This window comes from Helobdella robusta (genome assembly GCF_000326865.2).
Source record: "Helobdella robusta unplaced genomic scaffold HELROscaffold_43, whole genome shotgun sequence".
In the NCBI taxonomy this organism is placed as follows: Eukaryota; Metazoa; Annelida; class Clitellata; order Rhynchobdellida; family Glossiphoniidae; genus Helobdella; species Helobdella robusta.
The window spans coordinates 1,311,424-1,383,512 of record NW_008705028.1 but is presented as its reverse complement, the minus strand read 5'-3'; the positions used below and the strand labels follow the sequence as shown (position 1 = coordinate 1,383,512).

General features: G+C 32.2%; 13 protein-coding genes across 13 annotated transcripts; 5 read left to right on the top strand and 8 right to left on the bottom strand.

The window, feature by feature from the left end:
• Positions 1 to 7,168: 7,168 nt before the first annotated feature.
• HELRODRAFT_193156 (hypothetical protein) lies at positions 7,169 to 22,333 on the bottom strand (the record flags this gene model as incomplete). Its single annotated transcript, XM_009025800.1, has 22 exons — positions 7,169 to 7,246; positions 7,272 to 7,468; positions 8,021 to 8,101; positions 8,494 to 8,635; positions 9,160 to 9,330; positions 10,064 to 10,168; positions 10,778 to 10,851; positions 11,750 to 11,863; positions 13,169 to 13,239; positions 13,567 to 13,623; positions 13,850 to 13,932; positions 14,027 to 14,205; positions 14,398 to 14,532; positions 14,793 to 14,927; positions 15,593 to 15,706; positions 15,944 to 16,098; positions 16,720 to 16,840; positions 17,922 to 18,056; positions 19,046 to 19,184; positions 19,699 to 19,879; positions 20,384 to 20,872; positions 22,303 to 22,333. 21 exons carry the CDS (start codon positions 22,331 to 22,333, stop codon positions 7,322 to 7,324), a joined length of 2,859 nt encoding a protein of 952 aa, XP_009024048.1. The 3' UTR covers positions 7,169 to 7,246; positions 7,272 to 7,321.
• A 7,704-nt stretch (positions 22,334 to 30,037) lies between these two features.
• HELRODRAFT_177652 (hypothetical protein) lies at positions 30,038 to 30,987 on the bottom strand (the record flags this gene model as incomplete). The annotated part of the gene is made up of 3 exons (XM_009025799.1): positions 30,038 to 30,239; positions 30,639 to 30,763; positions 30,952 to 30,987. 3 exons carry the CDS (start codon positions 30,985 to 30,987, stop codon positions 30,038 to 30,040), a joined length of 363 nt encoding a protein of 120 aa, XP_009024047.1.
• A 2,318-nt stretch (positions 30,988 to 33,305) lies between these two features.
• Positions 33,306 to 36,461, bottom strand: HELRODRAFT_177651 (hypothetical protein; the record flags this gene model as incomplete). The annotated part of the gene is made up of 7 exons (XM_009025798.1): positions 33,306 to 33,368; positions 33,556 to 33,613; positions 33,843 to 33,868; positions 34,133 to 34,201; positions 34,617 to 35,042; positions 35,132 to 35,346; positions 36,413 to 36,461. 7 exons carry the CDS (start codon positions 36,459 to 36,461, stop codon positions 33,306 to 33,308), a joined length of 906 nt encoding a protein of 301 aa, XP_009024046.1.
• A 647-nt stretch (positions 36,462 to 37,108) lies between these two features.
• HELRODRAFT_177650 (hypothetical protein) lies at positions 37,109 to 41,309 on the top strand (the record flags this gene model as incomplete). Its single annotated transcript, XM_009025797.1, has 7 exons — positions 37,109 to 37,178; positions 38,212 to 38,216; positions 38,423 to 38,562; positions 39,164 to 39,245; positions 39,555 to 39,660; positions 40,272 to 40,414; positions 41,169 to 41,309. The coding sequence occupies 7 exons, from the start codon at positions 37,109 to 37,111 to the stop codon at positions 41,307 to 41,309; spliced, it is 687 nt and encodes a 228-aa protein (XP_009024045.1).
• Positions 41,310 to 43,492: 2,183 nt separating this feature from the next.
• On the bottom strand, positions 43,493 to 46,685 carry HELRODRAFT_177649 (hypothetical protein; the record flags this gene model as incomplete). Its single annotated transcript, XM_009025796.1, has 8 exons — positions 43,493 to 43,553; positions 43,678 to 43,854; positions 43,976 to 44,080; positions 44,232 to 44,305; positions 44,730 to 44,894; positions 45,690 to 45,760; positions 45,931 to 45,987; positions 46,421 to 46,685. The coding sequence occupies 8 exons, from the start codon at positions 46,683 to 46,685 to the stop codon at positions 43,493 to 43,495; spliced, it is 975 nt and encodes a 324-aa protein (XP_009024044.1).
• Positions 46,686 to 50,899: 4,214 nt separating this feature from the next.
• HELRODRAFT_177648 (hypothetical protein) lies at positions 50,900 to 52,495 on the bottom strand (the record flags this gene model as incomplete). The annotated part of the gene is made up of 3 exons (XM_009025795.1): positions 50,900 to 51,156; positions 51,225 to 51,476; positions 52,273 to 52,495. 3 exons carry the CDS (start codon positions 52,493 to 52,495, stop codon positions 50,900 to 50,902), a joined length of 732 nt encoding a protein of 243 aa, XP_009024043.1.
• Positions 52,496 to 54,868: 2,373 nt separating this feature from the next.
• Positions 54,869 to 59,232, top strand: HELRODRAFT_177647 (hypothetical protein; the record flags this gene model as incomplete). The annotated part of the gene is made up of 8 exons (XM_009025794.1): positions 54,869 to 54,958; positions 55,020 to 55,213; positions 55,319 to 55,444; positions 55,513 to 55,810; positions 55,910 to 56,535; positions 57,058 to 57,228; positions 58,491 to 58,563; positions 59,059 to 59,232. 8 exons carry the CDS (start codon positions 54,869 to 54,871, stop codon positions 59,230 to 59,232), a joined length of 1,752 nt encoding a protein of 583 aa, XP_009024042.1.
• A 1,224-nt stretch (positions 59,233 to 60,456) lies between these two features.
• Positions 60,457 to 61,125, bottom strand: HELRODRAFT_177646 (hypothetical protein; the record flags this gene model as incomplete). Its single annotated transcript, XM_009025793.1, has 1 exon — positions 60,457 to 61,125. The coding sequence occupies one exon, from the start codon at positions 61,123 to 61,125 to the stop codon at positions 60,457 to 60,459; it is 669 nt and encodes a 222-aa protein (XP_009024041.1).
• Positions 61,126 to 63,556: 2,431 nt separating this feature from the next.
• On the top strand, positions 63,557 to 64,572 carry HELRODRAFT_177645 (hypothetical protein; the record flags this gene model as incomplete). The annotated part of the gene is made up of 4 exons (XM_009025792.1): positions 63,557 to 63,581; positions 63,718 to 63,806; positions 63,952 to 64,218; positions 64,483 to 64,572. 4 exons carry the CDS (start codon positions 63,557 to 63,559, stop codon positions 64,570 to 64,572), a joined length of 471 nt encoding a protein of 156 aa, XP_009024040.1.
• A 1,213-nt stretch (positions 64,573 to 65,785) lies between these two features.
• On the top strand, positions 65,786 to 67,248 carry HELRODRAFT_177644 (hypothetical protein; the record flags this gene model as incomplete). The annotated part of the gene is made up of 5 exons (XM_009025791.1): positions 65,786 to 65,846; positions 65,957 to 66,048; positions 66,179 to 66,265; positions 66,451 to 66,508; positions 66,791 to 67,248. 5 exons carry the CDS (start codon positions 65,786 to 65,788, stop codon positions 67,246 to 67,248), a joined length of 756 nt encoding a protein of 251 aa, XP_009024039.1.
• Positions 67,249 to 68,921: 1,673 nt separating this feature from the next.
• On the bottom strand, positions 68,922 to 69,590 carry HELRODRAFT_177643 (hypothetical protein; the record flags this gene model as incomplete). Its single annotated transcript, XM_009025790.1, has 1 exon — positions 68,922 to 69,590. The coding sequence occupies one exon, from the start codon at positions 69,588 to 69,590 to the stop codon at positions 68,922 to 68,924; it is 669 nt and encodes a 222-aa protein (XP_009024038.1).
• A 671-nt stretch (positions 69,591 to 70,261) lies between these two features.
• On the bottom strand, positions 70,262 to 70,612 carry HELRODRAFT_177642 (hypothetical protein; the record flags this gene model as incomplete). The annotated part of the gene is made up of 1 exon (XM_009025789.1): positions 70,262 to 70,612. The coding sequence occupies one exon, from the start codon at positions 70,610 to 70,612 to the stop codon at positions 70,262 to 70,264; it is 351 nt and encodes a 116-aa protein (XP_009024037.1).
• A 630-nt stretch (positions 70,613 to 71,242) lies between these two features.
• HELRODRAFT_177641 (hypothetical protein) lies at positions 71,243 to 71,891 on the top strand (the record flags this gene model as incomplete). Its single annotated transcript, XM_009025788.1, has 2 exons — positions 71,243 to 71,327; positions 71,569 to 71,891. 2 exons carry the CDS (start codon positions 71,243 to 71,245, stop codon positions 71,889 to 71,891), a joined length of 408 nt encoding a protein of 135 aa, XP_009024036.1.
• Positions 71,892 to 72,089: the final 198 nt, after the last annotated feature.

Here is a 72,089-nt window from a genome sequence, read left to right as displayed (position 1 = left end):
TTTTGAGACTCGTAATTGGATGGAGACCGCATAGGGCCCGCACGTCACACATTCTTATTTTTTTTTGAATAATGCCAATTTGAAACGGGTTTGTAAACGAAACGTGGTTACTACACTTACACTACATTTGCACAATGTACAGTTGTTTCTTTTATGAAAGACAAAGAAAAATTAATGGAAGAGAAAGACAAAGAGCAACCGCTTTACACAAACATGTCACACACAATCATAGTTCTTCATAAACGATAAGCCATTTAGTTTTTGAAAGAGTTAAAACTTGAGAAAGGAGAAAAATGATTTGCTATTAGAGAACTCAATTTGTCAATTGTTTATAAATATTGTTAGTTCGTTGTTTTGTTGAATTAAGCCTCGCCATATATAAAAGCTATAAATGAACTCAATATGTCACATGGCAAAATAAAGTCTTCTCTACTTTAAAATTTTTGCTGCGATGTTTCAGATAATAACTTGAATTCAATAAAATTATACATCTTATTTGTACAATGGGAAAGGTTTTCTGCACCTGTGCGTAAAAGATTAATCAATTGAAGTTTTTATCAACAAATAAATAAATTGACCTCTCAGCCATACTCCACTTTGCGCACTTCAACTTCTATTTTTAAAAATTAAATTACTTCTGACTAGAATGCAACAGTCTAAAAATATCGTTAATAATCGTAAACAACGACCAACAATAAACAACTAAACGGAAATGCTCCCGGTGGGCGTGGCTTAATTCAACAAAACAACGAACAAACAATGTTTCGATGAGATAAGCGGAGAGCATGTCATATTTAAAGGTAAACTTTTTGTAGAGTTCTTTGTACCGTTAGTGAAAAATAATGAACAATAAATATAATTATCTCTTTTTTTTGACTGAAAAATAAGACCAAATTAATTTTTCAAAATAAAATGATAATTTTAGTTGTTATGCAACAAATGCCACCAAGATCCATTAGACGAATACTCCCACAACTTTAGCCTGGCCAAAGCTACAAATCATGATTAAACAATAACATCAACATCAGTCTGTTTGTCATCCCCACCCAAATGATGCGCCATCTCTTCGCTGCATCAACAACTCTTCTCATCTCAACACAACAGACACTAAAAATCTCTTATAGAGGTTGCAAGTTGGTTGAAGCTACAGTTCAACGAACCAATAAGCTCTTGTCGTACGGATGAGAATAATAACAACTTGATGTAACAGACAAAATTTCTGCTTTAAATTATTTCAAAACGTTGTAAAAAAAAGATATAATCATTTACACATATTTACAATTTTATATGAAACGTAAAAGCATGTATTAAGCGCATTAAACGCATATATTAAACTTTTCATGGGACAGGAGCAATTTTTCTCACACCTCATGGGATGCACTCGATATTTGACGGGATATAGCCAGTATAACAATTAAGTCTAACAGTGCTTGTTTGTAACTACGATGATTATTTTGTAAAACGTTTCTTTCATTAAGAATCGGTAATTTAACGGTAAACAATCGTTACTCTAGTAATTTTTTGTTGTTCCAATTGGTGAATAATTTAATGCAGATGGAAAAAAGTTAATTGCGATATTGCTATCGATGTGCTAATCGCAAATTTATGGCGCATCGTTTCGGTAACAGCATGGGAAAAAATAATCTTTCAAAATGTCATCTACTTTGTTATATGACATTCTAATTCAAGTATTTGACATTAGTATTTTGTAATTAGTGAAGTTTGCAGTTGAACTAAGTAATGTAATCTAAATTGATAACTTTTATAAATTTTTTGTGTCAAAATAAAGTTAAATCCAATATCGTAAAATAAGCAACAGTTAAATAAACAATGGTTAACATTTCATGAAACATCTCTTATTTTTTGTTGAATAATGCCAATTTGAAACGGGCTTGTAAACGAAACATTTGCACAATGTACAGTTGTTTCTTTTATGGAAGACAAAGAAAAAATAATGAAAGACAAAGCAAAGAGCAACCGCTTTACACAAACATGTCACACACAATCATCGTTCTTCATAAACGATAAACCATTTAGTTTTTGAAAGAGTTAAAACTTGAGAAAGGAGAAAAATGATTTGCTATTGGAGAACTCAATTTGTCAATTGTTTATAAATATTGCTTGCTCGTTGGGCAAAAGTTTACATTCAGAATTACAACGTTTGTTTACATTCACTACCTCTAATAGAGAGTAAAATTCGAAATTCCTCCTACTGAAATTCGAAAAGTGCATTGAGATTAAAATAGGTTTTTTAATGTAATAATTTAAATTTGCACGTATAATTTAGGAAATTAAACGTTTTAGATGTTTTTATTATATATTTTATTATAATTTGTACGTATATTACGTTATTTGCACGTATTAGGTCTTTATTATTTGTACGTACATAACACCTTATTTGCACGTATATAGCCTATAAAATGAACGAAAAAAAATGAAATTTTTATTATACCAAGTTAAAAAAACTGTTTAAAACACTGGACAACATATAATCAATATAAAATTATTTAAAAATTTAACAAATATTGTTTCTGGCATATGTGCCTAATAATATTACCGAACGGTTGGTCGCCGTACCGTTCGCGCCACAGAAATTCTGCCAAGTAAGTGTGCCTCAGGCTCTTCGACGTGCCGTACATTAATTTGAATTTGGCTTTCAAACGTGCCCACATGGATTCAACGTTTTGGATGTGTACTCCTGTCATTGGGTCAACAAAATTTTGGGAGTAGTTGACTGTCAAATGAGTGTAGCCCATATTTCTCAGCTGGCTATAGGCACGCCACTCATCTGACACGATGGTTGTGCCAGGAGCAATCCACTTTTGTATCAACGGCAACAACGTTTGTGAATTCCGGGCCACGACTTCTTCCACAAAACAAAACTTTGTATCACGTTGGATTCCTCCAAAAATCCAACCTTCATTGGCACCCACATTTCTCCCCCTCTGATATTTGGCCTTCATTAATTTGGATTCATTAATCTCTACGATTGTGCCAGGGCCACCTATCTGGTTAATTTATAAATAATTTTTTGAGCATTGTAATATAATTTCAATTTTTATTAAATTGTTGACAAACTTTAACTTTAAACCTACCTTGTCAATTTGCTCTACGCATTTAAACTGACAAATGTCACGACAAAAACTGAACCAATCAACAACTGTTTTTGGACTCAGTTTCAGTTCGTGACATGTCGTACTCACCGACATTCTTCGTGACCAGAAATACACCATACGAACAATTAGGCTAAGTCATAGGTGTTCTATCAAAGAATGAATCTGTCCTGATGCTACATCTTTTTCGAAAAATTTATAAGTATTAATTAACATTTAAATTAATAAATTAAAAATACTTCAAATATTAAACTTATGAACCTTCTTTGGCACCCTCTTGCCGGACAACGCCATACAACTCCATCCTTCTTTACATTGCTTTTACACGTGACCTCTACCATTTTGCAACCTCAATTATAACAGTACATTTCACGGTAAGATTAGTCCGTGAAATCTGAGCCACTACCTCGTTACGCGTCTATTTTTTGTTAGACGCACGACCAGGTCAGTAAACGTAACGCCGCCAGCCATCCTAACGGTTTCAAAATATTATAACATATATTACTCGTTATTACAAGTCATTATAAGTTAATGCTTAAACAATTATAAATTATAAAATTAATGTAACCTTGGTTTTTGGACAAATTCTCTTTTATTAAAACAACCACGAGAACAACCACGAGAACACAGAAAGGTTGGAAAAGGAAATACATGTGACTTTTTCTTTGAAACTTTAGAAAAAAAACTAAAAACTTCCGAAAAAATTATTAAAATTTAATTAAACCTGTTTTAATAAATTGATTTTAATAAATTTTAATATATATATATATATTGTTATTTTAATCAATATATTACTTTTTTTGACTGATAAATAAGACCAAATTAATTTTCCATAATAAAATTGATTGATTGAAAGTGCCTACCATTAGAAAACATTGTGTCCGGGTGGCGCCTATTTTTTTAAAAAAAAAACGTGCACATAAAACGGCTATGTTAAAAATATAACACATAAAACGGCTATGTTAAAAATATAATTCTGTTTAATTTGAAAAAAAAACTACGAAATCCCTTAACCGTTAACAAATCTTGCGATTTCGTTTGCTCTAAATCTATTTTTAAAATTTTAATTATTGCATTTTTCATTTTATAAAACCCTGTTTTACACACAATTCCCTGGAGAATGACTTGATTTGTACGGTTGTGCGCGAAAATACTTTCCTATGTTTATCTTAGTTTTCCTATTATTTTCCTTACAAAAAAAACCTCTTGCACGGGTAATTTTTGATACGTAAGATATGTATGATTAGGCCTAGTCGGAAGATTTTGATGAAACAATCTTTCGTTATGATAGTTTGACTTCCTTGAGTTATAACTATTCAAGCTATTTTGATGCAAAAGTTAATTAAGGTAATTGAATGAATAAATAACCAGTAGTCATTCATATAAATTAACTTATATGGAACAAATGATTAGCCCATGCCGATCAAATGTTAACCGGGTGGACGTATAATTACAAACACAATTTAGCAATCAGTGACAGCAAACGAAAAGTTAGCAAGCAAAAAATAAGCTATCAAACAATGACACATCACACTGGACACACCCGATGGTGCAACGGTAAAGTGCTTGGCACTGGATTCGATCGCAGAGACCCCCGCCTACCGCATGCGATGCATCGTCCAACGTTTATTTACTGAACACTGTGTGATTTTGATGATGCCTCTATGAAAAATTTTAAAGAGAAGATCGTAATATATGAATGAGAAACAAAAAATGGTTTACACCTTGGAATTTTATCGGCAAACAATATTATAAACGTGTAAGTATACAGTATAGTTGGGGTACCACAATTAAGAATATTAAAAAATGCCATAAAATATTAAAATGTATTCAAATAACAACAACGAAAATAATAATTAAAAAACAAATTAAAAAAAATTTCATGGATAAATCATGTTCAGTTAGGTCCGAGGTCAAGTAATTACAAATTCAACTTAAATCAATCATGATTTGAGTACACATCGTCCGTCTTAATGTGCGCGCGCGCGCACACACACACACACACACACACACACACAAAAGCATTCACGCCACACACACACACACACAAAAGCATTCACGCCACATACACACACACACACACACATAAAAGCATTCACGCCACATACACACACACACACTCTCTCTCTCACTCTAACATGCATAAATAAACACACACACACATTTATTCAAATTATGAAAATTAAATTTAAATGAATGAGGAAAACTGTGTAAGAGTAAGTGGGAGGTCAGCCTTTGAGAAGCCTCATGAGAGGAATAAAATCACATCCTCCTCCATTCATGGTGATACTCCCGTCCACGTGCAGCAAGAATTGAAATATAAGCTGGTGAACATTTCATTAAATTCTAAAATGTGGATTACGTAAGAATGAATTAGCAGTACCGAAATATCGAGTAGACCGAGAAATAGCACATAATATCGGAAACATCTATCGCAATCAGTATTAGGAATATAAGAAGCTGGTAAATGATTAATTAAATAAATATAAACACACACACACACACACAAATATATATATATACACAATTTAAATATGTGGATAAGAAGCAGGCGGGAAGCAGAGCACATCTAACTGTTGTGTTGCTAAATAACAATGTGTGCAAGAATGAAGTGATGAGGGTATACGTCAGAAATGATGATGAAATGAATGATTAACTTGAAATAAATGATACACGATTGGAAATTTTTTTAAAGAAAAATATTTGAAAATAAATTTTTAAAGATCTGTAACAGCAGTTTAAAGTATAGCAAAAAAACTATGAATGAATGAATGAATGAATGGATGAATGAATGAATAGTAAACATAACCCAACTGCAGTGGATATTAATTATCATTTATACGGACTGTTAATAAACAAATAATAAGTCATTAAAAGTTACTGACATCCAACCGATCAACAATAATCTGAATGTCAAATGAACAAATTTCATAACACCAAAAAAATATTTCAAAATGAGTGAAGAGAATGGCTCAAAATAATATCCCAAATTGAAAAACTAGAAAATAAGATCTGAAATATTAAGGAATAAATTACAACGATAATATGTAGAATGCGAACTGTTTGGGAAGCGAAAAAGAAAAACAAATCAAGGGCAAAATTTTCAGCATGTAACGTTTGAACTTTCACAGGTTACAACATACCTGGCTGAACAATGGATTCAGTTTGAAACTTTGAAGACTTTAATTATTTAATTAGTTAATTAATTAATCGCCATTTGTATTATCTGTTCATCTCCATAGCCTGCTTAGGAACGAGCGTGCACTGGTATTATCCTCAAGTACATACATGCAAATGAACGTGATCGTAAAAATAGTATACCTAAATACTGCTAATTAAAATAGTCACTTTGATACTGAATTAAACAAATATATACAGGAAAATTTATGCAGAGACGAGTTTCAACTGAAACAAACAACAGATTATGGTGAGTAAATTTGAAAAAGTTATGAAAATTCAATTCAAATGAATGAGGAAAACTGTGTAAGAGTAAGTTGGAGGTCAGCCTTTGAGAAGCCTCATGAGAGGAATGGAATCACATCCTCCTCCATCCATGGTGATATTTCCGGCTCTAAGTTGGCTCTCAACGACGATGTCATTTATATGCGTGCAACATGAATTGAAATATAAGCTGGTGAGTAATTCGTGAAATTATGAATGAATGCTTGCGTTGGGGAGTTAGAATGTAAATTTTAAAAAATATTTTCAATATCCCGACTGAGAGACCAAATAATAATTGGAATTTCTATAGATGTTAGTCCATTAACAAATCAATAAACCACATTTCAGCGAAGAAAATAATATATACATATATACATACACATATACATACCTATATGTGACACATAGCAAACGTAAAGGTGTGCAACATGGTAGAACTTGAAACAAAACAAAACCTCCTTTTCAAAAGAACAATGCATGATATATTTTGAAAAAGAATAAAATGAATGAAAGTTCAATATCTTGCTGAAAATTGTAAGCAGTATAAGCAGCAGCAAACGGCCAGCTAACCAGCTGCCAGTGAATTGAATGATCGATCCACCGGCTCATTGAAAAATGTCATCATCAATAAAATTATACATCAACCAATGATTAAAAAAGTCGATTGATGAATGAATGAATGAATGAATGAACAATTGAATAAAGAATGCATGAATGAACGAACGATTAAACCAATCGGTTCATTCGTTCGTTCATTCGATAATGAACTAATGAGAGGTCTGTTTGAGAAGCCACTGGACGAGCTGGTCTTCCGACTTGGCCTTCCAGTTGATGTTCATACGAACGGCATCCAGGAGTTCAATGTTCAGTCGGGCAGTCTCCTTACTCATGTGCTCGTTCAGGAATGTTTGTAACTGTCCGTTGGTTTGGTAGGTGGGTTGGTGTAGTGTATCAATTAATATGTAATAAACATGCAAGGCAGCTTATCACACACACACGCACGCACACACACACATACACACACGAACACGCAAATAGATGAAATAAAAATTGTATCAATCACAAAAAGAAAAAAATTACTTATTTTCCATGTAAAAAATACCCAAATACCAGTTTAATTCAGTTTACTTGTGTAACAAACATAGTGGGAAATTTTGAATAATTTTGAATGAAATTTTTTTGCGCAAAAAATGAATAGTAACTGTTCCCAGCCCAGTGAAGTTAATTGGTCCTCAAATAAAAGCGACATGCCCACAAACTAAAAATAGTCATCACCATCATCAACACCACACTACCACCACCATCATCGTCATCATGAAAACCACACCACCATCATCATCATCCTCAACACCACACCACCACCCTCATCATCATCACAACCACACCACCATCCCCATCATCATCATCATCCTCAACACCACACCACCATCCTCCTCCTCATCATCCTCATCATCACCCCCACTGACCTCGTCATATTCGACCTCTGTGGAGAAGAGGAATGAGGCGAACCTCACGATGGCTCTGGACCTCTTGGGCATGCCATGAATTCTTATAGCAGATGATGATGGAGTCAGTGAAGGTTGAGTGAGTGAGTGAGTGAGTGAGTGAGTGAGTGAGTGAGTGAGTGAGTGAGTGTCAGGTACATTTAACATTGTCGAGTCATCCTCATATCAAAGTTATCCAGTTTGCGTGAAAATTATTTTTAAATTGGATTTTTTTGAAGTTCATAAAGTGAAACGATATCAGAACAAAGCATCAACAAAAAAAAACGAGCAAATAAATAAAAAATATATAAATAAATAAATAAATTAATCAGTTAATACAATCATAAAAATAAATGAATAAATTAATTGATTAATCAGTTAATATAATCATAAAAATTTATCAAAGCACAAAAACAGGATCAGAAAAAAAGAAGATAGCTTGAAGAGGAGACTGACCTATCATTGATGAGTGACCAGTTCTTCTTGATGAAGTTCCACAGTACCAACTGACCGGCTGAATGCTTTCCAACTCCTGTCAATGTTCCCAGACACTCGTTCGTCTTCATTAGAGTCTGGTTCAAAGACATCTCCAACAGTCTGATTGATTGATTGAATGAGTGAATGTCACTCATTCAATCAATCAGACTGATTGAATGAGTGAATAATTGAATGAGTGAATAATTGAATGAATGAATGAATGAATGAATGAATGACGGAATAAATGTATGATTGATTGAATGGTTGAACAATTGACTAATAAAGTTGGAATGATTGAAAAGACAAAAAAAATTGTTTCATGGACTTACAACTCTCAATCATTTCTTATTAAAACTCAACTAATAAAATTTCAATTAAGGTTTTAGATGAAAATCAAAGCTCAAATCAGCACAACAAAACACTTCATTTTTTATTAAAGATAATCATAAAATAACCTCTTAATTTTTTTTTAAACTTAAATAAAACATATATACTCTCGACAAATTTCTCATCATTTTAAATTATCTCTCACATCTTATCTAGCAGATAACATGGGCAAAAAGCAAACCAACCAAACAAGCAACTACACAAATCCAAATGGACTAATTAGGCAGAGGCAGAGGCGCAAGCACACACAGACCTACCTAGTGACTCTGAGGACATCATTACTGAAGGTCAGTGCATCCAGCATGACGGCTTTCTGGGCCTGGCTGGTGTTGCTAGACATGGCGCTATTCATGACAAAGTCCCATTCCTCGGCCCCGCCGTACTTCACTGCGTACCGGAAGACTATGGACTGCTGGTTGGGACTTAATCTGTTCAGTGCCAGGAGAAACGATGATACGATACAATTCAATACGATACAATAAAATTCAATAAAATACAATTCAATAGAATACAATACAATACAATACAATTCAACACAATAAAATAAAATTCAATGCAATAATGGCAGATCAATCATGTAGGACATAAATTATCACTGCAATTATATCACTATCTCATTCGTATTCATCATGATATCATCCATAAATTATATCAAAATTTCATTCATTATTCATAATAATTAGATGATATATTCCATAAATTATATAATTATATCAAAATTTTATTTATTATTCATAATAATTAGATGATATCTTCCATGAATTACATCAAAATGTCATTCATTATCGATAATAATTAGATGATATCTTCCATAAATTATATCAAAATGTCATTCATTATTGATAATAATTAGATGATATCTTCCATAAATTATATCAAAATTTCATTCATTATTGATAATAATTAGATGATATCTTCCAAGAATACATTTATATGATAGAAACACACATTACGAATACCACATGTCGATAGCTTGCTATTCAACAGAGTTTATAAACCAAGAACAACAACACTAAAACAACATTACAACAACACACACACACACACACATACAACCACACACACACACACACACACACACAACCTCACGCACACCCGAATGACGTAACGGTCACTCAAAATCCCGATGTGACCCACCCAGCCACTCACCCACCAACTAACCTCAATGATCCATTAACCATCTGCTTGAAGGACCTCATCACCCAATCAACATACTCCTGGAAGCCGAGCCTCGTTGCAAGGGACATCAACTCTATCCTTATCAATCTGTTGGTTGGTGGGAGTTGGGATACAAACTACAAAGATACAAATTATACGGATACAATTAATGAGGATACAATCAATGAGGATACAATTAATGAGGATACAATCAATAATGCGGACACTGATAATACGGATACAATTAATACGGATACAATAAATAAGGATACAATTAATACGGATACAAATAATAAGGATACAATAAATACGGATACAAATAATAAGGATACAATTAATACGGATACAATTAATAAGGATACAATTAATAAGAATACAATTAATAAGGATACAAATAATACGGATACAAATAATAAGGATACAATAAATACGGATATAAATAATAAGGATACAATTAATAAGGATACAATTAATGAGGATACAAATAATACGGATACAATTAATACGGATATAATTAATAAGGATACAATTAATAAGGATACAATTAATACGGATACAATTAATAAAGATACAATTATTAAGGATACAATTAATGCGACCTAAGAAATGTAAACTTTTGCTGGCCTAAGAAGTGTAAAGCTTCTCTAAAATTCTTAGTAAATTTATTTCACAACACTTTATTAGAGTTTTTTTTATTGGTTTTTTTTTTTAAATTACTTGGTATCGTGGTCTCCAACATCTTCCCATCCAAGTTTCTTCAAGATTGGAGTCATCAACTTCTTCATAACATCCTGTTGTGTTGTAATGTTGTTGTGTGTTGTTGTTAGTGTAATGTTGTGGCGTGTTGTTATTAACGTTACGATGTTGTTGTGTGTTGTTGTAATGTTGTTGTGTGTTGCTATTGTAACAATGTTGCTGTGTGTTGTTATTGTTATTGTTGTTGTTGTGTGTTGTTATTGTTGTTGTAATGTTGTTGTGTGTTGTTGCTGTTGTGTGTTGTTGCTGTTGTAATGTTGATGTGTGTTGTTATTTTTGTTGTGTGTTATTATTTTTGTTGTGTGTTGTTGTTGTTGTTGTAGTGTTGCTGTGTGTTGTTATTGTAACGTTGTTGTTGTTGTAATGTTGTTGTGTGTCGTTGTTGTGTGTTGTATTATTGCGTTTTTAATGAAATAGTGTTGAGTGTTGTTATTGTAATTTTGTTGTCGTTGTTGTGTTCTGGCTACACAATCCTTAAAACCATATCATCATCAAAGTAACCACCACAGTCATCCTCATCATCATCACCATCGTCATCATTTCCAGTCTCAATGCTACTATCATAATCACAATAATATCATATCTGTCACCAGCATCCAAATCATCATCGCAACCACCACCATTATCATCATCATCATCATCAATACAATCATCACATTATCATCATCATCACTACCACCATCATCATTACAATCATCCTCACAATCATTACATCATCATCACCACCATCATCATGATAATCATTACACCACCATCATCATCACAATCATGACCACCATCATCACAACCACTACTACCACCACCATCCTCATCATCATCATCATCACAACCATTACCATCATCATCATCACAACCACCACTATCACCACCACCACCATCACCACTCTCATCATAATCACCGTAAACAGCTGATAATGAGTGTTCGTCTTGAACCTGTAGTCCATCATCTTGATGTTCCCCATCATCATCCTCCAGGGGTTGTAACTCCCCTCCCTCTCCAGGTACAACGAGAGGTCGAGCGCCATCGTCAGGTTCGTGTGGCCGGTGCTGTTGTGGTGGTGGCGGCGATGATGGTGGTAGTGGTGGTGAATGATGATGATAGTGGTGAATGGTGACGGATGATGGATGACGGATGATGGTGGTGATGATGATGGTGGTGATGACGGATGTGAATTATGATGACAGTGATGATGATGGTAGTGAATTTTGATGATAATGATGAATGATGTGAATTATGATGGCAGTGATGATGAATGATGATGGTGATGAATGGTGATGATGATGGCAGCGGTGAATGATGACAGTGAAGATGGTGAATGATGATGGATGTGAATTATGACGACTGTGATAACGACAATGATGATGGCAATGGTGAACGATTGCGGTAGATGATGACGATAGCGATGATTAATTATTGTAGTGATTATGGTGAATTACGTTGGTGATAAAAAAAAAAAACTTGAACTGCAACAAAGGATGAATTGATACTCGGTGCTTAGCACTGATAAAAGCCAGAAAATTAATCACTCAAGACGACATAAATGTAGATGGAATGAATGAAATTTCAACGAAAACTAAATGGAAAAATGAATGTCTCCATCTAGACGAACACTCCAGAAACCTAACGAGGGAGAAGATATCATTGATCAAATTGCCTCTGTCGATTGCAGTGAAGACCTGTGTAGTGGTAAGTGATGGTCTCTGAGTATCTCAGATAGCAAGAATTCTGGTGATACTCTTGTATTCATGTTATGCATGAGATACATTTGTATCTTTAGTATGTATGGGATAAATCTGTATCTATATTATGTATGGGATATATTTGTATCTATAGTATGTATTGGATATATTTGTATCTATAGTATGTATGAGATATATTTGTGTCTATAGTATGTATGGGATATATTTGTGTCTATAGTATGTATGGGATATATTTGTATCTATAGTATGTATGAGATATATTTGTATCTATATTATGTATGGGATACATTTGTATCTATAGTATGTATGAGATATATCTGTATCTATATTATGTATGGGATATATTTGTATCCATATATATTAACATCATCATCATCATTGCAAGTGTCATCATCATCACCAATGTCATCATCATAATCATCATCATCATCATTATTACAAAAACCCCTACCCTCATCATCATCCTTGAAATACATAATAACATTCATATCGTCTATCATAACTATCATAAAAACCACCACAACTATCACTCTCAAAAACATCATCATCATAATCTTCGCAGTTTTCAACATCATCATCCTCATCTCCCTCATTACCATCATCATCATCCTCATCCTCATCATCATCATCAACACGTTAAAATGTATTTACAGTGTGATCGGATTTGAGTTGCCTAATGATGTCAGACCATCCATTATCATCGTAGTGCACTCTGTAGAAACCTGGAAAAGACGAACAATACCATCATCACCACCATCATCATCACCTTCATCAACAACAACAAGGACGACGACGACAACAACAACTCCATTATCATCACCATCTTCCTCCTTCTCATCACCAACATTACCATCTTCATCATCCCCATCCTCTCCAATATCACCATCATCATCATCACCACCATCTTAAATATCGTCATCATCACCATCACCATCATCTTTAACATCTTCATCATCACAAACTACTCCATCATCATCACCATCCTCCTCCTCATCAACATCACCATCTTCATCAACAACGACATTAAAGATCACCCCACCACCGTCCACCTGTCATGTTTGAATTCGCTTTCAACCAATTAACATCCTCTGGCAGTTCAAACCTTACTGGATAAAAAACGAATGAAAGATAAAAAATAAATGAACGAAAGATAAAAAATAAAAGAATATCACCTCTATTACAGCTCTCGTTATCATAATTATCATGAACATAATCACGTATAATCATCATTACTATCACCGCATCAATCCTCATCATAACTCTCTTCGTCGTCATTATCATCATCATCATCATCATCTTTATCATCATCGTCCCAGCAGCAGCAGCACACACGTGTTTTTTCCTTCATGAAGTACATGGAATGGTTGTTTGGATGTCTGTCGGTCACAAAGGTCAGCGGAATGAACCACAAGTAACTGGAGGCAGGTAGGTATTTTAATTAACATAATTCATAATTAATCATATTTACAATTAATTAACTAATTAATTAATTAATTAGACACCACCAACTTAAAGCGGGAAGGCTCAACTTGCACGCCTGCCAGTTTCGACTGGTCAGTGATGACGTACCTCTCCTGGCGACACGTCACCTGTCGACCGTTCCTGCTCATGCTGACTACAGGGAAGCCCATCTGCAGAGTCCACGTGTCCATCATTTCTTTCACGTTGATGTGCATGGTGTCTTTCAACTGTGAGTGCGTGCGTTTGTGTGTGTGTGTATGTGCGTGTGTGTTTGTGTGTACGTCCAATTTCAGTGGACTAGAGTTGAGTTGAGATTTCAGATCATATCTGCGAATGTTTGGCATAAAGATAAGCAAAATAACTTCCCAATAAACTCAATTGTAAATAAGGGGAGAGAGCAGTAGGAGTTAAACTGGAACCTGCTGAGTGAAAGATTCCCAGAGGTCGTTGTTGTTGGCAGTATCAAACTGGTGCTTGGTCAGGTAGTTCTTCAGGGCTCTGTAGAAGACGTCCGGTCCAACGACATTCTCCAACATTCGAATCACCGACGCTCCCTGCCATGCAACAGAAAAATTGAAACGTGCGAACGTCAAATGAAAACATTTGAAGAATATCCAAAAATATGAAAAATTGAGGGACGACGCCATATTAATGAAAAATAAGGTCGATGCTGGCGTTTGAAAATGATGTCGAAGAACATTTTAAAACAGATACAAATACTTCCAAAAAGATGAACGCGGCAAACAAACGAATGAACAAACAAACAAACAATTGAACAAACAAACAAGCAACCAGCAAACAAACACAAGGAAACCTTGTCATAAGAGATGCTGTCAAATATCTCGTTGATCTCGTTCGGGTCGTAAACCGGATCGGATATTGAGTGGGACGCATCCGAGGAGTCTGCAACCATGGCAACTGCCATCGTCTGACATGTAAAGATCTCCATCTGTCGGAGATCATTTGCTAACTTTCAAAACATCGCCACCATCTTTTCCCCAGACCGAAATGGTGACAAAAAATTTCAATATGATAATCATTTAAAAAAATTTAGGTGTATAATGCTGCAAAGAAAACTTGTCGTTTCAACTACTTCATCATCGAAACCATTTCAAACCGTAGTAAAGGAAAGGCTTATTGTCAACAATCATCTTAACTCTTGTAATTCAAGTCCACCAACCCAATTCAATTATGTAACAATGAACATGTAGCAATTAATTCAAGCAAGCGTCAAGAAATGCATACAATAATTTTCTTAATGTGAGTTTCTATAAAAATATGCTCGTTTTAGAAACCCGCCACCAGTTTATTTCTACACTATACAACATCAATCTCAGTTAACCTCAACCTCCAAATACGACATGAACACGATAAACAAAAAACTAGCAACAAACAAACAAACAAACCAACAGACAAACCAACAAACAAACAAGCAAGCAAACAAACAAACAAACAAACAGACCAACAAACAGACCAACAAACAAACCAACAGACAAACCAACAAACAAACCAACAAACAAACCAACAAACAAACCAACAAACAAACCAACAAACAAACCAACAAACAAACCAACAAACAAACCAACAAACAAACAAACAAACAAACAAACAGACCATAGGCCAATCAGGGAAGATGTGATTGGTCCCGACGTACTCGATGTACTTGGCAAACCCTTCATTAAGCCACAGATCATTCCACCACTCCATCGTTACCAGGTTGCCAAACCACTGAAAACATGGGACATCTAACTTACTACAAGACAACAACAACAATAACAGCAGCAACAACAACAACAACAGCAATAACGACACAACAACACAACAACAACAGCAACAGCAACAACAGCAACAACACCACCACCAACAACAACAGCAACAATAACAACAACAACAACACGGTTGCTACTACACAATCACAAAGAATTCCTCCAGTAACACAAGCAATCAATTACATGCCCAGCCAACCTGATGAGCCAACTCATGAGCCACGACGACAACCACCATGTTCTTGTCGTGCTCTGAATTTCGACTCTCATTCAAGAGGAGGTACTTTGAAATGTAGAGCACCGGTCCCCAGTTCTCCATGGCACCAACCGACATGTCGGGTATGGCCACGTTGTCTGGCGTCGAAGGGTTGGGGGTCAATTTGATTAAAGAGTGGAATCATACATTATAATTGGCATGCATACCGTCAGCTGGATGGAGGTCGTTGAATTTTAATGTGGAAAAAACAAATGCAGTTAAACTAACAATTAACACGAACGAACTTCAATGTATATCTTAACAGCGTGTATTGAAAAATGTCAAACACGTGTTTTTTTTTTAAAAATCAGACAGTAAAATATGAGGAAAATCATACTGAGTTTAAATTTAAATATGAAGGACATGAAATTTTAATGTGAACAATCCAATGCCCATCAATAAACAATTAACATGAAATTTCTCTTCCATTAAACTCTGATGGAAATATGAGAGAATGTCGTAAATCAATCTAAAGTTCACTCCATTCAATTTAATTTTGTACCTATTTGCGTCATAACATTAAACATGGTACGAATAAGGTGAACCCTTCATATGTTCTGCCTCAACAGTTGAAGCTAGCACCAGCACAGATCACCAATGAACAATTTCTAATTCTAAAAATATGAAAAATAGGAAACTGCTTGGAAGTAAAAAAAAGTGCTTCCAAGCGTTATAATAGAGGTAGGGTTAGGGTACTTGAAACCAAAAATGGGACTAACCAAGTTTCTTCAGAGGATACTTGATGCCATAGAAATCCTCGTAAAAGTCGAGTATTTTGGTGGCTTTGTCCAGGGCGACGTTGACGTCATTGATGGCTTCCGGTGGGGCGTACACCGAGATCTTCAATTTCAGTGATGTGTATGTATGTGAGTGTTTGTGTATGTCAGTGTGTGTTTCTGTGAGTGTGTTTATGTGAATGTAAATGTGTACGTATAAGTAGATGTAATTGTGTGCGTGTAAGTGTGTATATATATATATATATATGTATATAAATATATATATATGTATGTGTGTTAAAGGTTAAAGATTACTCTCTCTTTTGCGCTTACTTCAGAGGTTTCAACGACAAACCACGCATCATATACATTGCATATGATAGGCGGGGATCTCTTTGTATTCGAACCCAGTCACTTCAGCAGCAAGACCAGGCGCTTTTAACCATTGAGACATCATGTGTGTAGACATAAATGTATGTTTATTTGTGCTTATGTACAAGCAAGTGGGTATGTATAAGTGTGTGCGGTGTGATTGTGGGCGCGTCATAAAATAAAAAATATATTTTATAAAAGAAGTTAATGGCAGCTTTACAAACAGTTTAATTTATGCAAAAAACAACCTTAATTAGAACATCTCAAGTTTACATTTCTATGGCTAAAAATTAAAAATTCTTAAATGATTTGCATTTTTATTACAGAATAATTTCCTGATTGAAGGTGCAACAAATTATTTGAAGTGATAAAAAAGTTGATTTTTTACTAAAATGTTGTAAGTTTTTTTTTTATAAACTTTTGAACACTACTTAGTAATGAGAACAGTTTTTCTTCAAATAATGCCATTTTATAAGAATATGCGAAAGGATAACTATTTGAAGGTAAGAAAAGCAGCTCAACGCTGTCACTCACATGTCTACCGTGATTATAATCTGCATTTTAATTTCACGTGATTCAACAAAACAGAAGTGGTTTGAGAAATAAACAAATTTGTTACCAGCAGATAGATCATGAGCAAGGTCATTAGCAAGAAACAAAAATATTTACATCAGCTGAATTGAAAAAAAAACTACAAGCTATCTGCAACTTATAAAGTGTCACCACCACAACTTATCATCATCATCATCACCATTATCATCATCATCATCATCAGCAGTAGTAGCAGCATCGCCATCGTTATCAGCATCACCACCATCTTTCCACCGACTCACATTGACTCCACTTTTGCTCAGCTGTGACTTGGAGAGGTAGTCGCAAACAACGAATGCCACCAAGTATGTGCTCATCTTGAGGGTTGTGTTGAAGATGTCCATCGTTTCGTTCTCTGAAATCATTTTCTCTGCTACCTAGGCAAGACAAAAATGAAAGCATGCTCATTTTGGCCATTTTACTTTTGGTTGAAGAGAGATAAAATTGGTAATATAGACTGATCAGATAATAAGAATGCTATATTTTTATTGTGCAATCACCTGACTCAAATGCAAGAAGAACTTTAAAAACATCACAAAATATCCAGCACACAACACAAAAACCTCCACTACACCACACGAATTGAAAATGGAATCAAAGACACTATGCAGCAGACAGTACAGAGGAATTAGAAACAAAAAATTAATAGTACAAAAAGAAGTCAAATGTAAATAAATTAATTAATAAGTTATAATTAACTCTATTGTACTTTAGAAAATTTTGAAAAGTTGATGACTGAGAAGAATTTCAAAAACTGATTGTTAAGAGGGGTCTAAACTTAGAAATGAGGCGATCTTTGTTTAATAAATAAGTTAAAAAATTAAAAACATTTTTGAAAAAATGAATTGAAAATGGAATCAAAGACAACATGTAGAAGACAGCAGAGAAACAAAAAGTAACAGTGGGTAACAAAAAGAAGTCAAATGTAAACAAATTAATTAATAATAGTTATAAATAACTTTATTGCACTTTACTCATCAAATACGCAATTTGTACCTTCCTCAAAGAAAAGAACTTATTCACTAGTGAATTGAGAAAAACACAGACAATAATATATATATATATATATATATATATATATATATATAATTAATTAATTTGATTATTTGATATAGTAATTGTTCTGTTAATAATCTAATGAGTTTTAAAAAGAATTTTCAGATAGACATGCATCAAAAGATGCTACTAAAACAAACGAACAAACAAACAACACACATGACAACAATAACAACAGCATACACACACACACCAAAACACACACACAACACACCAAAACACACACATACACAACCCACCAAAACACACACATACACAACACACCAAAACACACACACACACTAACACAGGCATCAATACACAGACATACCTTCTCAGTATTGAACAGTGAGATGTAATCCTTTGGTCTGATGATGTTGAACTTGAAGTGTGCCTTCATGTGAGGTTCGTCAAAACAAGGAAATGCTGACCTTGCTTCTGTCGGTTCAAACTGCGTGGCTGCCAAATATCTTTCAAGTTGGATGAACATAACCAAGTTTAAATTTAAGAACTTCTAATAAACAATGACATTCATCTCTCATTCTCTCATTCAAACTTTCATCAAAAAACGTCTTAAAAAGGCATTTAATAAAGCAAGGCTTTGAAGGTCAGGCGGACATTTATACATTAAAACACCATAAAATTTAAATGTAGAAAACTGAATGCATCTTATTGTATACAGCATAATTGCAGGACTCAACAACCCAACAAGACACAAGACAACAGCATGCCTGAATAGGCCTCAAAACTTTCAACTTCATTTTATAAGTTATCTCTATCGGACAATATTCAACTCAGTAGCACAATCATTTATGGATTAGATCGTTTTAAAAATTAAACAAAATCAACGGAATAAATTGTTTAAGAAAAACACCAAAACCACAAATGTTAGCAATAAATTTCTATGCAGCACAGTTACTGTTACAAATATCTTGTTCCAGTAATATATTGATACATCTGAAATAGGTCAATGGAGGAACAAACCTCTTAACACCACCTCTAGTGATATAAAAATTGAGAAAAAATCCATTCATATTGTCACTGAGTACTCCGTGGAAAGATACATTGATGAGTATGGTTGATCCAGCGATGAGGTTGGATGTCAGTTCGATGTACAACTGCTCACGTTCAACTGAGATCAAATACTTCTTCATTTCTATCCTGTCTGTTGTTGTTGTTGTGTGGTGTTGGTGTGGTCGTCGTTGCTGTTGTTGTTAAAGTGATAATCATAGTGAAAATGTTGAAAAAATTGTTGTTGTGATGTTGCAGTTCTCGTTATTAAGATGAGGATGATAATGACACTGTGGTTGTTGTTGCAAAATGATGATGGTGAAAATGGCGGAAAAAATGTAGTAGGTTGTTGTTACAACGATGATGACGATGATGTTGATAGCAATGATGTTGTGATGATAATGAGGATGTCAGAAAGAAAGATGCTACAATGACGTGAGGTGAAGAATATGGTGACCAAGTGAGATAACTGTGCTAAGAAATGTTTGCAAAATTATAATTAAAATATATTTTGAAAGCCTAATTAATTGCATGTAATGTAACAAGATGAATATAACAAACTCGAGACAAAATTAAAACAAAGAATAATCACTACTGTGGAAAATTTTGATCTAAAAACAATAGCTCTACCAAAAAAATTAACCAGACATCAACTAACCATCTCGGTTCCTATAACGTAAGCCAATGTCAGAGATGTTGAGTTGCTTGACATGCATGACGATGTAATCAGTGCTACTCTTCACAACCACCTCCACACTCGACCAGCCACTAAAATCAAACTTTTCCATGTCAGGATGGATGAGGACCCCGTATGAATGGGGCACCAAAGTTGTTGGTAGTCTTATTTTGTTCCAACGAAACTGACTGCCTTTAACATTAGAGATCTTGTCAGTTGTTGCAGTGTTGGTTGGTTGGCTGATGTTTGTGGAGGGGAGTTTGTGGTCAGCATCGACAGAGGTGTGGTTCGGAGATGGGGGCATCGAGCAAGCTGGTCTGGCAAATGCAGCAATGACAGAAACAGCAAAGAGACAGCAGATGATTGCTGCAACTGTGAACGCTGCCCTCCTTGGACTGCAAGTGTACATTGTTGAGTTGTTCAGCAGGGAGCCTCTGTTGAATAGCAGGTTCTTGTCAGATTTGCTAGTTCCTGGGGGTTAAAAAAAATGTTTAATAAACCAGCTAACAGTTATTCCAAGTTTTAATGTTTATCATAAGCTGCCTCACACAAAATGAGGATAAAATTATATGAACTGTGTTAAACTCATAAACTACAAAAAAGTTGAGTTTGTATTACAGAATATTAATGGTAATCAAACATAAACCAACTTTTGGTTTACAATAGAGTCATATATTAAATTGTTTCGATTTGTTCACAAACAACAATGTTCACGAATTAACTCAAAATAAAACCAATCCAACTTTCCAACTATGAAGTTACTGTAAAAATAAAGTATAATCAATTAACAATGTAACTACTTTAAGATATAAATGTAGTTTTAATGATAATTTATTAATTAATTTTAATTGGAGCAAACAAAAATCAAAGATTGTTCTAATTATAACCAGTTCAACTGTCCTTAATTAAGTCGAATTTAAAACTAAATTTAATTAAACTAGAATAAGTTGCACAATTAGAAAATACTTTAGAAAAAATATTTCAAATTTTATAAACTTTAATAATAATTTGCACTATAGTTAAAGTTAATGAATATCTATTAACAATACAAATATTTGTAGCATCATGTCACTAAAATACTATCACATTGTTTTATCATGTAGAATTGTTGTTGTTGTTGACATTGTTATTTATATCTCATTTGGACATTGGTCTTTGGAGTAAGACTAACTTATATAAAATTACATAAGTTTATAATTAGAATATATAACAAAAGTATGTTATGTTGATTAAGTCTAAGTCAGGTCTAGGTTCAAAACAAATTGAAACAATTTAAATTTAACATATGACTTGGTAAAGTTAGAGACTAGACTAGAGCTAGATCACCAAGAAGGGTATAATGAAATAAATTATAAATTACCGTAATTGTATCATACTATTGATTATTATACTAGGATAAGTATATTTAGGAAAGATGACAAGAAGATTTTATGCTTATTTATTCGCTTGTTCTTATATTTATTTAAAAATTTAAAAAAATACTTGAAAACAAAAACAAGAAAATTAACAAATCTATTAATTTTTGATTTACTTACTTTCAGTTTACTTTACATAAAAATATTAAGTATTTAATTTAATACTTAATTATTTATTTTACACTAATCTACTAACTACCAAATGGCAAATCAAATGCCTAGTTGAATTTTAGAAATAGTTAGAATCTAAAAACCTACACTAACTAAATAAATCTCTAACTCTTCTAACGTGATAAAACTCTAATCTTAAATTTAATTAAATTTTATTTTAAATGAAATAAAAATAACAAAACAACATAATTTTAACTAACCTTCCTAGATAGATAGTTTAACAGTTAAACTTTAACTTAATTATTTTTAAATTTTAACTAATTAACTAATCTTCCCTTGAAATAATATATAAAATAAAAAAATGTCAGAGCTAACCAGAGAATGAGACCTCTTCAATTTCGGCCATCTTTAACTGTTAATTTGTTAAAGTTTAACAAATGAATAAACCACAAGAATCACATTGAAAATAATAGAGACGCCATCATTAAATTAACTGTTAATTTAATTATTAACACATCGATTAACTGGAGGACCTCATTAAAAATGCCGGCCACCCATTGAAAAAGAACGTCAACGCGAGTTAAAATGCTTCCAAATAAGCCGCTTAAGTTAGCCTCGATGGATGGAAATATACAAAATTAAAAATTAAAAAATGCGCTTTAAATTAAATCATTTGAAATGTGGATGGTGGTGTGGTTTTCTCTCCGAGTCAATTTGAATTTAATCTTATTTATTATTCTTATTTATTTACTTATTATTATTTCATTATTATTTATTTACATATTTTTTTTTATTCTCTAGTCAATTTGGATTCATTAAAACTCTTTTATTATCAATAAATCAATAGGGGAAATGAAATAAAAATAAAATAGAATTTCATTATACAGTATAATAAAACCACAGATGCTCATTATCTAGGATAAGTGCTAAAGGTAGTTTATTTAAAATGGTTATACAGTTTTCCTTTCGCAATAAATGGCATACGACAATTTAATAACTAATAATAATAATAATAATAATAATAATAATAATAATAATAACAAAGTTTGAAATGGTTCAGTAGACTAGCATCTGTGTGAGGACCACTACAAAATAAATGTCCTGGGCTTCTCCACTCCATCTAGTTCCAAAAGGTACTCCTGGACAATGGAGAGCTTGCGGAGATTATCGTTGTGTAAATGCCATTACGAAACCAGACAGATATCCAATTCCAAATATTCACAGCATCTCAACAAAACTACATAGCAAAAAGAAATTTTCAAAATTGAACTTATTAAAAGCCTATCACCAGATACCAGTACATGAAAACGATATTGAAAAAAACAGCCGTAATAACACCTTTTGGACTCTTTGAGTACATGTTTATGCCTTTTGGTTTGCGAAATGCAGGATGTACATTCCAAAGATTCATGGATAATATCTTTCTAGGTACCTACTGTGTTTTTGTTTATCTAGACGACATTCTCATATTTTCAGAAAGCACTGAACAACATGAAAAAGATATAGAAATAGTATTTCAAATCCTTAGCGAAAATAATTTGAGAATCTCCATAGACAAGTGCCAACTTTTCAAAGAAAATCTAAATTACCTAGGATTCAACATCAGCGGTGAAGGACTATTTTCTACAAAAGAAAAAATAAACGAAATTGAAGAATTTCCAGTTCCAAATGATACTAAATCTTTACGTGGATTTTTAGGAATGATTGGTTTCTATCGCAAACTCATTCCACAATTTGCAGATATTGTATTTCCACTAACAGAATTAATAAAGTTACACCCAAACTCAAAAACAATAGTGTTTAATAACGAAGAATTGGAAGCCTTTAAAACCATCAAATGTAAACTTGCCAACGTAACAACCCTTCCATATCCAGATTCAAAATGTACAAAATACCACTTAGTTACTGATAGTTCTGCTTACGCCATAGGTGCAGCACTGCATCAAGTATTGATTCAACTCCGGTACCAATCGGTTTCTACTCTAAAAAGTTAACTGAACCACAACGTAACCTTTCTACATTCTAGCAGCGTACCTTTTTCGGTCGCCAGGACAATTAATTAACAACCTACTTTTTTAAAATTATACGTTTAACTTGAATAAATATAGCAAATTTATAATTATATTGCTACTATTAATATACGGATGAGCTATATTTTACATTAAAAAAAACAGAGTTTAACATTAAAATTTTATATGGATATAGATAGGCGCTGCCTATATGCAGTTTGCTATTCGTGTCGGTTTATGAACCTTAGCTCAATTTTGAAGCCACATGCGCCGAATTTTGAAAAAATATCATCGTTTTGGAGGACTAAAGCGGGGCGCAGAACATGGATGGCGAAATTGGGGATTGCCCGCCAAATTCGGAACGGTTGGCAACTATGCATTTGGATTGAGATTTCAAATACAGATGAGAACAAGGGAAGTATCAATTTATGTTTTTCAGGTGAAGGACTCTAATGTGAATAACTGAATATAGAAACAACTAGTTTGAATGTCACGCAGACTCAATGTGACTACAGGCAAGTATATCCAGGAGCTCACATCTTTGGTGTTAAAACAGGAGATGCAGCGGGAGAATTTATCTCATGGGTAAATTTTGTCAAAATAAAAATTAATTTCAACCTAGTCGATTTGTTGACAAAATATTTTTAGTTTATCTCAACTTCGTTTGGTGGCGTAGCCGAAAATTGTTTGCGATGGTCTTCGATTTGAAAATATTTCGGAGCTGTTTTTTTTTCTTAACAAGCAATAATTGTCCAGTTTTCCTAATTAGTCCTAAGTTAAATCGTGATTGATAGATCGCTATTTTACATTTCATGGCTGTAAGAGTACTGAAAAAGATATCGTTTAATAACACTTCTCCCTAGCTTCGCCTCTGATTTTATAACTATTCTTCAATAAATATTTTGGGTCAAAGTTTAATGACTGCCCTCAATTTAAAACAAATTAATGTGGTTAGTTTAAACGATACTATTTTTAAACTAACGAAATCTTTGTGATTCTTCAAAAAATATAAAATATTTCTCGACACAGCAACTGCGAACCAACGACAGCACTATGTAGCAATAGAGATATCTTGACGTAAAATTAGAAGTCAACACACTTAACAACTTCTGTGAATAGATAGTAAACAAATAATAAGAAATAAAATAAATAAGAAATTAATAAACAAAATGTTGTAATAAATTTTTATAAAAAATTGCAGCATGGCTCATTTATGAATGGTGGTCTTTCGTATGGATTGGAGATAGCAGCTCCCCGAGGTCCTCACCACAAGTGCCTACCAACTTCTCCAGTCATATCTATTGAAAAAAGAATTTACCTTGTTTGCCGTATTTAAACAATTACTAAACAATTAATTTTCTAAACAATAAAATCACTGAACAATTAAATTACTAAACAATTGAACAAATGAAGTATTTTGTTTAATTAATTTAATTATTTTCCATAAATGAAAAAGTGTTTCAAATAAATAATTTTTCAAAACTGAAATTCGAGTTTATTCATTTTCCCAAAAAATTAAAGTTTTGTGAAAATTTTAAAATATTTTATATTTTTTAATAAAATAAATTATATTTTTTAAAACATTAAAAATTTTAAAAACCTTAAAACCTTGCTTGAAGAAGTAAGAATACTTTCATCTACGTAGAATAAAAAAATGTTGCAGTTTCTTGTTGCAGTCTCTTTCCCTTTTTGTTACTTCTTTAGTTTATCTAGGATTGATTGATTTTTGTAACTTGCTCTACCTTGATTTTCCTGATTATACACTATCCTTTTAGTGAAGCTTTTAACACTGCTGCTCGTCTAGTTGCTCGTGCTCATATCTTTTCTCATATATCATATATCTCTATATATTGGTCTCTTGCATTGACTACCTAAAGAATATAGAATAATTTAAAAAATTTGCACATTAATGTATAAGTCTCAATCTAAATTATATCCTTTTTACTTATCAGGTGTGTTAATTAAACCTTGTTTCAATTTTTAATGTGGATTTTGAGAAAATAATTATCTCACATGTTAAACACTGAATCCGCCGCCAGCGTTAACGTTGGCATCATACAATGACAAAAATACTTTAGGAGTGAGACTTCAAATGCCGATGATAATAACGAACATAATAATAATAATTAATTATTTTCAGGTGAACGACTCTGATGTGTATAATAGCAGTAATATTTTTAAATATCTCGCTGTGATTCAACATTAAAATACATACAAATACGTACAAATCTAAGCTCGAGCCAATCTCCTGATCTCTTAATTTAACCAATCGATCTACCATCTACATGCCCTCAATAAAATTTCGATCGTTTTTAATTATATGACCAAATTGAATCGTATAATTTTTATTTTGCGTTAATTTTTCACAAGTGTTAACAACCATGATAATGTTGTAAATGATGGGAATGAGCTAATAGATGATGAGGTCAACTACACTGATGATAACAACATATGTTGAATTAATGTTGAATAACAAATTTATTCAATGGCCATAACTAATTATTATTATTATTATGAGAAAAACATGGGCAAAGACAAAATATCCCTAGGCCCATGACACAAAATTAACCATAAAATTTTAACACATAAACAATGTACATGAATATATGTTAATATGTTCTGTTCATACATAAAGATCAAACAAAAAAAAATATAAACAAAAATATAAGAGAATAACTTCTATTATTAATTCAACTACCTATAATACTTTATATATATATATATATATATGTAGGCAAACATTTCTTCATAAAAATTCCAATTTCAACCAATATATCGTCCTCTCTTAAAGACAATCATGTCAAAACAAACATTTATAACATGATTTTTCATCAGTAGCGCTTGTGTGGGGTTTGATGAGGATATGAATGATGCTTAGCAGTGTCACTTCACAATTCTGATTGCAATACCGCCTTTGTAATAATTATAAGTATAATAAAAAATGTTATAATAATTCATTGTTAACAATAATAATAATAATTTTTTCAAACCTTTTTCGTTCGAAGGCAGTGCATTTATTGGAAGAATTCGAAATAAATTCACTTGAAAATTAGAAGCAACATTTGAGGATGTTCAAACTGAAAGATTGTATGAAAATGTACATGATAGACATAAACCACTGAAAAGGATAATGAATTGATTCAATTGCAACAGTATAATTCATCAAGGAACTTTAAATTTAACACAAAAATCTCAATACTTGGAGGGTTAACCGGATTCATCCACATATATGTTCAACTTTCCCGGCAGCTAATAAAACATTTCTGCTGAATATTTCAATATACCTAGCCATTAAGTGATGTTAATTTCAGAAATATTCTGATTAAAAAAAAGTGAATAAAGTTTTTCTAGTAAGTAAAATACGCAGTTGTGTGATTTTACTAAAATAAAGTGAATTATAGTTTTATCAAAAAAAATATCTCAAACGTTTAACCAATGGAATTTTTTGTCTATTAAGAGCAAATTATTGACAACCACAAACTATTTTAGGTAACATTGAATCGTTGTTCGTTGCTGACTCTGATATTGTAATGGTTCGCTATTAAGTTCTACTCAATTATCATGAAAATTTTGGAAAATTAACATTGTAAAATTAGAAAAAGAGTTCTTGAATAGAAATGAATTTATTTTCGCCTTTCTTTTACTATCATTCTCGAATTATTTCAGTCACAATCATCTTCTTCTCAGATTTACAGTTCATCATCATCATGTTCCCACCATCAGCACCATCTTATTCAAAATCGCTCGTCAACATGCTTTGACATTTTAATTTTATAAATATCTTTTCATATATTTATTTAATCCATGGGTGGTGGTGTGTCGTAAAACATGTACACAAGATGTTAATTACCCCTTAGCAGCGCATGTGCTAATCACCCTTTACGACTTTCAGATGTGCTTTTTCCACAACGCAAATGCTTAACATTTTTTTTTTTGCAAATTGTAAATAGACAACAGGTAGGCATGCAGTTGAATGATTTGCATCTATATTGATCGGTACACAAATTGATTGGTTTGAACCTTGGGGCATAAATTTTCAAATTAGGAACATCTGTTGGTGTCATACAAAATATTGCATAAAGATTGATTCGCCACGAGAATTCCACACATATTCATATGTATTGTTAAAATCATTCAGGTAGTTTGATATTTATTAAACAACTACATTATATTTGATTTTCAGCATCTGCATTTGAAATAATCTTTCCAAATGCATTTTCGTTACTGTGTGGCGACAATTTTAACAATTCTGACGATTCAGTGTCTTGCCCATAAGCTTTTTTCAGAATATGTATTGTAGAGTATTTTTAACGGTATCCCCTAGCTAAGTATTGAAAATGGATTTTATTTAAATATATATTTTAAAATTTTGAATCAACAGTTCAGTGCCCGGATCCCTTCACTAAGTATTTCTTGGAGAAAATACCCGATTTTGCGAAAAAGATGAACATTCCATTATTTTTTGAAAATCAGGTTTTCAGTTGAAAAAATTTTTTTAATTGACTCTTAATTTCATTTAAAATCACTTTAATGCTGCAATATATATTTACATTTTACATCAAATCTAACAAAACTAACATAACTCTTTTGAATGTCACGCAGACTCGATGCGACTACAGGAGAGAACGTCCAGAAGCTCACATCGTTGGCGTTAAAACAAGAGATGCGGCGGGAGAATTTATCTCATGGGTAAATTTTGTCAAAATAGAAATTAAATGTGTTTTCAACTTAGTCGATTTGTTGAGAAAATATTTTTAGTTTATCTCAGCCTCGTTTTGTGGCATAGATAGAAATTGTTTGTGAGGGTCTTTAATTTCAAGAAACTGCAGACCTTTTTTTGCTTAACGAGTAATTTTTGTCCAATTTTCCTAATCAATCCTACCAACCAGTGATTGATAGATCACTACTTTCTATTTTACGTCTGTGAGAGTGCTGAAAACGTTAACTTTGGCTGCACTTTTCCACGCTGGCTGCGCCTCTGATTTCATTGAAACATTTTTCAAACAGATTTCTGGGACTAAGCTCTCAGTTTATAACAAATTATTGTCAATAATTTGAACATTACTATTTTTAAATTTAACGAAGGTCTTTGTTCCTTCAAATATAAATATTTTTTGACCCAATGATCGCGGACTGACTACAGCACTCTATAGCAGCGGTGACATCGTAACATGATGCAAAAAGACAACACGCTAACAACGTCCACGAACGTATGTTTTAAATTTTTATATAAAAAAATTTCTGCATGGGTCATTTACGCGCGGTAGTTGGTCTTATGAATTGGAGGAAGAAGTTCCACCAGGTCCTCATCACAGATGCCCCCCAGATTCTCGGGATGTATTGATTTACAAAAGAAGATACCTTGTTTGTTGCATTAAAAGAATGGCGGACTAAACAATTGAAATACTGAACAATTGAATTACAAAACAATTAAATTACTAAACAATTAAATTACTAAACAATTGAATTATTAAAGAATTAAATTACTAAACAATTAAACAAATGACCAGTTTTTGTTTAATTAATTGATGAACATTGACCATAAATGAACAAATGAACATTTTTGTTTAAAAACTGCGTCACCAGTTAATTCATTTTCTGAGAGAAATAAAGTTTTGTCAAAAATAAAAAATTAATAAAAAATTAAAGTGATAAAACTTTTGCAGAAACAATTTTAATTGTTTTTCATTTACTTTATTTGTCTTTCATCCATTAGAAATGAATTACGTAACTACGATGTTATATATACATTATACAGTTTGCTACCGCTACGTGCAGCACATTTTGACATTAATTTAATTTGAATATGTTAAAATTGCATTTAAAATTATTTTTAAACCATGTTTTTTTTTATATAAATGTAGATTTATATTAATCTTATAACTTAATAAATATTTTCAAAGTTTTTGTTTTGAATAAAAATAACTATTAATATTATCATTACTTTAGAATTCTTCATCGTAAGTCACAATTTCTATGAGACGCAATCACCAACGCGTGTTAAAACAAGTTAACCGTTTACAAGTTGTTTCCCAATCTTTTCAAGCATTTTCCGCAGAATCGGCATTAACGTTGACATTTTTTTCCCTTGCAGTCACCTTTTATTTCTTCCCAATGTGAAAACTTAAACGAGGAATGCAGCGAGCCATGAAGCACGCAGCTGACCACAAGCACCTCCTCCAAGACGACAACAGCATTTTGAACTCTGCACGAAATTGTTTCCCAGAGGCACAGTAGAAAAAGAAATTTGACGAGTGATTTATTAGGGCCAGGAAATCCGTAATTGTGTAAGCCAATTTTAATCTGCGGTGGTTGTTGTATCAGGGTTTACAACTTTAATTCATAATAAAAAACAACATCGAATCTATATGTACCACAATTTACAGTTTTGTCTCGAAAACATTTTATGTTAATCAAGCATTTTCAGAGTAAAAATAATTTAACATTCAAATTGATTTTAAGTTATTATTGGAGGTTTTCCTCTCACTGTTGCTACAGACAAGACAACAAATAAGTTATGTCTCTATTAAACAACGTGAAACGTCTGAAAAATCAATCCAGATGATTTATTTAAGAAAACAAACAACTTAGTGTTTTTAGTGCAACAAATGCCAAGAATAGCAAATTTTAAGAATTCACTTATCTGTTGTTTAAATAATTTGAATAAGTACGCACTTCATTATTAGAGTATCAGATGATGACCTGTAAATCAAGTAGACACAATGCACGATGTAGAATGGTGTGGTTAAGAGGACGAAAGCAAATGAGACGGAGAGTAGCATGATCGCACAATTCGTTTCTTCATTTTCTCTTCTCAATTTTGAAAACTTTGTTTTCAAAATTGATGAGCGTTTTAAAACTTAGTTTGTAAGCATTGTAATGGTTGGTATTGTTAAAACATTTTGAATTACTTCTATTTAGTGTACAATAATAATATGAATGTTCATTTTACGTTTAGCCAAATGATTGCAGATTTTTTAAAAGTTCTTTAAATAACCAATTTAAAATTTCTTACCGAATCTCTACAAACATGTATGTTCTTTTGTTGCATTGTGATAGAATCTAGTTTGTTGTTGATGGTGGTTGTTGCTTGTGGGATTTTTTCAATTTTTATGCCTGGAAGTTGTCAAAAATAAAATTAGTTTTCAAGTGCACAACTAAGCATAAATGCTAAATGACTAAAACGGAACTGTTCAAGTTGTTTTTGTTCGACCAGATCCGACAATTTTAAACACTCTTTATAGTATTTTATACATCAAATCTATCAGATGGATCAAAATACGGTAGCAAAAAATTTATTTAAAATTGACATTGTTAAAAAATAATTCTATAGCAGCATCACAGTAAACGACAAATTCAATGAGCTAATTTTATTTTCTCTGAAACAACTTTAAAGTTAACTATAAATGCAATTTCGCCAAAGTCAGCACACGTAAAGTATTAGGTTTATAAAACCAGATTTGTAAATTTACCTGCCCCATGTGGAAAACTTTGAGTTCTGCATGCTAGAGGTGAAGCGGGAATTAAAGTTTGTTCTTAATTCGTTTCCATTTTTGTTTGTCATTCCCGATTTTCTTCCGATTTTCCATTTAAAACAACGTTCTATAAAATTTCCAAACCTTATTTTTTAACTCATTCCCGCGTTTTCTCTTCCGTTCCCTTCCATTCCCCTTTTTTTAATTTTGCAAATTTTTGAACATAAAAACCAATTTTTTTTCAAAAAAAGCAAAAATTATGAATACACCTTTAGTATCAAACAAAATAAAAATTTAAAAGCTCTAAAAATATTAGAATAACAATAATAAATTACAATTATAACATTTAAACCACTTTTATACAAATTTATGAATAAACATACTATGTGAATTTCTAATGACCACAAGTGTACATATGTGTGCGTGTATGGATGTGTCGACCACACGTTTGTATTGATATACTACTCGCTCGTCACCGTTCTACGACAATTAGTGAACGAACAACATAGGCCAGTTTGCTCTTGGGAAAATTTTCAGTTTTCGTTAACTTGCCAGCGCAAACGTTAAATAACTCGATATTTTTCAAGTACATAATATAATGAGAGATAACATTAATTACCGACTTAACGTGTGTTGAGTATTAGTGTTAGTGTTTAAAATGTTTTAAAGATTAATAACTGAAATCGAACGAGAAACGACTCACCCATTATTGTTATTATTATTTTATTGTTTTAATTGTAATTAATAGTATTTCCTATAACAAAAGAACAAAACTTAAACGAGGAATCAAGATGCATAAGATGCAAAAAATGATAATGCTTAAATGAGATAACTCTTAACCAAGGAAACTCTCAACTTTTAACTAAGATAACTTTCTCCACTTAACTTGTGTGCTAGCCTATTATATATCAATCAATTTTAATCAATCAATCAATTAGCTTGTAAAGCGCTATTTCTGCGATGTTCAACAGCGCTCCTCAATGAATTTGCAAACAGATGGGTCTTAAGATCCGCTCTGAACTTCGTAAGTGATGGAGAAGTAATCAGAGAAGTAATCAGAGAAGTAAGTAGAAAGTTCCAGAGAAAAGGGCCAGAATGTGTGCGTATGTGTATGCGATAAATATGTGTGAATATGGACAATGGACATATGTGTATACGAAAAAGTACGTACTTGGACATACATACATGTTTATAGATCAATCAATCAATTAATCAATCAATCAACCAATCAATCAATCAATCAATCAATCAATCAATCAATCAATCAGTCAGTCAGTCAGTTAGTCAGTCAGTCAGTCAAACAGTCAGTCAGCCAGCCAACCAGCCAGCCAGTCAGTCAGTCAAACAGTCAGTCAGTCAGCTAGCCAGCCAGCCAGCCAGCCAGCCAGCCAGTCAGTCAGTCAGTCAGTCAGTCAGTCAGTCAGTCAGTCAGTCAGTCAGTCAGTCAGTCAGTCAGTCAGTCAGTCAGTCAGTCAGTCAGTCAGTCAATCAATCAATCAATCAATCAATTAGTTTATGAAGCGCAACTTCCGCGATATTCAACAGCGCTCCTCAATGAATTTTTCAAATAGGTGGGTCTTGAGATTCGCTTTGAACTTCGTAGGTGATGGAAAAATGGTCAGAGGAGGAAGCAGAGAGTTTCAGAAAGAAGGGCCAGAAAAAGCAAAAGCAGATTTGGCAAAAGATTGTTTAACACGAGTTAAGAAAAGCGAGAACAAGAAGACGGCCGTAAACCGGGGCGTTTAGGTTCAATTAATATATCTGATAAGTACTTAGGAAATATGCCAGGAGACCTTGCTCCCTAGAATTTAACTAGTTGTCTAACTCCTTCTAACTAGTCAGTTCTTATTGTATGTCACCTAATTTTTATTATAGATAGTATTATATGCTCTGATTAATTAGACGTTGCATTAAGCTGCTTTTTGCTGTCTCGTCTCAAACTACTTTTGTAACTTAGCTATTAAATTTTTGAATGGAAAACATTTAATTAGCAATTGTACAAATTGATTTGACACATTTTAAAAATAATTTAAAAAAAAATTTAGGTGTTGTTTTTAAGAATTTATCGAGTTTCTTAAAAAATTTGTGTAACAAACAGACGATTAGTAAACCCAACAAAAACTTCAAAATTATATTCCACTTACTGTTGTTTGAAACTTCTTCAAATTCCTCTTTTGTAACACTGCATTTTGCAGATAGTGTCTGTTGGCGTTGGCCAATCATCAAACACCTCTTCTTCTTGGCAACTACAATGTCTTTGATGATGAGAGAGTTGAGGACGATTATTAGTATAGACGGAAGGAATGAATAAAATGTTCCGTCAATCCAAATAAAATTTTCAAAAATGAAAGTTCTGTATTTATCGTCTATTTCACATGAAGTTGTTTTAATTGGCGGGCATAGCTTGACACCTTCCAATGTCAATTCATACATTTTAGATTTCTGATCATAAAAGTCCTGAAAGATGTAGTGTTTTTGAACTTAAAAATTGATAAATTAATTCAAAAGAATTATTATATATTATACATTTTTTGAAGTGTGATCAAATTCAATCAAAACTTAAGAAATAAATTTTTAATTAATTTAGGTAAACATTTGTCACAAATGCTTTATGACAACTAAATAATAATTTATATCAACCATTGCGCTGTTTTTATTATAGGAAGACATGGCTAAATAATGTTTTGATAAAAAAATCATATTATATCAAAATCAACATACGATCAGTTTTGTAGTCCACAGGTCATAAATATTCAAAGCAGAAAAAAATACCAGCAACGCCGCAATCACCTGAAAAGTAAGTACAAAATTAAGAGTAATTTTTGACGATTATTTTTTTTTTAGAAGTATTTCCAAACATCATATCGTCCAACCCTGGCATGGCAACCTTAATTTTTCAATTTTTCATTTTTTGTATCTTTCGGGCTCGTTTGAATAAACGGATGTAGTGTCCCGAAAGATATAAATTCAAGACCACCCATCTGTAGGGGGTAGAAGAATGCACCGGGCTACTAAAATAAGAGGAGCTACGAAATACAAGAACCGGAAAGGTTGTGGAGCCACAAAAAAGGAAAAATTTTGAAAAGTAGCGCAATGAACAAAAAATTGTCACAAACTCTTCAAACCATAGAAAAAATTATAAAAATTAATATTAATAATAAATCAATAACATCAAGATCGCCAGTTTTTTCTTTGTCCAACTTACCTTTAGAGCATTCCCTTTGCGGCACATAGCGACAGCTTTTAACGGAAAACAAACTGCGATGAATCTTTCCACAGTTACAGCCACTATCAACCAAACTGAAAAATTACTCAAAAAGCCAGCTAAAAAATACCTTCCAATGCATGTAAAAATTGATACATTTTCAAACACAAAGCCAAAATTTTCTATCCAAGGTATCATGTAAGCAAAAGTTAGCACGAGTGCATCAACCACGGTCAACGCCGACAAATAAGTGGAGGATGAATTTTTTCTCATTTTTTTCCCAAGAAGAACAAACAGTGATAGCAAGTTTCCTATGACACCGCTAAAAAAAATAATCGGAAAAATATAAACAGAAATGAATTTGTCTACATGTTTCTCAGACAGGTATCCGTCGGTTCGATTGTTGGAAGATTTGTTGCTGTGAGCCTGTGTTGATCAAAATGTATATATACAGAAAATTTATGTTCACATATTTGATATTATAATTCATAAGAACAAATTTCATGTTCACTCACATTAACATCTTTCGTAATTTGTGATCCTCTGATATTAGTTGTTTCGTTTTTTGTGTCGTTATTAGGATGAAATCTAAATTTGTTTAAATATTCAATCTCTTCAATTTTATATCTTAACACCTGAAGAACTAACTGTTGGAATGTTTTGTTGGCTGGGTTTTCACAAGAATCGGTAAGAACGCTTGCAGATTGTAGGTTAAGTAACGTCTTCACATCTGAATAGTTTTTAAAAATTTTGAAAATATATTTGATGGTGGGCGACAGTAGCTCCAAACGCTCCGAAAAATTCATTATAAAATTGATCAGTTTTTTTGATTGATGTTGAAATGTGACTTTTTTTAATTTCTCCTATGCTTGATGCTTCAATAGGATAAAATCTTTTCCAAAGAATTTTTCACCTCATGTCTGTGACAGTTGAACGTAGAAGCAGTTCGTCCTTGTTTATAAATGAAACATGTTCTCCCAGTGTTTCCACCCTTTGTAATTTAAATTTAAAGAAAACTAATTTTTCGTCCGGCCAACGTAGGAACAACAACTAAAATTGTTTATGTGATGAAGAGCTTGGTGATTAAAATTTAATTAAAAATAACATTTTCAGAGCACATAACACTTAATTTTGTGAGTTTATTTTGATACTTTTTTTGACATAATTTTTAAAATTTGTTTTAAAACTACACAAAAATGTTTTGTTCTAACATTGCAACTGTTATTCAAAACTGTCCTTTAAGTTACTTTTTGAACTTTTTGCGAATTTTTTTTTGCGAAACATTTGCGAATTCTGTACTGCTACTATTACATTTTATATACTGAAGTCGAGCTTATTCAAATATTAGGAGACATGGTCAGCATTATTCATTTGAAAATATATTTTAACAAAAAAAAATATATTTTTAGTGTTTAGTAATGTTTAAAAGTTGTATTTTCAAATTCTTGCTCCAAATAATAATGCAGCAATTTAGATAAGGGTACCTGAAAGTGTACCTAATAGAAAGTTTAAATAATTTTTCTATAAAAAATAGTTCACTTTGTTTAACAGACCCAACAATTTGCTAATCACGTTAGGCTAATAAATAATTTAGTCTTTCCAGTTGAGGTTTAGAACTATGGCGCCAACATTTTGTGAAAGAATTTCCTTGTTTAGGCTGTTTGTAATAATCCAAAACTTAAAAGCTTCGGGACAGGTTTAGGATGCGTTTATTATTTTCAAACGGCTGTATTCCGCACAGGAGAGTAATTTTTCAGCTTTCTATTTACTAATAAATTTTAATCAATCATTCAAACTTTTACTTCTAGCACTGCTATGTGTTGTCTGGGTGAGGAAAGAATACATTTTAAGGAAGTGGATAAAAAGTCCAAATCCTCAATTTAAAAAATTACTATTATATACTCAGGTCGAGCCTTGATGCAGACCAGAAGTGATACAAACTGCAGAAAGTCATGACAACCAACAAAAACATTGACGTCTGCTCTAAAGATAAGTGCGACACAATCTCAAAATCAACCGCCAAACTCTTTTTCTTATATTTCTCTACCTAGTTTAATACTTTTGTGCACTCTATATTTTAGTTTTTTTGAAGATATAAAAGATAGAAATTGAAAAGAAAATTTAGTTTTTACATACATTTTTTTTAAAAGGGTAATAAAAAATGAAAGTTTCAAATTTAAATTCAAAATAAATAGCCAAACAATATTTAAATTATGCATATATAATCATTTTAAAAGTTGTTGGAAATTTCCAAATTAATAGGCTGAAGATAATTGCAGCCAATGTTATCATAGTCCTTGATGGCATAATTTAGCTGACGAGAAAATAAAAGAATAGAAAAAAATAGCAATGAGAAATTTGTCTTAAAACATCGCAAGATCATATCGTCATTCAATTTTATTAAAATGTATTTAAAAAATTTTAAATTGTACGTAAAAATTGTCACGTAGGGAAACGTTTGTTTCAAACAATTACCAAACAAATGACACCACATGCATTTTTTAACTCGTCAACATATTCCTGACAATGTTTTGAAAGTTTTACTTGTCAGATTGCTCAAAGGTACATACAAAGCTACAGGCTAATGATCTAGGAAACAATTTTAATCGAAATGTTTTTTGTGTACTACATAAGCAGAGGCTCAACAACTGTACGATCATACATTGAAACGTTTCTGTACGGCAGTTTTGTATTGTATATAACATACATGTGTGTGTGTAGATAAAAAACTTATATGAGTTTCAAGTCTGATTTGTTATATTAAAAAGTAATTTCTGTTGTCTACTAATTCTGCAAGTGACAAGGTCAGTCTTTTTAGTGAAACTTATAATAAAATTTTATATGAAATTTTGTTAAAAGATGATGATATATTTTCAGGTTGTTTTATTTTAAAACATAATTTTAATTTTCAAATATATACAAGCGATATTCATTTTAATTCACCAACTGTGTTTTAAGTTATTAATATATGAATCAATTAACAGAAGTGACAAAAAGTCTGAATTTGAACAACTGTTTGGTAATTATATTGAAGCTTATGGACTTCCAGAAATGACAAATAACATAAATCACGTCAATGCTAAAAAAGCTAGTTAATAAATAAACAATGAGTTTATAATGACGGTAATGAACACAAAATAACACAGACACATTCACACGCACATACACACTATACACACACACACAAACACACACACACCTTACAAACCTGTGTCATCAAAAAATGATGAATAATATGAAAAACTTATGGAATAATAGATATATTTTTAACAATATTTTCAAGCTTTTTAATGTTATGTATAAATTTTAGTAAAAATTATTTTAATGTCCAATAATATTATTATTTTTTTGTTTAATTATTTTACGAAATTTTACAAAATTGACGCTTTTGCTTGAAGTTCGATCAAACAATGACATTTCCTGAGAAAAAAATAAAAAAATTAAATAAGATTAGTAAATTTTTTGTTTTTGTTTGAATAACTTGGCCTAATTTTAAAAATTTATGAGAATTCAATATGTCTCCTGTTTAAAGTTTATTGCATAATTTTTCATCGTAACTAAATTAATTATTTTGTTCTCTTTAATTTTGTTTCAGGGGAGGTGTTTTTTAAATAACGTTTTTCTGAAAAATGTTTATTTAAATTGAATTTATTTATTGTAAAAACAACATAAAGTATGTTGATGCTAAGCAGAAGTCATACGTCTTCTATTTACAAAAATTAAAACAAAAAAGTTAATTCATTTCTTTTTCATTACATTATTATTTTTTTATTTAAATATAAAAATTGATTTCAACGATTAATCAGATTATTGAACTTATCGTTGAACAAACGCTGGTGGGACGAGACGGATGTCTTATAGTCCTGAAGGGAGTTGGAACGACTCCGAAGAAATTGGACGTGTTCTGGAGGTTTCTCAATGATCAATTGACAAAAATACTTGAAAGGTTGCTGTTGATGTATTTTCTTAATTTTTTTTAAATCAAACGATAATTTTTCTAAAAATATTAGTTCAATAACTTTGAGCATATTTGACATTAAAGTATTAAAACCATAATCAGGTATGAAAGAATAATTATTATGATTGATGATAAATTAACAGGAATTGTTTTTTTTTTTTTTTTTTTTTTCAATTTAGTTAATTTAATACTTTTCTACAAGAATGCACTAAAGCCTATTAGAATGCCTAACATTTCCCTGTTGACCTAACCACTGGGCTTCCTATTTAATTTTTAATTAATTTATAACTCTACTTTTGGGGGAGGGCTAGGATTTTAAAAAAAAAAAATTTACAACCTTTTTTTTTAAACCTCCTTTCACGCCTGATTTACATTTCGAAACTTTTACATTTACATTTCCCTTCAAATTTGCCAAAAAATGCCGTTTTTTAAGGAGCTGGAACCATTTTAAACCAAAATTTACAAAGTTTACATTTTTTAAATTCAATTTTTACCCTAACAAAACTATCTTTTAATACGCTATGCCCCTTCAACAATAAATAATTTATAACATCAGTTACATTTGATCGATAAATTTTTAATTTAAAAGACTCAGCGGGGATTCAACTCAGTTGTATCCCATCATAATGAACGCTTTTTCTTACTTCTCAAATCAAACAGAATACAATGAGGTTGGTTACTTAATATACTCTAAAAATTTTTCATTTTTTAAATAATTTCTTTATCGGAGTAGGACAATTGGAAATTGAATTATATAAATTTGTGATAATAAAAAAGTTGCATTGAGGCTGAAAACTCGTATAGGGTCATACAGAAATATATTAAATAATTTAAAAAATTTGAATTTAAATAATTTATAAAAATTTAAATAATTTAAAAAAATTATTGTTTTTGATGCCAAATTTATGCGGTTGAATAAGGTGATGGAAATATTGACATTAATAGCTACGAGTACGTCATTCCTTTGTTGTGAAATGCAGCTGAAATCCTTCCTAAAGGATCTTCTGGCCGTCAACAGTTCAACCAGTTCCAATAGGGTAAATTATATTTTGACGACCATTCGCATGAAAATCGAACGGGAGAACGGTATGATAAGCAACTTGTTCAAAGGCTCTCAAAACAGTAAAAAGTATTTTTACTTTTTCTATATTTTTATTTTATATATTGAAATTGTAGTAATTTAAAATTTTTATTTTATTATATTTGATATTATTCCATTCATTGTATATTTTTGTTATTTTGCTATAACTAAGAGGCAATAATGATTTATGAATAATCGTCGGATTTGGATTTTTAATTGAAAAATTTGTAGAAAGTATTTTTAATTATCCTCTAATGAAATACCTTTTTAAAGAAACTCATGAAAAACACAAAGAAATTAAAGAAAATTCAAGTTTAAAGCCCATTCACTAAAGTTCAAATTTTAAACTTTGTTTTGTGAAATTTGTAAGAGAATTAAACTGATTAAACAAACATATGACACTATACGTTTGTTTAAATTCTAAATAGTAATTCCTTTAAAAAGGTCCATTGTCTTCTAAAAAGCCTTTCATAAAAATTGAATAAAATAATAGAAATTCATTAAAAGTCATGACGAAACATTATCAACTTTCATAAATTCGAATCTAATACCTATTGAAAGTGGTTTTACTCATCTGACGAATGAATGATGCTCATAACTTTTATTGTTTTGAAAGCCAACGAGCGACTCGATCTTCAAAGTCAGCCATCAAGTCGATGTTCATTCGGACAGTTGCCAAATAATTTTCTTTCGTCGTTGAATCACTGTTGTTACCTACTTGGTTGTCCAGAAAGGCTTTCAACTGCAGTGTTTAATATCGTTAGAATGAATGAATGTAAAAAAAATTTATTGAAAAAATTAACAAAAAGTTAATTAATAATGATATATCAGTTATTATTTTGAATTATTTTTTCATTAAAATCACTGCATTCGCGGTTTTGTCATTTTATCGCTCTATTGAAAAGCCTAAATTAGTCTGTATTTAAGCAGTGAAGCACTAACTTCATTGTAATCTTCTTCAGTTGAGAAATATGATGAGGCTTGTTTTATGATGAAGTTTAATAGTTTCGAGTCAGATAATCTTTGGAAAAAATGATTTATTGATAATAACATGTGAAGTAAACCAAAAAATTAAATATTATTGTTAGCATTTTTTCTACAAAACTTCAACAACATTTTAGTTAATGGGAAAAAAATGACCAAAAAAACTTCGGTGGCTTATATTATACATGATACAAATAATTATTAGATGAAAGGCTCGTATTTTATTTTTCATTAATTGAAGTAGTACAAAAATTCAAAATTAGGTTGCAACTTTGAAACTGTGCCTCTAACACAGTAACATTTGGATTTGGAAATCTGTTTTTTTTTGGGAAATAAATGTTAAGTTATGCAATTTGTAAGTGTATGGTTCTAATAGAGCGCTGCGTTTGCAATCGTTGGATTTGAAAAATCTGTCCCTAACCCTAAAATAAGAATCGGTTTTTCCTTCGATAATGATACAAAAAAGATAGACAGGTATCTTGTTTATAAAAATATCTTTACAAACACGAATCCCCGTAAACATGTCCAGATGTCGCTGGACATAGTAAAACACATCCTTCCCTACCTGGATGCGAACTGCAACATAGAGAACATTAAAAGGGACCCAGAGGCACTGATTAAATCATTCACGAAACGACAAACGTACAACAACAAAAAAACACAGTGCTAACGCGTCAACAAGAGGAGCGTAATGCAATCAACGTCCTGATATATCACAATATGAAATAACAGCACACTAAATGAATGCCCTAGAGAAAGGCCTGGACTTCGTAACTACACCCAGAAGATTAAGAGTGACAGAAGTAACAGATGGTATCAATAAATTAATAAGGGATATCAAAATTAATGATTTTTTTAATAATAATAAAGATATTCAAAAAAAACACAATACCATACCTACCGGATTACGGAAGTACTTCAAATCGAATTGGAATCCACCACAGAATAAATTGTCGAATAACTGCAAAGCAGCCACCGAAGAGATAAATAAATTGATACAAAACTTCGCATCCAAAAACAATAACGATGTCATAAAAACAAATATGTTGAAATCAAACATCCACCTGTAGAGATGAAAGCATTACTTAAATTAAAAAATAATGAAGCAAGGGAGTGTATTCGTAATAATGCAGAAGATTAACTACATCGAAAAGGCAGAAAGAAATTCTACAAGAAAATATTAGAACCAATTGACAATGGACAAGACATAATAGATCTACTATCAAAATATAAGCAATCAAAATAATAAACAAAAAATATTCTCCGCCCTTACACCCCCTAGCAAACCCAGGACGAGATATTTTCACACATTGCCAAAAACACACAAAGATAAAGAGGATTGGTTTGACGAATGCACCCCCAAAGGAAGACCCATTGTCAGTGACATCGGTTCAATAAACCAACCACTGTCAACCTTTGTGGAAGGGCAACTAAAACAAATGCTTGAACGTTCGTGAAAAAAATATCTACGACCTTCATTAACAATCAACAGATATTAGTGACAGCCGACGTATCTAGTCTATACAAGAACATGAATAATAACAGATGGATAGAAGTGACCAAACATGCCCTTAATAAATACATGCCAGACAACAAATTAACGATCGAAGCTTTGGAACATACTCTGCACAACAACGATTTTGCCTTCAACAATCAACACTGTTTGCAGATCAACTGATGCGCCATGGGTAAAATCTACTCCCCCACATTGGGGGAGTAGATTTTACCCATGGCGCACACTCCCTATATCTAAACCATCTCAAAGAAACCATCAACAAAAAGTTCTACGGGGTTGTTAATTACAACAGATATATCGACGATATTTTTTTCGCATTCAACGGATCCGACGACGAACTGAAGAAATTATTAGAGAGAACCAATAGGGAATTAAATTAAATTTTCAGCACGATAAAAACAACATCGAATTTTTAGATGTTACCGTATACAAAAATATGAACACATTCCCATTCCTACTCACCAAACCCCACTTTAAAAAGACGAACACGTTTAATCTCCTACACCACCACTCTTTCCACCCACCACACATTTTCAGGTCGATCGTCCAATCACGATTCATCAGATACGCCGGTATCTCATCTGAATTTTATTTTTTAAGGAAGCAAGCTTCAAGTTGATGAATAAACTCAATAGAAGGGGATACAAAATACAAAAGATAAAAAAGCAATTCAAAATAATTTGCGATAGGTTCGATGAACTCAAACCAATCAACCAAAATCTTACAAACAACAATAAAAATAAATGTATAAAAAAATTCATTCTGGTACGACCCTTCTGCCCAACCACCAGAAAGATCTATGAAAAGATAATACTTATAATGATTAAAAACAATATCCTTGGAAATGATGAAGAAACAATGAACGCTTACAAAATACAAAAGAACCTTAGTAGATTTCTATTTAGACATTAAAGGGCACACGAAGTTAAATAATCATTTAGAATTGAAGAATTTTATAATTATTTTTTATAATTATGAGATACAAACATCGCTTACTTGTTAAGAATTGTTTCCCAATTTTTGTTGAAAAATTTCCAGAATATTTCTTTATTATTTAGCTTTGAGCCAACTTTACTCAAGATTTGGTAACAATAATATTTGTTCAACGTTGTTTCATTTAACGACAAATTCATCAATCTGGTTGATTGCAAAAAATTATTCTGATAAATATTAAAACAATTTTTTTTAGATTATTTTTTTGGTAATATAAATTAGAAAAAGTGAATAAAACTAAATATGCAACTGGCAATGTTTAAAACCCGACCGGATTGCTTGGCCGGCGCTTGATCCAGATGTATATAAAATATGCACTATTCACATTTCTGGCTTTTTTTTAGCTATTTCGCTACGTGGATTGCATTCCAGTTTGCGGTTTTGTCAAATGGTTTTATATTTTTGCTGTTTTTAATTATCATGTCAGACAAATATTTTTTTCTGCTATTTAATTACCTCTGTTACTAGCAATACTAATTAACGATTATTAGTTTCTCCTTCCCCTAAATGTCATCCAACAAAGACTTACTTCAAAATTTTAGTCAAGTTTTGACTGTTGGAAAGATCATTTATTGCATTAACTTTCTGAAAGCCCGTTGTGTCATTAGCCGAGACTATGCTCATAAAATAGTTCCATTCATATTCGCCTCCATATTTCACTGCGTTGCCGTGTAGGAGTCGCGTTGCGTCAAAAGATAGGCTTAATCTAAAAAATAAAAATTAAAAATTGTTTAAAACATGATCAAAGTTGAATAAGAGTTGGTGGTTTTATGACGTCTTGAATGCTAAACTAACTTTGTTATCTCGACTCAAAAAAACTGGCTTACTTCAATGATCTATTGTTGGCTTGCTTTGACAACTCCTTTATCCAGTCAATGAACTCATGCATACTCAAATTGCACGCCAGATCTGTCATTAATATCCTTAACGATCTATAAAGAAACATCATTCAAATTTGAAAATCCTTTTTTCTAACAGTGATTTTTTGGAAACAAATTGAAATGTTTACAGCTTTTTAAAAAAGTGTTGTTTACAGATGGCAGAAAAAGTACAAATAGAGAAAATCTATCTTTTGGTACCAACATTGTTTCAGAATCTCCCTCTAATGTGATACCAAGTTTGGTCAAAAGAGGTGTTATCAATGTTTTAATCGCACCCTGAAATGTCCAAATTGTATAACTACATGTAAAAATGTACATCCGCTATTACAGTTTAATGATGTTTTTTAATGCTAATTTTTTCTTTGATTAATAAAAAAATATTATTTAAATTTTTCTATTGGCTGGTTATAAATAATTAATAAGACACATTTATGCGGAGTTATTCATTATAATAGGTCAATTAATAGATTTTCAATTAGGTGGTTTAGAAGTTTATGCTACCATTAAATGCGGTAGAAAATATATTGATGGCTGATTGGTGTCTAATTAACAAATTTTTACTTGAACACCAGCAGATTTAGTTTTGTTTCCTGTAGAAACTATCTTTCAATGTTTTAATTTTAATTGATTCACGCTTACAATATTCAGGTCCGTAATTATTGAATAACCATTTTTATTTAACAAAGTATTCGTTGCAAACCTTGAATGAAGTCTTATTTGAATTGGTGGACATTTGGTCTATGAGCCAATAATTCTCCAAAAAGATGTTCCAAGGTTCTTTTTTTTCTTCCTTAGCCAAATAGGACGCAAGACTGAGAGCCTCTGCCAGAGTAACTTTCTTTGTTCTGAAGCGTTCGAATTTGTTCTGATTATAGTCACATTCGTATAATAGTATAAAAAATTACAAATGTTTTTCAATGTGGATGCCCTTAATTGCATTTAAACTCATTTTTGTTTAAATGTTCTAAAACTCGACAAAATTTTCTTAATTATTAAAGATTGTTCTAATTTTGATAAAGTAAAAAATGCTGTAACGTTTTGAAAATAAACCATAGATAGAAACTAAAGCGGATATTGCTACGATTATGAATTACATGAAACTTTTTTCAAATGATAATATTAATAATTAGCGCCATTTCATTCAAACACCGACTGTGCTCGCAGATGTGAATTTCAATCATTCCATCAATAAGCATGTGCATTGTATATGCATTATGCATCCCATAGAGTAGCATTTACTGTACGTATGAATCAGAATGAGAGTATAAAAATTAGCAATGTTCTTTATGTAAAAAAATTGTTTAAGATATGAGCTTTTAAAATTAAATTAATAAGATTAATTAAATTAATTCATATTAGCGCTACTTGAACAATTCAAACACGTCAGTCATCAAGTTGATTCTATCTTTTACAGAAAAAACCTGTAATAGAATATGAAATATTTAATTGTTTATTTGTTTACAACAGCATTATTAATGATTTGTTGCAAAACATTTGGAATATAATTATTTATTTGTGCAAAAATGTGAAATTAGATTTGATATTTTATTCCGTGTGAAATCCATCTGGAAAGTTTGACGCCATTGGCCTCAACTGTCTTCCAAGAAATTTAATTCATAGATTTATAAAAAAAATTTTGTAATGACAATACATAACGCACAGTATGGTCGTTTTTGAGCTGATGTATGATTTCTGACCAGCCATTTTCATCGTAGTTCACTCTGTTAAAACCTGAATTTTTTTATGTTGGCATGTAGTTTTTTTTCTGTCTTTTCTGCCTTTATTTTATGACTCTAATGAGCTCGCGGTCCTATTGCTCAGTAAACAACACTTGCACCATTTTAAATAAAGTTCCAAAATTTACTATCAACAATCGAAATTGCAACTAAATCTTATCTCACCGTTCATTTCAAAATTCACTTTGATCCAACCAACATCTTCTGGCAGTTCAAATTGCACTGAATAGTGGATAGATTAATTTATAATGCAATTTGTTAACAATTTTAAAATGAAATTCATAACGTCATTCATTAGCATTTAAAATCAGCATTGAAATGTCAGACTTTCTAAATTTCCACATAAACTTAGTAACTAATATTAATCTGATCCAATAGTAACTAGTCTTTTTATTCTTTTATGAACTCCTAACAAATTGAGAAAATAATATAATTTGTAATAACTTGGTAAGATCATTAACCGCAAATAAAATTTATGAGAGAACAATAAGTTATTGATAAAATTTCAAAGTTAAATCGTCAGATAATTTCATGTCTGAATTAATGGAGTGACGAAATTTTTATTGGCGTGAAAGTTTCCACGAAATCACACTAGTACATCAAGAAGGAAGTATGTGCTGACTCCAAGTCATCATCATTGAAAGCAAGGTCTCACCTTTTTTCAACTCGTCATTGCAATCATTAACGGATTGAAGCACCTCTAAATCTGGTCTGATGAGGGTGTTATCAAAAAATCCGTTCATTGGAACAACAGGTTTCACCCGCACTAATTCTGATGTTGAAATACTGACATCCATTGGTCTTTCAACTCTGGTTACTTCTATATCCAGGTTTTTATCCAATACATTCAGAGTATTGGAATCTTTGTTAGTTTGTCTAGATATATTTTCTACCACTTTCAAATTTGCAGACAATCCCATTCTTAGTAAAAGTAGTCGAAAGTTCTTCAAATCATCTGTTTCAATTGGATCGTCAAATATTTTTGAGCCATTCCTTTCTTTGCCAACAATGTTGTTGAAGTCATCGTAGGTGCCCGTTGATATTTATATATACCATCCAGTTTTAAATCATTAATTGATTTATCGGAAGCTGGAGATTGCAAGGATTGAAAATCTCCACCTTGTGGTGTTTCAACGTGAATTTTTTTCAATATCGAGTCTGTTCATTTGTAAGATTTTGTTGGTATGTTTCAAGGTCTATATTAACGGCAGACGTTTTGGTGTTAAAGTACTGTTTAAAGTTTATTTAAAATTTTTCCTGAAGTATAAACAATTTTATATCCAAAAATCAAGATTTTCTATTTCGCTTATATACTCTGTAATCCAATCTATACCTTCGTTAAGTCAGAGTCGTGGAGGAGACAATATTTTGATTCTGATTATAAGAGCAATAATCAGATAAAACAATGAAGAAATGTGTCGAAAGCTTACCAAAAGTGTATCTGTGTTCATCAAAGTTGTTCACTGGTGTTAGGTTTCTTAATTGGCTGGTCATCTTCTTTGGTCTCCTTTTCTTCATCGATAGCATCATATTCTTCTTTGTCACTATTTACGATGCTAGTTTTTATTACTTCTTTGTTTTCGTTGTTGGTTAAGTGAGGTTGTCATTTTTTGTTGTATATTTATTTTTGGTTTATTGATGTCAATTAAGACTGCTTCTGCAATTTTAAGATGCGTGTAGTTGCTGTTCTGGTATATTACTTTGGTGTTGCTGTCGAGGATTTCACGGTTAATTGTGATTGAGTGTGTTGAGTCCAAATGAGATTTGATAGCACCACTCTGTTTATGCATCGTAAGCCTTCTAGTCAGTGAGATAGTAGTAATCCCGATATATGAGTCATGTTGACCAACATCAAAGATGAACCATCGACCTCCACAAAACCCGATCTTTAACATTTAATTTTAGTTGAAAAGAGGTGATATTCAACAAGTGACACAAGGACTTTCCGAATGTAATTTGTCGTTAACCGATTTCCTTTTACTGATAACCACGCTAATGGTACAAATCCCATATTGTTACTCTTGTTGAAATGTTCACGCATCTTAAAAATTCATTCTTGTTGTCTGGTAAAATAATTCTGTCAAGTCGTGAATGTGGCCTTATACAAATAGCCTACAAATGAGAATCGTAATTAAATGCAATTGAGAGTTGTCAGAAATTAAGAATAATTAACTGAATGCTAACGAGAATCATTGGAAGTCAGTAAGTATGGTTCTCGCGTTAACCATAGAATGTTAAATAATTGAAAATGAAAAACTTATATTGTTAAAAAATGTTCAATGATGATAAAATAATAAATAATTAAATAATTAAACTTTACCAAAACTAAATAAATATTGAAGGCTACGCACCATGTGGATTTGATGAGTAATATTTGCAAAAAGTGATACGATTTTTAGTGTTTATTTTTTTTAGGGAATTTTTTGCTAGAAACCTTTCAAAAATGTACCTTACTTTTTAAAACAAAATGCAAAACAACATTGTAAACATTGTTTCAACGTAAACGAAAAAGTAAAAAAACTAACGAAGAATCTTTTTTATTTGTGAAAAATGAAAATATTCTGAATAACTCCGATTTAATAAGTTGATTCAATAATTTTTGAATTTCAATTATAATATTAAGAAGCGCTCAGTTCCAATGCGTTGACGAGGAGTTAAAAATCCATTTTAATATCATCAAGGTTACGCTGTACAATCTATAAAATTCTCGTTGTTTATATAACGAAAAGTGAGAATAATAACAACAAAAAATGGACTGTGCACCCTGAACTAATGAAAGTTGTAGGATTTTAACCAAACTATTTATCGATGCACGATATATATCATTACAGGATATATATCTATACAAGTATCTACTAAAATAGATTGATATGTAAGATTGGCATTATTTAAAAAGAAATTGTAAACAATTTTAAAAGAAAACAGTCAAACAAGTTTTGTGGCAATGCACCCATTCGATTTAAAATATAGAGCGGTTGCTGCATTGGCTTGCTTTAATTACGTTGTCCTTTGGATCACTGCAGCTGCCCAAGACGATAATACGTTGATAAACAAGACTCGCTGGAATAATTTGAGACTCCCTAGAACTTTGGTGACTCAACTTTACGAACAGTCATCCATCCCGACTTGAAAAAGTTAGATTTCCGTGGTTGGTCCTGCGTGGAGGTGTTGGTGAACGACAGCACTGATTACATCGTCATGCAGTTAAACAACTCATCCTCGGCTATATCGAAGTGCGCTTCAAAGATCGAAATGGTTAGTGGACATTTTTTATTACAGAGAGAGTGCAAATATATTTATTGTTATTCAAACATGTTTTTGTCATATTATTCATGTTGGCAGTACATGCACATAGTGGGAAAGTTTAAATCTAAAATAATATAATAAAAAATTTATTATAATAAAAATAGGTAAATGTTATGTATGTATATATTATATTTATAAATTTATATATATCAATCATTGGTTGCTATCCCTGAAATCCTTGGCGCATGTCACAGTGGTGATTGTCTTCCTGTGTGTTTCACAGACAAAACGTTTACATTCTCCACAGACTGTGTTAACTTTTTTGTCTTTGTTTCTGGGACAGTACAAACATCTTCCCCTTTTGATCTGCTGCTGCCTTGATGCTGATGGCATATTTTTGGTTGTAGTGTTGCGTGCTACAACTACTCCTGCAGCTTCAATTGCTTTGACAACTGAAAGGTGGAAACCATTTAGATTGGTTGCCCTACGTAGAATGTTGGGTTTGGTCAGTTCTTTGCCTAATTCTAACAAAAATTGATATCTAATATTCTTCATATGTCTATTCCAGTCATTGCTTTTCGACATCCAAATTATGAAGGCATTCAGGGCACCAATATCGAGCATATTCATGAAAAGTCTTAGAGGCCATCTTGAGGTTCGTCTAGCACAAGAATATTCTCTAATCAATTTATCTGCATTATCCACTCCACCCTTGGTATTATTGTATTCCAGTATCATGTTGGGCTTCCTGTGACTTTCAGAGGATACTGAATTATCTAGAAATTGAGTTGAAAGTAAACGGACTGTTTTGTTTTTCTTTGGAACATAGCTGACTACTGCTACCCCGTTAGAAAATATAAATTTTGATGAAAGTATGTCTCGTCCTCTTGCATTTTCTATAACTGCAGGAATATCAGTTTTTTTAGCTCTCAATGTTCCTGTCATGGTGATGCTTTTTTGCAACAAAAATTCTGCAGTCTTCACGGATGTAAAAATATTGTCTGTAGTGACACCTCTTTCAGATCCAAACAGTGGTTCCACCAAGTCACATACTACGCGGTGTCCTAAATTTTTCTCTGGTGCATTTCCTGGAAGCTTTCCAGTGTAGACTTGTAAGTTGTACAAATATGAAGTCTTCACATCTGCGGCCACCCATATTTTTATTCCATATTTTGCTGGTTTTGATTTCATGTACTGCCTCATCGGACATTTGCCTTGAAATGCTACAAGCTGCTCGTCTATTGTGATGTTTTCAAATGGCGTAAAAAGCGTTTGGCAATTTATTACAAACCAATCCCAAACTTCACGAATAGCTGCAAGTTTATCAGTTGTTCTCCTTTGAGCACGTGTTAATTTGTCGTCAAACCTGATAAATTGAAGGATAAGTGCAAATCTGTTTCGTGCCATGGCAGCAGTAAAAACAGCACGACGAATATTTTCATCTGTCGTCCACATTTCAGAAATATTTTCCTTTCTATTTTCATAAGGCAGCAAAATGCTTATGCTATTTAAAACATTTCGATTTGGTTTGGAGATTTTAATTTGAAATTAAACATTTAAAACTAGAGTTGCGCAACGCAATATTTGTTATTTATGTTTACGTAATAAAAAGTTATGCAAAAATGTTAATTAGCTACGTTGGTTTTTTATTTATTAGAAAAACATTTTCAATCAAAGCATTTTCAATGTTTAAACTGCTACAAGTTTTTAAAATAGAAAAAAGCAATAGTAAGCCAAATCACAAATTTGTAATAAAAATAGTTCCATCGTTTTAAGCAGTTGCACTAATTGACCTAACAATTAGTCGTAAAGTTTACGATGATGGTTTACTATTCTACAATTGTATTTCGTTTGTAAACATCAAATAGTTTTCAAATTTGAAATCCTTTCAAAAACTTCCAATGTGAGCGTATGTAGCATTCCAGAATGTCCAACCCGGTTCGGTAACCAAATTCCCAATAAGAAATCCATTCCTGTGCTGGTTCAGCTGGCATATTCTTAGCAGGTAGTTGAAATTGAACGAGTCACAGTTGTACGCTCCAACTTTCATGCACTGGCCTACACATAAGGAAGGTCTGTCGGCTTCAAACTCCATGAAAATGTAATTCAGCAATTGTTGATTGTTCTTAGAAGTCCACATTTTTTCTAAAATGTTCAGTTTTTTAATTTATTTTTAAATTTATCATCAACTGAATATTTCCAAGGTTGATCACCTGTAGCCAGCAGTGCTTCATAAGCTTCCAACTCGCAAACGGAAAAATATCCATCGCTGGCACCAGCGGCTTGGTGAGCGATGATGTAACGGTAGGCAGGCAGGTTGGCGTTGCATTGGAGGATGACCCTGGAAGCAACTGGAACATCTCCAGGGTAGGTTGCACACAGAGGGTACTGTCCTCTGATTGGTGGTTCAACTGCAGCGCTTGATGACGTCAGACCGATGATGAAGTTAGACAGACGTAACCTAACTAAGAAAAATGTTAATGTTTATATAATAGCGGCGCATTGAAAACAAATTTGGATATTTTGTAATAATATAGCTCTGATCAAAATACTCCCTAATTTTGTTATGTTTGATTATGTTTGTTGAGTCTTATCAATGGTTATAATTATAGTCATAATTATTAATAATAAAAGCTTTCATTCAAATCATTAAATTGAAATTTTTATGGATTTGATGTTTTAGATCGATCAGTTGCAACATATTTTTCGAAATGACAACTGTTACCGCAAATAGTCTATTAATTTATTTTTAACGTAACTCACAATGACAAAAAAATGGTTATTTTTAACTTAAGTGTTTGAAATTTTGTTCACTTGCCAAAATGACACTGCATGTCAAAACAGGGGCTCCGAAAGCCGCATATGGTCAAAGATTGTGCAACTTCGTTCTACAATTTTTTAGCTTTTTTTTTCTTTGAATAAAAATTATTAATTTGTTTAAAATTATTTTAGAAACTCAAATAAAAATTATCAAAGAAATTGATTTTTTAATATTGAAACTTCATAAAATAATTGGTCTCGTGACCTCACTTATTGTCAATTAAAAAAAGTTTTCACGACATTTTTTTTAACAGCACAATTGTCGTTTAACTTTTTAGTTTGTCCTCCAAAAACTTTTTGAGAAAGTTACTTTATGTAAGTTTATAAAACTAAAAAACTTTTTAAATATTTGATTTTTTCAATGGTTATGAAAAAATCAAAATAAATAATAATTTAGAAAACATAAATTTATCGAGACAAAACTAATAAAGCCCAACCAACCATATTCCGATATAGTATCCCTGCTAAGAAGAGCAACGTAATCAACCTGGTACTCTCTCTCCATGTCAACTTGAATCCAATTCGGATCGGTCAGAGATTGGTTTGTGTGCGCGCAATGACCATGGCGGGGAGTGGGATCTCTTACGCCATCGACCATCAGACCTGCGCTCATGTCAAATTCTCTCAATGTTAAAGTGTTTTGCTTCTTGTATGTTGAATTCATAGTTGCGTTTTTGTACAGCAGAAGATTTTTTCGCTGTGCCTTTGCTGGGAATTTCAAGTGTTATTTCACAGTAAACGATTTTATATTTTTAATAGTTTGTTATTTTGAAAATAAAATAAAAGAAACGAAATAACAAAAAGGTCACAAGTTTTAGTTAAACCTGTGCATCGTTTGCAAACATTTTGAAAAAATTTGGTCTTAATTGTCTCATTCAAGAATTGATAAAATATTATTTGACTGCCTAATGCTAAAAGGTTTTTTTTATAGAGCATTATGTGAATGTTGCAGAAAATTTTACATTATTAAGTTTGTAATATTTTAAAATTTTAGTTTAAATGTCGGCAACTGCACTACTTTAAATCAACTTTGCATTTTATAACGATGAACAAAGAATGAAGCAAAATTAAATAATTATTTTGTTTCATGTTTCGATTCAACTCTTTTATTAATAAAACGTTTCAACGAATTCCATCCCAAACAATTAAAGCCTAAAAAGTGCTTATCATTACTTAATAATTATGAAAATGGATTGAACTATTACCAATGACACAACCTTCAGAATATGTGCCCTCCACGACGACCTCGCACACCACCATCACATCTGGGCACGTGGCGTTCTGGTCGATAATAACTTTATGGATGAAAATGTTTTTTGCATTTGAACAAGAAAAAGATACATTCGTTTCATTCAGTTGACTTGTCAGGTTGTAACATGGGATGATCATCGACTTCTGAGTAGCCACTCCAACGTTCAAATCGGCTTATTTACAAATTGAGCTCAATTAAAAAATATTTTTTTAATATTTTTTGAAATAATAATTGCAAGAGTTTCAAATTTTACAAAGTATCTCACTTGTTACTGGTTTTCCATATACATGAACAAAATCAGCTCGATACAACCAAATCAAATCAACGATGATTTTCTGGTAACCAGACAAAAGTGATTTGAAGCAGAAAGGAGAGCTGAACAACCCATCAACCACCAACGATCCATTGAATGGAAATTTTGATGAACTTTCAAAAACTATTTTGCCTAGCGCCACATTTTCTTGACATTTCGCTAAAAAACTAACGCGGCTAATCAAGATAATGGTTGACAACAGTAAACAATTCATTGATAAAAGTTGAAATAATATTCAAATGAGATAATTCGAATTCAGAGAAATTTGTAAGAGTATTTAAAATAATATATTAAAACACGTTGAGACTTGTGAAAGAGGATTTGTTTTGCACCAAAACACGGAGGCAAAACTAATTTCAAAGCACAAAAAACTACATAAGCATGCCCGTGCTCGGTCTTCAAATTTGTCATTAAAATTTAAATCTAGGTGCAAATTAAATTCAGTATATTATTTCCTATGTAGAATGTGCTATAATGTACGTGTCAGTACATGCATGCAATTAAAATCGCATGGTTGTTGCTGTTAATTATAACGACAAAACGCTTTCATGCAGAATGTAAATATCAGTGCAACATGACGTTGGTATGACGTTGGTAGAAAATGTTTGCTGTTGAAGAAGAAATATTTTGACCACACATTGGAAGAGGGCTCGCCACATCATGGCGTCGTTCTTGCAAGGAGGCCTGAGAGATTGATGATCGATTTTGACTGCATCCCATGAAGTATTGATAAGAATTAAATTGGATTGAAAGGGAAAAAGGATACCGACAGAACAGTTCATATACAGTGGCAGATATAGGAAAAAATACTGAATAATATAGTAATAAAGTTAACGGTAAATTGTCATTAGCCAATAGAAGTCATAAAAAAATAATTCTGGAAATCATTTCACATCAATACTGGAATAAACAAAATCACTGGAATTACAAGAATTAGTTAAAAATAGGTCACCAATTTTACAATGCAACACCGAAAATTTTTGAATCCGCTATTTCTTATATATAATTGAATGTTTATGATTAATTACACTGGTCAACACCCAAAAAATTTCCTAAGGTCTTTCGGCTGATTTATGGAAATTTTGATGTCCTGAATCCAAATATCACATTGGTTTTTCTAGATCAGGTCAACTTTCTAAGCTATGGCCATATCTTCATTTTCACTTTTTTGTGTACAGTCCCAGGTATTTTCGCTGTATGTGATGCTTTGTTCTTAATCACTTCATCACTATGAGGAATTTGCAATTTTTAATTAATTGGTATTTTTATGTTTCCCCTATGCGCACACACACACACACACGTTCAATGCATTAAATCACGTAACTACAGTCACGTGATCAGACAATCGCAGACCTGCCCGGACGAGGCTGTGTATAACTATGGATAGTTACGTCAGCATTTTCCAAATCTGAGCCATATAGCAGATTGCATTAGTATAGGTATCAGTTGCAAACGAATCGCAAGCGAACGACATGGCTTCCAAGAGAAGATCTTGTAAAAATAAACCCGACGTATTTTGCTATATCTGCGGTGAATACACACTTGTTCATAACAGGAATCAAGTCACATGTTTCATAAAGCGTGCTTACCATGCTTATTTTGGTTATTAAACTTGGTGACCAGGATAAAGATTGGGCGCCACACATGGTATGCAAGGCTTGCACCGTGTATCTGCGTCAGTGGACCAAGGGCAAGAAGACGTGTCTGAAGTTTGGAATTCCCATGGTTTGGCGGGAGCAGAGAAACCATGACACTGACTGCTACTTCTGTAGCATCGATCTAACTGGGATAAACAGAAAGAACCGAAGCAGCCTCGAGTATCCTGATTTGTAATCCGCACGTCGTCCTGTAGCTCATTGTGATGATATTCCAGTACCTGTGTTTCACAAACTTCAAGACATCAGTGATGACGAATCCTCCAGTGATGAAGATCAGGAAACAGAAGAAGAATGGCCAGTTGTTGACGATGAAACTCCACAGCTTTTTTCCCAACAGGAGCTAAATGATCTAGTTCGCGACCTCAGCTTGTCAAAGGCCTCTGCTGAACTGTTGGCATCCAGATTGAAAAAAAAAACCTCCTCTCTGGCTGTGCTCGCATCACCCTGTACCGCAACAGGCATCAAGAGTACCTCCAATTTTTCTCGGAGGTGCAGGACTTGGTGTACTGCACAGATATTGCACAGCTTCTGCACCACCTGGGAGTGCCGCAGTACAAGCCCGAAGACTGGAGACTGTTCATTGACAGCAGCAAGCGGTCACTGAAATGTGTTCTACTGCACAACGGCAACCAGTTTGCCTCTGTGCCCCTTGCTCACTCTACTAAACTGAAGGAGAAGTATGAAGCGGTGAAGTATATGCTGGAGATGATTCGTTATGATCAGCATAAGTGGGTTATTTGTGTCGACCTGAAGATGGTGAATTTTTTGTTGGGGCAACAATCAGGGTTCACCAAATACCCATGTTTTCTGTGCATGTGGGACAGTAGGGACACTGCTCACCATTAAACGAAAAAGGACTGGCCTGTGCAAGAGGAACTAGTGCCTTGCAGAGCAAGTAACGTTATCATCAGCCCTCTGGTGGACAGAGACAGGATACTCTTCCCACCACTGCACATCAAGCTTGGCTTGATCAAGCAGTTCACAAAAGCTCTAGACAAGGAAGGTGGCTGCTTCAATTACATGTGCCAGACATTTCCGGGAGTAACCATAGTGAAGTTAAAAGCTGGTATCTTTGACGGTCCTCAAATCCGTCGGCTCATCAGAGATCCAGAGTTTGAAAAGTCAATGAACAAAGTGGAACAGGAAGCATGGAATGCTTTTGTTCTCGTTGTGAAAAACTTCCTTGGCAACAACAAGGCCAGAAACTATGCTGAACTTGTCAACAATATGGTGACTGCTTTCAAAAAACTCGGATGCAACATGAGCATCAAACTGCATTATCTATTTTCACATATGGATCGTTTTCCTGAGAATCTTGGATCAATGAGCGACGAGCAGGGAGAGAAATTCCACCAGGAGATGAAGGAGATGGAGACCAGGTATCAGGGACGTTGGAATGCCGTCATGATGGCTGATTACTGCTGGACTCTAAAGAGTGACATCCCTGATGCTGAGCATTCCAGGGTATCCAATAAACGGAAGTTCCAGCCCTAAATTCTTAACAATGACGAACATTAATGACCCTTACTTAAGGTACTGTGTTTCAGAACGCTTTTTTCTCTTTGAAACCAATTCCGAATGAGAAATGTTCATAGAAATAAACCGATTATGGCACAAAAATTTTACTGATTTATTCACAAATAAAATAAAATAAACATTTAACTTAGCAGAAAAACTGGACCTGACCTAGAGAAACGGATGTCATTTTCGGACTCAGCGGTGCCAAATTATCATAAATCAGTTGTAAAAAATTAGGAAATTTCCTCAAAAATTTTTTTTGTTGCTCAGTGGTTTTCTTGCCGATTTATAAATTTTATAAAGATTAGAAAATAAAATAATGATACAATTTTCAAAGAAATTTTATTAAAATAAAATTGTATAAAGTCCGTCATTTGGAAATAGATTATTAATTTATGCACGCTAACTTAACTTTACCCACACTCACAAACATACACACACACACATACATACACACACACACACACATTCACACAACTCAACAGACTAGCTCCGAACCAAGACAAATTAGTGTACAACTTCGCAGTGAGATATGGAGGAAAGAAAGAGTGTGACCACGTGATGAAAAAATTCAAGTCCCCATTTATTCCACCAATATTAAGAGAAGACATGTTGAAAGCTTTGGCACACAGCTTAAATTGTACACGAGTTCACAGGTAAGTTAGAAGCTTTTGATTTTTATTAATTTATTTATTTAAAGCATTGCCAACAAATAAAAATTCATATAAATGGTTTCCGCCATAACAAAAACGAAAAACGTGGCCAATCTTATTTAAAGTTTCATGCCTTGCTTTTAAATGGTGCATCTTGTCTAACATTCTCGAGATAGAGAAAATATTTGTGTTTTTGTTTGTTCAATTGTTGACAGCCTTCTAGTTCTTTGAATCAAGTCCCCAATGTTTAGAGTTGTATAAATTTTGCTTTCATTTCATAGACCCTTTTTATTTATATAAACACTTTACACAATACTATCTCGTTTTTTATCTTTTTCAAATCATACAAAAACTATAATTAAAAATGACGAACAGATTGCTGGGATGGTCTTTGAATAAATCTTTCGCCTCGAATAAATCTTCGTTCTTTTAGACATCTCAAAGTTTATCTCTGATCAGCCATCACTACATAAAACGTTATGGCTTTTAGTCAGAAAAAAGTGGCTTCGAATAACCAGAAAGTAATTCTTTTTTATTTTCAATAATTAATCAAAAAATATTAGTTACATTTTTTTCGAATTTGTTTATGAATACGCTTTATTTTATCGTTTCTTATTATTGTTATTATAAGAAAATTTTTATATAAAGCATATGAAAGAAGACACGTTCAGCTCTTAATAAATTGTTTTTCAATAAAAAATTAAGAGCAGACATAAGCTTGTAATTGTGTCCAAATGTTTAGAGAAAAAAAGTAACTGATTGTTTAATATTTTTGGTCACTACACTACTTTAACCAAACTTGGTTGAATATTTTTTTATGTTTTGTTGACTTACACAAAAATAAATAAATATACTTATTGAAAAGAGGTATACAAACAAAATAGTGATATTTGTATTGAATAATTTCCTCTCGTCCAATTACTTTGTCCATCAAATAATAATAAAAATGCCTTATTCATATAACGCCATGACAATCGACTGAGACGAATTATTATTATTACAACAAACACACAGTGAATAAATTTACGTGAAACAACGCATGACTTACTTTTGCATGTGAAAGTCGTGGATATCTTCATAATCGCACCATGACACTGCATTCATAATGTCATGGACCTATTACAGCATCGTGCGGTCAAATTATGGCTCAAATCAAAGGCATTAGTACGAACTGTATATTCTATCGAACAAAATCAATTTTAGTATATTTGGGGTTTTAACTTTTCTGGTTGGTATGGTAATTAATTTGGTAAATAAATTGTTAGGTTTGCAGGGAATGCCAGGAGGTTCCTAGTTGCAGTTGCACCGATCTTCACAACGGAAGTAAAACATCATGAAGTTAGCAGTACCACTAACGCCAGTCAAATAGAAATTGATTGCGTATTTCTTCGATGTGTGAGCATAATTTCAAAAAAACTCTTTAAAAGTCTGTACAGTGTACATACAACAAAAACTGGCACGTACATCAGCATACACTCGTTTACCGACATCACTCATCATTAACATTTTCCGAATCTATCCAAATAAAAAAATTCATTGTCAATGCTGTTAGCCTCATCTCATGTCCTCTTGTTCGTCTGATGGCTCTCAATATTTTCGGCAAGCTTCGTTGGTCCTTTTCATTCAACATGTTAAACATCGTTATTAAATCACTTCTTATTCGTCTGTATTTCAGTGTTGGCAGTTGTTAAAATCTTAATCGATCCTCATATTTCATTCCCTCACAGTCCTTGATCCTCTTTGTTGCTCTTTTCTGAACCTTTTCGATTGTTTCTGTTTCACGTATTGAAAAAAAATTATTTTTATTTAATTTTATTTAACATCGCTTTGTAGATTTTCGCTATTCTACAATATTCCAATTCGGCGCCACGCGGTCCTGAACCGCGTCTGCATACGAATATCCACCCGAGCCTTCACTTTGGCGGAGTCTTTCCTGGTCGGGAGCCGCCACTCTACAATAGACACTCTCAGGGTCTGAAAACACGGACCGGGCCTAAGTTTGACTAGAGACGCCGGCCTCGGCAACTGTCAGCAAGTCTTCTTCAACATACATTATTTTTAAGTAAAATAATTAAGCCGAGCTAAAATTCAAGTGTTTACTTTTAAAAAACAAAATAGTAAAAATCAGACCTCTGTCTTTATATAAAAAGTAACAATTAACATACGATAAGTTAAAATTAACTATCTGTTAATACAATATACTACAACTATCACGCAAACTATCCGAGATATAAGCGACTATAATCAGCAGCTAAAAATAACACCAGAGCAAAACCAAGAAGAACACTAATATATCAACTCGCTGCCTTTTAGGTTTTGACTGCTCTATTTACATAACGCTTTCTATACTATAGAACATTCTATACTCCCTTCTATACTCTCTTCTATACTCTCTTCTATACTCTTTTCAATACTCCCTATCCTTTATACAGAACAGCACATAGCAAGCATCGCATATAATATCGCATATATAGCTTAGCAAATAACAAATGTATACATACATAGAATAGTTAATTTAAATATATAAATATATACAGGCGGCACAATTCAAAGAAGCAATTATTATCATCGCAATCGTCACAATTTAATTTCGCAGCTTTATTGTTTGTGGTGTCCGTATTTGGTGAAAATATTAAACAATTGAACTCACACAAATTGGCTTTTTACTCATTGGATTTAAAGTTTTACATCCATTTACATGGAATATTGTGAGCGGATGAAAACAAGTAACACTGTTTCCTAGAACTTACTCAAAGTTTTTTTAAAAAGTTAGAAGATTCTCTTGATTGTTTACGTCGTAACTGATGGCTATTAACAACAGAACAGTGTGATTATTTAGGAAATGATTGGCATTGCAGTTAGTAGATTATTTAATAGCATAATTTAATTCATTAGATTCATATTCAATTAAATGGACAATTTGTTGTTTTAAAAAAAATTTCTAATAATTTTTAACCCTGATGTTTGAACAGCTTTGTTAGTTGTTTTCAAAAAAAGATATTTTTCTAATAACTTATTAAAATTGTATTTAGTTCCCAAATTTTATTCCATAGCTTTCACATACATAACCAGAAATTGCATAGTGGTTTACATTATTCGTTAGGTTGTTTTTGAAATTCATTTTGATCCGACTTTTCAATATTTTATAAATTAAAAATACTCAGGGCAAACAAACAAATTATTCGATTAAGCATTCATTTTATTATATTCAAAACAATCTACAAATATCAATTAGACCGTGGTTAAATTAATTTTAGCTATCGCTTCGCCATTCTTTTTAAAACTTGATTCGTATTGATAGTCGATCAGTGACGATACCACAATCTCCGACCGACAATATGGACAGGTTGAACTCTCCATAGACCACCGATGGATACAAGTTGGGTGAAATGCATGCTTGCACTTCACCACACACACAATCGATCTTTCGTGGAATTCTTCGCCACATATTGAGCAATCTTCATTCATACACTTGTCTTTCAAATACGGCAATGTGTATGTTTTGCCATCTGCAAGGTTTCTGTGAAAATTATCTATGTGAACAATTCGTCCTTTAACTAGAACACCGTAAGTATGAAAACTCAAAGTGCTTTTGTGTTTTTTTGCTGAATCAACTACAGTTGAAAAATATCTGTTCTGGATGTCTTCCATAAGTTTATGAAGCTGGTCAGTCGTGATTGACGTTATTGATGTTAGCTGGTCATGCAGAAGAGAAACGTCAGAAGCCAGACAATTGGCCAAAATGTCAATCTCATTGTCCGTCAATCCATTTGTGTTTTCATGCTTTAACAACTCTTTATATTTTTTATTCACGGTTCTATATTGACTCTTTTTAAAATTGTCTAAATACATATCGACGATAATTTCAACGCCGCATTCAATTTTGCTTTGAGAATCCATTTGAAAAACAAATTAAAATTTGGAAATTTGGTTAAATTTGGAAATTTGGTTATAAGAAATATACAAGAAGAAGGCTGTAGTGCAATAATACTGTGAATGACTGATTCACGTTTAAGCTCCTTCTTTTATACCATTAAATACAAAGTTTATTGTGTGATCGTAAACCAAACCAAAGATCGTTAATAAATATTGAAAATTTACATTTAAATTAAGTTAAATTTTGGGTTTGGGTGAATTTAAAGATACATAGATACGTTTATGACTTAATTAGTTAATTTCAACCTATATTGAGCTAATTAATGCTTATTAGAATTAATTAGTTAGTTTGTTAATTAATTCCTACCTATATTGAGCTAATTAATGCTTTGTCTGCAAACTGCTTCACACAAAGGTCTCGCAAAGTTAAATATTTTAAAGTAAGTTTGAGAAGTAGGTTTACGGAAAGTTAACTTTGTGGTCACAAAGAGATGTAAATAATAAGTAAAACATTATAAATTTTGCAAATGAATTAAAACGATTCACTTATTTGCCTGTCGTCGTTGAAACACGTTTCATTTGTTATCAATTTTATAAAAAAAATATTTTTAGATAAATCTCGTGTTTTTAACTAATTCAAAACTGTTTATGTTACTTTTTCGAGCCAAACATGAAAGTGCGATTCAAGTTCAGCATCATTCGTCCAAATGATTACATCTCATTATTCAACACGCAGAAGGTTTGATGTGATGTGTGTCTTATTACGTTATACAGTGTTTAGAAAAATTCCCAATTTAATCCTGCATTTTTAACAATTAAATCTACTTGCGACGAAAAGCGACTTACGTGTTGAGTATTCATTAGTGTTGAAAATATTATAAAGTTTAATAATCGAAATCGAACGAGAAACGACCTACCTTGTTACGGTTACTAATATTTTTATTGTTTGATTGCAACTAAATTTATTTTAATGAAGTAAAATAACAAAACTTAAAACTGAGAATTAAAATATAAAATATAAAGAATAACTCAAATGGTAATGTGTAAAAGTAAAACTATACAGGAAATCTTTAATATTTAGCGGCATATGTTACCATGTGCGACCGGGGACCTTATTATATAATACCATATAATGACAAACATTGAACAAACTAAAACGTTTTCTGTCTTCTATGAATATAGGCATCAACTTTCCATAACTGTATCGATTCTGGTTTACTGGTGCAGTTAGTTTTCATCACAAGAAATGACGCTTTTTGGTTGGAGTAGTCCAATGAAATCAAAGTTGTTCTGAGTAAGAGCAACGATGAAAATGACATCCAACAATCACAACAACAAAATACTGAGCAGATTGTTTATATCTCATCAACAAATTCATTCATGAACGACTCTCTTTCCAGTTCTCTCCCTTTCTTCTTCTGTTCAACGTCAGCAGCATCAAGATCATCACAAAAAAAGAAAAGCAGAGCATTGTTCATCGTCCTCACACTCATCTCAATCTAGAAATCACTCGAAGCTGGATAGAACTTTGCAGGAGAGGTCAGAACAGGATTTGAACAAACAACTCATGCGTCAACCACATTATCAGCAACAACACCAACAACAGCGCCATCACCAACAACACCATCAACATCACAAGAAAATAAGATAAACGTCAGCCACATCAGCACCAACAACCACATCTCCCAAGAAGTGTAGATCCACATAACTAGAATAAATATAACGCCCTTCGTTCACTTTTAACGGTCGAACAAGGAGCTTACTTCCGGAGAGGAGTTGGAGGGTGATTTTTTATCGTTCGAGTTAAAAGTTACGATCGTATATTTACTAATTACGGAATATTTCTTTTATTTAAAAAAAGTTTTAATTTTTGTTCAATTGTTATTCAATGTGGTAATTAATTACTTTTAATTTGAATAAATTTAAAAAAATAAAATCAACATTACCGAAAATAATTGAAAAAATTGAGGTTCTTTGCATATTCTTGCATCAACCCATAAGAAAGTGTTGTATATTGGTAAATAGGCCTCCCCTTGAGTAGATCAACACAAAAAACAAACATTTTCCCATTCGAATGGCTCCGCCTTTTGCTGGGGAGTATTGTATGGGACTACAAAAATATTTTATTACAACGAGCATTAAACATTTTTGATAATTTTAACATCTATGCTTTAAACTTGATTTATTATTACTTTTTCTTTGCTTCACTTTTAACTTTCACTTTTTCCTTTTCCCCTTTTCCGTTCACATCATGTAACTACGGTGGTTTCGTTTAATTTAATGATATTGTTTTTTCGACATAAATTGTCCAATTTATAATTCGACAACAAAGGCGAAACATTTATAAATTGAACATTCCTCAACAAGTGTAGACACTGCTTCCACTTTCAGTGTCTGAAACAACTATTTAACAACAGTGGAAGTGAAATGCCCATGCTGTAGGACAGTTTATAACATGCAGTACGGAGAATGCCCTGGTGGTACATAAGACATTGAAGCTACCGGAGATGACGTCATTTTAGAATTTATCCTACATGAAGTCACTTGCATTATAAATATACAGCGTGAAGAAGATCTGGATGAAACGGTCTTAAAATTACTTGAAAAAGCGTGAAGGAGACAAGATAACGAAAGAAATTTTAACTTTCTTCGCGAAAAATAGTTATGAAAACAAGATAATCATATCGACATTAGAACAGTTGAACGTTTTCACAAATTTGCTCAAATGACGACATCCACTTCAACACGTTTGACGACGATGAAGACGATGATGATGGCGATGCGAACACCATATATGATTATGATTATGACAGCGATAATGATGACAACGATGATGACGACAATACATAGTTATATAGTCACAACTCATCGAATTTCACTTACGAAAATTTCTTCATCGCTGTGGTGGCGAATCATGAAGATGAGGATGAGAGTAACAGAAGTATAAATATAGAGGACGATGAGGAAGATGATCACACCGTCACAATTAACGGCCATTCATACAACCTCACCCAGTTGGATGATTGTAATGCTCAGCACTTCCAAGTGTATATTAATGGAGTCTACATCACATATTTCGAAGTGAAAGATGATGTCAGTTCGGACGATGAGCTTAAAGTTAGAAAAACGATTGAAGACATACAGCTAGATTTTCATCCACTAAACAATGAAATGATTAATGAATCAAAATAATATAAGTATGTAGATGACGTAGATATTGTACAAAATATAAATATTGTATAGAATGTGAATAATGTAAATATTATGTAAATAATTTATTTCTATTTCTTGCGTAATTTATATCTTTTTTTATGTTTTTTCCCACTTTCATTGAACATTGAAGTCACCGAAGAAGACGTCATGTATGAATTTTTTCTATAGGACTTCAACTGCATTTTGAAAATTAAGCGTGAAGATGATTTGAAGAAAACGGTAACTAAATTACTCGAAAAAGCTTTGAGGAGACAGTAGATAATTAAAAAAAATTTTAACATTTTTTGCAGAAAATAATTATCAGAATGGTAGGTGACTAGTACAAGGAATTAATTTATTTTTCTTGGTCTCTTGAAAGCATCGTCCCAAGAATGATTGGCTAGAAAAAGTAGAAAAAACATTTTTCTCTCTACATTATGTTGAAGAAAACTGCTGCATTGAAAATTTTGTCAAGCAACTTGTCGCAATCCAATGCCAGCAGAACTGACAATTCGACGTTAGACGAAAATAAATAAATTTTATTTTCAACTTAGTTTAGGTATCAGCTAAGTTTAGCACCTAAGGCCTAACGGTACGATCATTCTCAGTGGCAGATCGAGAAAGGTCGGAGGGGACAGGGCGAAGGCCGTGCGGCGATACAATATTTCAAGGTTGACCGGGTGAACGCACTGTACATTTCCTTCACCATCATTGGGGTATATTTTTTAAAATGATATTTTAAATAATTTTTTTAGTAAATTTATTAAATAAAAAAAACTGACATTTTTTCAAGAGTTTACGAGCAAATTATTGACTGTTTGAAACTTTTTTTAACTCGTTGCTAATAAATAATATCACAGCGTAGGCCATCGACACTTTAATCGTGTGCTTTTTTTAAATGGTTTTTCAACACATTGCAATTAACTGAGGTAAACAAAAAAAGCATTGGATGTAGAGAATCGCCGCAAAATATAAAAATATCTATACGTGAACAATGATAAAATCCGCTCTTAAAAATTTCCAGAGAAAGTTAGTTTTTTTTTGTATATTTCTCTTTTTTCAATTTATAGATATTTTCCGGATCTGCCACTGATGGCAAATGAATTTTTTTAAATGATATTCCGATTGTAAAACGGTTTCATGAACTTTTGTTAACACTTCTGTGAGAATGATAGGTTGGATTTAAAGTTTTCAAGTAATGATAACACGGTTAAATTTCGTGTCAGTGCAACGTCCCATTGAACAAAATAATAATAATACGAATAATTAATTTTTAAAAATTGAAGCGTATATCAATTGCGATTGACATAATAATCGACTGAGATGAAATTTTAAACATATGGCAAATTAGGAACATCTGTTTGTTTTATGCTAAATTTTGCATATATAATAGTTGATTCACGCATATGTATTTAGATTGTTTACTGGATATTTTTAAACTTAAAAATAGTTTTTTTCATTGCCAGCGTTAGAACTTGAAACATCATCCGAAATGATTTTTTGTTATTACGTGTTGGCAGTTGTAACACTAACGGCGATTCAGTGCTTTGCAAGTAAGTTTTCTTTTTCAAAATATTTTTTTTTGGTATTTTCGATGGTACTGAGTGCTTTGTAAACAAATTTTAAGAATTGGAATTAAAGTTTTATTATTTTAAATCAAAAGTTTCGTGCCCCAAAGAATTTCACGTAGTATTTCAACCACACTTACACGGCTTTTATAAAAATTTAAATCTTCATCTTAAGAATGAAAATCAGGTTTTTTTCAATAAATAAATTTTTCTGAATAACTTTTCATTTTGTTCAGTCATCTATCAATACATGCATTAAAAAAATTAACACATTCGTCTTATCAAAACGTACACATTAAATTTACTAAATCCTCCAGACGATTTGTGTCTACACACAGAAGAGGTTTGGGGGTTTGATGGTCGGTGTTAAAACAAGAGATGCGTTGGGAGAATATATCTTATGGGTACGAGTTTGTCGAAATTGATATTAACTATTTTTCAATTTCATCGTTTGTCGTCATTAAAAACCTCTGAATTAATAAATTCATAACGATGCCTGAACTTTAAAACATTTAGCATTGGAAACCTATGAACCTGCAACAAAACAGCAAGAGACAAACTCATGAATTTTATAATTTCAAATTTCTAGCACGGAAATTTTCTGCATGAACATCAGTATTATGGTTTGGAAAAATCTGGTTCAGCAGGTACCCACAAAAGATGTCCTCCAAATTCATTAATCGTGGTAATAAAGAGGAGACGTTATTTGATCTGTCCGATCCATCAACAGACAACGAATTCTAATTTAACTAACATTGTTTATCGTTGAATAAATGTTGTGAACAAAAATTGTTTGTCATTACGACACTAAAAAGAATGAAGTTTTCTGAAAAACTTAAACTTAAAAAGTTAATTGAGATGTAACGACACAAATTTGTTATGTTTAAGATAAAAAAGACACTTGCAGTGTCTAAAACAACTCTATTTAGCCACAGCTGAATTGAAATTACAGGACGTCAATTGTATTTTTAAAATTAGGCGCGAAGAAGATCCGGATGAAACGGTGATAAAATTATTTGAGAAAGCGTGGAGGAGGCAATTGATAACTGAAGAACTTTTATCATTCTTCGCAGAAAATAGTTACGAAAACAAATTAATAACATCGACATTAGAAGAGTTGAACGTTTTCCCCAATTTACTCACAGAGCATATTGATGATGGTGACGATGAACTTCCGGCTGCTCAAAACCTCGACGATGCAAACGACGACATCTTCTTCAACAAGTTTGACGACGATGAAGATGATGATGACTACGAGGATTTATATGATTATAACAGCGAAGTTGTCGATGAAAACAGCCGTGGGAACAACAACATCAACAACGATGATGTTAAAGTTAGACAAATGATTGAGGACATTACAGCAAGATTTTCATCCACTGAATAATGAATCAGAGCAGTTTACATATTTGTATGACGTAGATAATGTATAAAATGTAAATATTGTATAAAATGTAAATATTGTATAAAATGTAAATATTGTGTATAATGTAAAGATTGTATATAATGTAAACATTATGTTAATTATTTATTTTCAATTCTTGTGTTATTTATATATATTTTTTATGTTTTTCCATTGTAGATAGGTGATTAGAACTTGTGAATATGTAGATAAGATATTTTGGTTAATAAAAAATATTTCCTCAACCAACTTTATCAAATTTTTTTAATTCTCGTATAATCCAATTAAACGGTTGTGAAAATTAACTCAATAGAGGCGCTCAACAAATATACGTTGCACTAAAAGACAATTCAATTCAATACAATAAAATACATTACAATAAAATAAAATACATTAAATGACTGGATTTGAAAACTGTCCATGTCCGATATTTAGTTACTTATTTTCATTTTCTAAAACTATGGTCACTGATTGATATATCAACTTATATATACATGTATTTTGATATTAGTATCTTTGCACGCAGTATAATTATCTTCGCGACACATTTGTTTAAAAAAAACTTTGTTTGATAATTATTCCAAAGTATAATTAATTCAAGAAGTCTAGAAAGAGTTAATCTTTGTGGAACCAAAGAAATGTAATAGAATTAAAATATTTTACTTCATGATCTTTGTGGTCAGAAACTTCACATCATGAATTGTATTAAAAAAAATAATAATTGAAAAAAGATAAACTGTTGAAATTGATGACTTGATGATGAGCCAGATGAAAACCGCAACAACAAAAATTTTGCGCTACATTCCACTGCGGACGCTGAAAGAATCTTAAAAAATGAGCTAACTAAAATTTTTCATAATCTTTAAAGTTATAATAAAAAAATCAACTTTGGGCATGAAATGATTGCTTTATAATTTAAGATTTACTCTGCTTCGTTTTAATATTTTGAAGAAAAGGATTAAATTTTGGTAAATGTATCAAAAAACATCACAAAATAAATATAATTCATCAACGTTTGTGAATCTAATCGTTTTAACTGACGAACAAACGAAGTTCATTTGCTACATAAATTTGCTTGAAATTAATTCAACACCCGATGAATATACAAACACAGGGGTGGGCAAGTCATGTTCGAAGTTGAAGAATTAATTGTTTTAAAAAATTAAAATTTGTAAATTGCTGATTAAACAGAGTTTTTTACTAAATACTAAATAGAACCGTTCTTAACAAAGCCGAAACAGTAAGTTAAAACGATAAGTTGAATTAGTTATCTTCCTTTTCTTCTTATTACTCTAATTATTGATATTAATATTATTATTATTAATTACAAATTAATAGACTCTGTAATTAGATCGACCTGTGCCATTTATTGCGATAGGAATATAATAATGTAATAAGAATAAAATTACTGAAAATTAAAATGTTGTTTAGCCAATAGTAGGTTGGTCCTTTCAAAAATTTTCAGTTATATTCTACTTTTAATACAATCAGGACATAACATCATCAATAAACTAGATAATATTTCAGAGGAAATTGAAAATAAAAATATTTAATTATCTTAAAAATGCATTGATTCCAAAATCCGGTTTTCCGAAGACGTTCAAAGATTTTTCTTGATCAAACTATATTTTAGATGCTACCAGATCTTTCCTTCTTGTCTATATCGTTGTCAGTGTGATTTTCGCTACCACATCACCATTCTTCTTAACATTTGTCTCGTATCGATAGTCGATCAGTGACGATACCACAATGTCCGACCGACAATACGGACAGGTTGAACTCTCCATAGACCACCGATGGATACAAGTTGGGTGAAATGCATGCTTGCACTTCACCACACACACAATCGATCTTTCGTTGAATTCTTCGCCACATATCGAACAATCTTCATTCATACACTTGTCTTTCAAATACGGCAATGTGTATGTTTTGCCATCTGCGAGGTTTCTGTAGAATTTATCCGTGTGCACAATTCGTCCTTTGACTAGGACGCCGAATGAATAAAGACTCAAAGCGCTTTTGTGTTTTTTTGCTTGTTCAGCAACACTTGAAAAATGCATGTTCTGTAACTCCTCCATAAGTTTATGAAGCTGGTCAGTCGTGATTGAAGTTATCGACTTTAGCTGGTCATCCAATAGAGTGACATCACATGCCAAACATTTGGCCAAAATGTCAATCTCGTTTTCCGTTAATACACATTTGTCGATTTGTTTCAACAATCCTGTATATTCATCCATCAAGGCTGCATATTGACTCTTTTCAAAATTGTCCATATACATATCAACTATGTTTTTAACGCCGCATTCAATAATTTCTTGATGATCCATTTGAAAAATTAATTGCAAATTAGTTGTGAGAATTACCAAGTAGGGGCCTCTAGCTAAGAATTAGAGAGATTGAACCATTCACGTTTCAGCTCGTTCTCTTATACCATCAAATACAAAGATTATTGTGCGATCATGAACCAAAACCAAAGATCGTTTATTTATAAAGCGCCTGTAATAACAATTTATTACAAGTTGATATAAGAAGTTAACTTTGTGTGAATGCAAGGATGCAAAGATACGTTTATTAATGCATATTGGGTTAATTACTGTTTTGTTTGCAGGATGGTTTATAAAAAGGTCTCTCAAATTTAAATCTTTAAAAGTGTAATACTTTTGGAAAGTTCGTTTATATAAAGTTAACTTTGTGGAACCAAAGATATTTAAATAGTAAATAAAATAGGATTTTGAAATTTGCCAAAGAATAATAATTATTTTCTTTCAATCTTTATTTTGAAATGTTTTTCAAATCAAATCTTTTTACATGAAATTATTTACTAAATTAATATCACAAGAAATTTTTGGAAGTTTATATAAAATTGAATGACGCCGAACAAATTGCTTGCTTTTTGTATGACAATTTTTATACCCATGTTGTTGGGGTTTGTTGTGTCTTGTAATAGACTGTAAAAAAAAACTAAATTTTAGCTGCTCCCAGAAACTCTCGTACTTGCTTACATCGTTGTCAGTGTGATTTTCGCTACCACATCGCCATTCTTAACATTTGTCTCGTATCGATAGTCGATCAGTGACGATACCACAATGTCCGACCGACAATATGGACAGGTTGAACTCTCCGTGTACCACCGATCTATACAAGTTGGATGAAATGCATGCTTGCACTTCACCACACATACAATCGATCTTTCATTATACTCCTCGCCACATATTGAAGTGTTTGAAAAAACTGTACTTAAGTACAGCAGAATTGTAATGCCCATGCTGTAGGACAGTTTTATAACATGCAGTGCAAAGAATGCCCTTGGTGGTACATTAAACTTTGAAGCCACCAAAGATAACCTCATTTTAGAATTTGTCCTACAGGACGTCAATTGCTTTATAAATATACATCGTGAGATGATCCGGATACAACGGTCAGAGATGGGCAGTAATGTAATTCAAGTAATTTCATTACGTAATTCAAATTACAATTGTAATTTGTATCGAAATTACTTTTTATGTAATTGTTAATTTTTAATTTAGAAATTTCATCTTTCATGTAATTTGGTAATTTTAAAGTACTTTCAAATTACATTTTGACTAAAAAATATGTGATTGAAAAGATATACTTACACAAATTATTATTATTATTAAAAAAATTTTTTTTCTTGAAATTCTAAAAATTTTTTTTAATTCTAAAAATTTATTTGATTAAAAATTTCATTTGCAACTTTGAAGTTCTATGGTCATATAGCTACATCAACGAAGTTTACTTCTTTGATGTTTGACGCTTTTTTTTTCTTTATTTCCTTCTTTCTTTCCTTTTTCCTTTTTTTCCTTCTTTCTTCAGTCGTTCATTAAACAATTGAACAAATTGTTGATCGAAAGAAAGTAAATTAATAAAAGAATACGAAAATGACATCACAGAACTTGCAAAATCAAAAGCAGTGGTGATTGTTGATAGAAAGAAAGTAACTTAATAAACGAATTTAAAAATGACATCAAAGAATATCAGCGCAAAGAAAAATCAATGTTTAAATAACTTCAAAGAAATTGTTTTTCTTTATTTATTCAAAACTGGTTTGATGTAATTTAATTTCATGTAATTTGAAATTAGTAATTTGTAATTAGTAATTTGGCTCTTTTATTAAATGTAATGTGTTATTGGAATCGAAATTACAATATTTAGAGTATTTTGTAATTTTTATCGAAATTACAATATAGTGTACAATTAGCCCATCTCTGACAACGGTAATAAAATCACTCGAAAAAGCATGGAGAAGACAGTTAATAAGTGAAGGAATTTTAACTTTCTTTGCAGAGAATAATTGTCAAAAGGAAAATGTCATACCAGCATCAAAGCAGTTAAACGTTTTTAAAAATACACTCACCAAACGTATTGATGATGAAGTTGACGATGAACTTCCGGCTGTTCAAAACATCGATGATGCAAATGAAGATATCATCTTCAACACGTTTGACGACGATGAAGATGATGATGATGATGAGGACGATACGAACAAGGATGACTACAAAGATTACTGCATATACGATTATGACAGCGAAGATGATGTTGTCGATGAAAATGATCACAGCAGTAGGAACAACAACAACGACGACGAATATGATGATGACAGTTCATAGTTATTCACCATCGATGACAAAACTTTTAGTTACGAAAGATTTTTCACCGCTGTCGTGACGAATCTTGAAGAATAAGATGAAAGAAATGAAAGTACAAATACGGAGGACTATGATGAAGATGATCACATCGTCACAATTAGCGGCAGTTCGTACAACCTCACCTTGTTAGACGATTGAAATGATGCTCTTCCAATAATA